This window comes from Aedes albopictus, chromosome 3 (assembly GCF_035046485.1).
Source record: "Aedes albopictus strain Foshan chromosome 3, AalbF5, whole genome shotgun sequence".
In the NCBI taxonomy this organism is placed as follows: Eukaryota; Metazoa; Arthropoda; class Insecta; order Diptera; family Culicidae; genus Aedes; species Aedes albopictus.
The window spans coordinates 333,888,586-333,960,674 of NC_085138.1; the positions used below are offsets into that span (position 1 = coordinate 333,888,586).

General features: G+C 40.8%; 2 protein-coding genes across 2 annotated transcripts; one reads left to right on the top strand and one right to left on the bottom strand.

Annotated features, from left to right (window-relative positions):
• Nucleotides 1-34,902: 34,902 nt before the first annotated feature.
• Nucleotides 34,903-36,111, bottom strand: LOC134290843 (uncharacterized). Its single transcript, XM_062858051.1, has one exon. It carries the CDS (start codon nt 36,109-36,111, stop codon nt 34,903-34,905), a length of 1,209 nt encoding a protein of 402 aa, XP_062714035.1.
• A 12,714-nt stretch (nt 36,112-48,825) lies between these two features.
• Nucleotides 48,826-49,389, top strand: LOC134290844 (uncharacterized). The gene has a single exon (XM_062858052.1). The coding sequence runs from the start codon at nt 48,826-48,828 to the stop codon at nt 49,387-49,389; it is 564 nt and encodes a 187-aa protein (XP_062714036.1).
• The last annotated feature ends 22,700 nt before the right edge of the window (nt 49,390-72,089 follow it).

Genomic DNA, 72,089 nt, shown 5'->3' on the forward strand with positions numbered 1-72,089 from the left:
GTATTGAATTTTGGCATGTCGTTTATGATTTTCTGGTTACCAGTTTTGGACGAAGACCGGCATTCTTCCCCATTCAAACTATAGTCATATTGCAGACCTTGTGAAACAGCGCACAGCTTGGGTTTTCTGATTACAAATTTTGAATTCTGGACACATTTTCATACAAAATATGCCCATAATGCAAGAATTAAAAATCCTGTAAAATAGGCACTAACTTGAATAGTGGGCCATTATCTTGGACTTTGGACCGCTATCTTGGATACTCTGGCGGACTCCGAACATATTTCCCATACCAAATACACTTATTTTACATAGTTTTAGAGCTCAAAATTCCTTAAAACAGCCACCATCTTCTGTTGACGCGATCAAATTTTTATTTTTCCATTCAACGTTGACCCATCCTGCTATAAATTTACACCTTAGGAATCTGAAATGGTACGATTTGATGAGATCGCTTTAGTTTTGTCTATATTTTGTTCTCATATATGAGAACTTAGACCTACACGAAAAATAATTTAATGTTATTTTTTATGAATATTGATCAATATTTTTTATTAGATTCGCCATTATTGCTTTTATTACAAGAACCTTATAGTAGCTATAACATTTCCTTATACCATGTATAAGTTTTGTGTTATGGCTAGAAAAGTATAAGTTTCAACTAATACATTTTCTAAGGTTCTGTTTTGAATGATTTCCCCTCTCGAACAGAACGACGCCATTGTTTTTTTTATTCCAATAAAAGCCATCGTGGCACGTTCCATTTCGGTGCCAACGAAATAAAAAGCAATTGGGAAACAGAGCGGTAGGTATTATAACTATATTTATTTGTAGCTTATTCAGCATTTCTTTTCATCATTTTAGGTTCAAGTCGTCTAACCAACGTCACAGCCAGAATTCCGACAGATTCCTTCGCTGCACCTTCCAGCTAACAGAGAGCGGTGCTTGGGGCGATGCCACCCGATTCTTCGCGGCCGGAACGGAGATCACAGCTGACGCCGCTGCTCCTCAGCACGCTAGATAACTTTGGGCACTGCAACCCGCTTGTTTGCTGCCGGAGCAGAGATTCCGGCTGGCTCAGCTGCGCCTCCGCCTTGGCCTCGACGTTCCGACTGGAAAAGGCTGCCGAGACTCTGGCTGCCTGGAGGCATATTTTATCACCCGCTTGTTCACTGCTGGAGAGATTATGGCTGAATCCGCTGCTTCTCGATGTTCCGATGTCCCGGCTGAGGAAAAACGGTGCTGGAAATGCGATGCTGGCAGGCATTAACACTCCAAATACCGTGATCAGAAAAAAGTGGGAACTTTTACTTTGAGCAGCTCGTTCTCAGCCGCCTGTTAACCGATTTTCAATTTTCTTTCAGGGATCTTCGACCCAACATGTCTACTTCTATTTCATACAAAATTCATGTTTTTAGGGATGCTCAGTTTTTCTCCAGAATAGCGTGAGTCAGGAACGTTTTTAAAAAACCTCATGATTTTCGATGTGCATGCTAAATTTTAGCGGTGACCACGAAAAATGACTAGAAATCGGCATATATTTTGAAAAGGCATAATGTAGAGGTAGTATGAGATTTGCATAGCTATCTTGAACATCCCTAGCCACAAATGAACGCGGCTCTCGACCGGGAAATACTCCAGTGCCCTTGATAAGCATCCTAGAGAGTTGAAGTCTTCAGCAAAGTGTTATGTATTGACTGGTACTACACTTTTACGTCTTCGGTTTTGATCTAGATCTGCTGTAAGTGAACTAGATAAGTTTTATTTTTCTATATGACTCTCTAGAACTCTCGAAATACATCCTAGATGGTTGAAGTCTGAATATAGGGCCCATATAGCCGAGGCGGTAAACGCACGGGTATTCAGCATGACCATGCTGAGGGTGACGGGTTCGATTCCCGGTCGGTCCAGGATCTTTTCGTAAGGGAAATTTCCTTGACTTCCTTCGGCATAGAGTATCTTCGTGCCTGCCACACGATATACACATGCAAAATGGTCATTGGCAGAGGAAGCTCTCAGTTAATAACTGTGGAAGTGCTCATAGAACACTAATCTGAGAAGCAGGCTTAGTCCCAGTGAGGACGTTACGCCAAGAAGAGGAGAGAGGATGGTTGAAGTCTTCGGCAAAGTTCTCTGGATTGGTTAGTACTACACTTTTACGTCTTTGTTTTTGATCTAAATCTGCTGTAATTGATCTAGACAAGTTTTTCTTTCTATATAACTCACTGGAATTCTCGATATGCATCCTAGATGGTTGAAGTCTTCGGCAAAGATCTCTGGATTGGTCAGTACCACACTTTTCCGTCTTCTGTTTTGATCTGTATCTGCCGTAGTTGATCTAGATAAGTTTAGTTTTTCAATTTGACTCTCTAGAACTTTCAATACACTTCCTAGAGGGTTGCAATCTTTGGCAAAGTTCTTTGAGTTGGTTAGTACTACACTTTAACATCTTTGGTTTAGACCTAGATCTGCTGTAATTGATATAGATAAGTTTTTTTTCTAAATGACTCTCTAGAATTCTCGTTATGCATCCTACATGGTTGAAGTCTACGGTAAAGCTTTCTGGATTGTTTGGTATTACACTTTTACGTCATCGGTTTTGATCTAAATCTGCTGTAGTTGATCTAGATCAGTTTTTTTGACTCTATAGAACTCTCAATATGCATCCTACAGGGTTGCAGTCTTCGGCAAAGTTCTCTGGATTGGTCGGCACTTCACTTTTACGTCTCCGGATAGTTTTGTTTTCTATATGACTCTCTAGAACTCTCGATATGCATCCTAGAGGGTTGCAGTCTTTGATAAAGTGCTCGGGATTGGTTGGTACTACATTTTTACGTTACAGTTTTTGTCTAGATCTACTGTAACTGATCTAGATCAGTTTTATCTTTCAAAATAGCTCTCTATTGCTCTGGATAAACACTCTGAAGGGTCGGAGCCTTTGACAAAGTGCTTTGGATGGGTTGGTACTACTTTTTTACGTCTTCGGTTTCGATCTAGATCTGATCCGGATTATTTTCGTTAGAAATTAGAGACTTCGACAAAGTGCTTTAGATCAATTCGCGAAACATTTCCGCATCTTCGGGTTTTATCTTAGATCAGTTATGGCAGATTATGCACGAATACGGATTCCCAGGTAAACTGACACGATTGATCAAGGCATGGATCGAGTGATGTGCGTAGTTCGAGTATCATGGACACTCTCGAGTCGTTTCGAATCTCGCAGAGAATTACGTCAAGGTGATGGTCTTTCGTGCTTGCTGTTTAACATTGCTTTGGAGGGTGTAATAAGGAGAGCGGGGATATACACGAGTGGTACGATTTTCACGAAGTCCGTTCAGCTGCTTGGTTTCGCCGACAATGTTGATAGGGTATTGATTTCTTTGTAGGCATGTGCCCCCCCCTGGCCGACAGATTTTTTTTTATTTGAGCCGACACAAAGATTATCAATAATTCAAGAGTTCCAGCAAAAATATTAAAAAAAAAATTATTCTCTAGACTATTCTAATAATTGAGCTTTTTATCCAAAATAATCAAACCTTTTTTTCTTGAGAATCACAGGAAATTTCGCCAAGTATTTCTCCAAGAAATCTCTTGGATCTACTTCAATCTAATCACAGAATTTAACCAAATAACAAGCTTGGTTGAATGGTTAAATTTTGGGATGTTTATTCAAGAATACAAAAACAGCATGCCAAGTTTCCGGTAGGGAAAAAGAAGGACTTATATGCTGCTATAGAGTGCAGTTATGTGCTACAAGAATTTTCACTTGTGTTCAATTCAAACAAACGTCATGCTAAGATAATAATACCTGGGATTCTTTACAAATTCTTTCAAGGACATCTCCAAAAATTCCTTTAGGCATTTATTCAGGAACTTCTCCAAGGATTCTTTCGGAAATTCCTCAAGATACATGTCCAGCAGTTTCTCTTTCGTGAATTCTTTCATGAACATCTTGCAGGGTTCAGATAGTTTTTTTTTCAGGGTTTGTTCCAAGAAATGCTTCAAGAATTCCTCGCACGATTCCTTCAGTTTTTTTTACAGATACTTCTGCAAGGATACATTGATGAACTCCTTTTGGAATTTTCCATAGCTTCTTTCAGTGATTCTAGCATGGATTGCTCCGGAGAGATTTACAAGAATTTCTGTATGGGTTTCACCAGATATTCCTCCGAAAATTTCTCCTGGGATATCTTTAGAAGTTCCTCCAGTGATTGTTCCAGTGTTTCTTCCGATGATTCCTCCAGGAATTTCCAGGAGTTCCTTAAATCATTGTACAAAACATTCTTTTGGCAAAGATGAGCCAGCCTAGGGCTGCAAATCACTTCAATAAAGATAATAATACACCTAAACCTTATTTTACGTCCACTATTGGCTTGTACAAATAAAATTCTACTGCCAATATAATAATCAAAATAGACATTTTTATATTTTTGTACACTTCTCCTAAACACGGAGATGCTTAAAAAAATATAAAAATGTTGAGCTTGCTCATTGTCTTGGCGGTAGAATTTTTTGTCGCTTAGCCAAGCATGGACGTAAAAAAAGGACGAGATGTAAATAATAACATTCTTTTGGGAGTTCATCCAAAGATTCCAACAATAATTCGTCCAAAAACTATTGCAGACGTTGATGCCTTAATTTTTTTTCCTACAGAAATTTTATCAAGAATTTGTTAAGAAAGCTTTCCAGGGATTCCCTAAGGAATTCATCATGGGATTGCTTACGGGATTCCTCTAGGTTTTCCTTCAAGCATTCCTCCAAGGATTCACCCGGGAATATCTTCAGTGTTTCTTTCAAAAACAACTCCAACAATTATTTAAAAGAATTCTCCAAGGCTTCCCCCAGGAACACTTTTTAGAATTCTTTCAGGAGTTCTTCTTGGAATTCTTTCAGAAACTCCTCCAAAAAATAATCCAATAACTTCCTCAAGGAACTGTTTAGAAATTATCTTAGGAATGCTTCTAGGAATTGCTTCCAGGATTTCTCCTGGGGTTTCTTCACGAACTGCAACAGGGATTCCCCAAGGAGTTCTTCCACGAGCTCTTCTTAGAATTTCTTCAGGATTTCTCCAAGGATACCATCTACAATATCTTCAGAAATTTTTACTGGGATTTCTCCATGAATTTATTCAGAGATTTCTTTACGAATTATTCCAGAAATCGTCTGGGAATTGTTGCAGTGATTCCCCTCAAAATTCATCCAAGGATTAATACAGAAATGCGTATAGAGATTTCTCCAGAAATTCCTCCAGGAATTTTTCTAGAGATTCCTCCACGAGTATTTTTAGAGATTCCTCCGTTAATCTCTACGGATATTCTTCAAGGATATCCTCCAGGGATTCCTCCAAGAATTTCTTCAGAGCTTAACTCGGGACTTCCTTCTTTGATTCTTTCTGGAACAACTTATTTTAAACATCCTCCAAAGATTCTCCCAGTTCCTCCAGCAACTCCTCTTTCTATTTTTTAAGGAACTTTTAAAGGAATTGATTCAGTACTTCCTCCAGGAACTGCTTAGGGATTCCCCTAGGGATTCCCTTAGTAATTAATCTTGAAATTTCTTCCGGGATTCCTTCTGGAGTTTCTTCAGAAACTCTTCTAAGGATTCCTCCCGAATTTGTTCAAGAGCTCCATCTGCGATTTCCTAAGGAATTATTTCTGGTATTCCTATACGAATTTCCTGAGAGATTCATCCACGAATTTCTTCAAGAACTCCTCCAGAAATTACTCCAGAAAATCCTTCAGAGATTCCTTGAGAAATTCTTCCAGGATTTTTTCTAGGAATACCTTCTGGAATTTTTCCAGAAACTCCGTCAAGAAATCTTCCAGTATTCCCTCCAGGAATTGCTACAGGCATTCCTCCAGGGCTTGCACTAAAACTCCTCCAGGAACTTTTTTTAGTGATTTTTCCAGGGGTTTCTTCAGAAATTCGTTCGAGGATTTCTCCAGGAATTTCTCCAGAGATTTCTCTTGAAATCTCTCCGGGAATTTCTCAGGCAATTTTTTTCGGAAATTTCGCCCAGAGCTCCTCAATAGATTCCCCCAGAAATTCATCTAGAAATTGTTGAAGGAATTCTTACAGAGATTCCTCCTAGAATTCCTTCAAGAATCCCACCAGCAATTCCTCCAGGATTTTATCCAGGAATATCTCCAAGAACTATTCCAGGAAATTCTTCAGGAATTACCCCAAGAATATCTTCAGGGATTCCTCCAGCGATTTCTCTAGGAATTGATCCAGGAATTGCTCCTGCACTGTAAATTTTGTTTGCTGGTATTTTATTTTTTTGTGCTGATTACATTCAGCAATACGAATTTACTGAGTATCAGCAATGATTTTTCAATTTGCTGAGCCAGCAATACCATCAGATTTTTCAGATTTTTCAGGGATTCCTCCAGGGACTTCTTCAAAACTTCTTCTAGGATTCCCCCTGAGATTCCTTCAGGCATTCCGTCGAAGATTTATCCAAGAATTCCTCCAGAAATTCTGCTAGAAATTCCTCCAGGATTTTCTCAAGGGATTTTTCAGAAATAGCAAAATAACAGAATAGAAATAGAAATCTCCCAGAATTTCTCTAGAAATTCATCCAGTAATTCTTCCGAGAACTTCTCTTTGAGATTCCTCCAGAAATTCCCAAAGAAATACCTCTAGTAATTCCTCCAGGTATTCCTTCAGGATTTTATCCAGGAATTTCTCCAGGAATAACCCCAATAATTCCATCAGGAACTCCCCCAGGAATTCCTCCAGGAATTGCTCCTGGACATCTTTCAGAAGTTATGTCTAGGTATTTCTCCAGAAATTTCTCCCGAGATTCCATCAGGAATTGCTTAAAGGATTCCTCCAGAAATTTCTTCATGAAATTCTTCAGGAAATTCTTTGAAGATTCCTTCAGGAAATCCTCCTGAAGTTTCTCCAAAGATTCTTCCAGGAAATCCTCTAGGGATTTTTTCATAAATTCTTCAAGAATATTCTCCAGGAATTCCTTCAGGAATTTTTCAGGGATTCCTGCAGGTATTCTACCAAGGATTTCTCCAGAGATTCCTCCAGGGATTTCTTCACAAATTTCTTCAAGGATACACCCAGGGATTCCTTCAGGAATTCCTTCGAGAATTTCTCCAGGAACTCCACCAGCAATTCCGCTAGAAATTCATCCAGGGATTCTTTCAGAAACAGCAAAATTAAAGGAAAAAGAAACAGAAATCTCTCAGAATTCTTCTGGAGATTCCTCTAGATATTCAACCCGTGATTCTTTCATGAATTCCTCTAGAGATTCCTCCAGAAATTTCCACAGGAAAACCACTAGGAACTCTTCCATTTATTCCTCCGGGATGTTATCTAGGAATTTCCCCAGGAACTTCTTCAGGAATGCCTCCAGGAAATACCCCAGGAATTTCTTCCGGAACTCCTTCTGGAATACTCATGGCATCCTTCAGGAATTATGCCAGCAATTGGTCCAGGAATTTCTCCTGGAAATCTCAAGGGATTTTTTCAGAAATTTCTCCAGCAATTCCTCCCAGAATTTCTCTGGATATTTCTTCAAAAATTTCTCCCGGAATTCCCCTAGGGGTTGCTCCAAGAATTCAACCAAAAAGTTGCTCAAGGAAATTCTCCAGGAATTCCTGCTGGGTCTAATCCAAGAATTCCTCTAGGAATTACGCCAGGAATTTGCTCAGAAATTTCTACAGGCATTCCTCCAAGGATTCCTTCATAAATTTCTCTAAGATTTCCTCTAGGAATTTTTAAAAAGATTTTTTTATGAAATTTCTCCAGAATTTCCTCCAAGGAACCCTCCAGAAATTTATCTAAACTTTCTTCTAGGATTACCTCATGAAATCTCTTCAGAAATTTCACTAGGTATTCCTTCCATAATTTATGCAGGAATCCGTACAGGTTTATTTTCTGAAATTTTTAAGGAATTCCTTCTGAAATGACTGATGGTATTTCAATCGGATATTTTTCCTTCTTTGAGCATGACCTATTCTTTCGAGTCATGCTGTTATGGAGATTCGTTGCCATTACAGCTGATCAATGTGATCAGAGATTTTTCCTTCTTTTAAATATATGCTCTTCTTGGGAGAAATACTGTCATAGTTATGTAGGCGATCAATAATGCAAACTTTGGCGCGGAAAAACAGTCCTAACGCTTTCCGATTTCGAACATAGTAACGGAAGCATGTTCGTCCAATGAAACATCAACCAATGAGCGGTAGTGTGCGTCAAATGTCAAACTCAGGCAAAACCAATGCAAGTGTCAGGGCTGAGTGGTCGGCCAACTAGCAAATTTTCATAAAGATCATTATATCAGTGTACGATATGAATAATTAGTGTGTTATGTCTGTTAGTCTGTGATGTTAGTGTTGCCTTTAGGCTCGCATGATTGCCTTTAGGCTCGCCGTTTGAAAACTAGTCGAATCATTATTTAAGCCTTATGTTATTTCAGCTTTTTGACATTTTCAGCCTTTTGTGATTCAGCCTTTCGTAATTCAGCCATTTGTTATTTCAGCCTTTCGTGTTTCAGCCTTTTGTACCGGGTTACGTACGGGAGATCTAGACCAAAACCTTAGACGTAAGAGTGTAGTACCAATCAATCTAGAGCATTACAGCAGCTCTCCATGACGCATACAGCAACTCTCTGACGCATATTGAGAATTCTAGAGAGTCTTGTAGAAAAATAAAACTTATCTAATCTAATTACAAAAGATCCGAGTCAAATGCAAAGTCGTAAGACGGTACTACCAACAAATCCAGAGCACTTTGCTGAAGACTGCCACCATCTAGGATGCATGCCGAGAATAAGAGAGATTCATGTAGAAAACAAAGCATATCTAGATCAACAACAGCATATCTAGATCAAAACCGAAGACGTTAAATTGTAGTACCAACCAATCCAGGCCGCTTCACCAAAGTCCACAAGCATTACAACTCACTGGACGCGGAAACCGGACCAGATCAACCCGCAAAGTATGTGTCTGCTCCCTATGTACCATGCTTGAGTGAAAAATTGAGGAAAATACTGCGGCGCAATGACGTGGTATTAGCGTCCAGACCCCAAAATAAAATAAAACATAAAATCTTTAGCAAGAAGAAGGACCCAATACCACCAGGGAAGCAGAGAAATGTGGTGTATTCCATACCATGCGGCGCGAACGACGGGAAGGTATACGTAGGCCAGACGAAACGAATGCTGGAAGTGAGGATGGCCGAACACAAAAACGATTGCAAAAAACGGAATCCGAAATCTGGCTTAGCAGTGCACAATATGGAAGAAGGGCATTCGTTCAACTTCGATAAAACAGCAGTGCTAGAACGCATTGAGGACCCGGAGACCAGAACTATCGCAGAGGTATTCCACATTAAAAAGATGGGAGAAAAACAAACGGTCAACCTACAACGTGAGTGTGGCAACTTTAATTCCACATACAATGTACTATTGGCCTGACTACCTGCACGATTGAATACACGAATGGAAAGACGACCGAACACAAACGATGACGAAGCTAATGACGAAACGGGCGATGTTGGACGTTGATAAGGATGCGGGAAAAAAGGGGAGTTAATGTAGTTTGATTTTGACCAGCCAAGCTGTTTGGTCTGGATCAGCATTTTGTAAGTGTAAATTGTAATTGTCTTTTTTGTATGAAAATTGTGAAAATGTTCAATAAATGTTTGTTTTAGGCGTCTGATGATGGCTGAAGCGTAGTAAGCCGAAACGCGTTACGCACAAGAAATACATGCGAGTTTCATTACAATTCACCGATAAAAGCCAATCAAACCAAATAATAGTAACTTCACCAAAGACTTCAACCATCTAGGATGCAAAACGAGAATGCTAGAGTAATTTAGAAAAAAAACTTATCTTGATCAATTACAGCAGATTTAGATCAAAACCGAAGATATAAAAGTGTAGTACTAACCAACCCAGAGAACTTTGTCGAAGATTGCAACCCTCTAGGATGTATATTGAAAGTTCTAGATAATCATATTGAAAAACTTAACTTATCTAGATCAACTACAGCAGATCTAGAATAAAACAGAAGACCGAAAAGTGTAGTACTGACCAATCCAGAGATCTTTGCCGAAGGCTTCAACCATCCAGGATTCATATCGAGAGAACGTGTGAGTTATATAGAAAAAAACTTGTCTAGATCAATTACAACTGATCTAGATAAAAACCGAAGACGTAAAAGTGTAGTACTAACCGATCCAGAGAACTTTGCCTAAGACTTCAATCATCTAGAATATATTTCGAGAGTTCTAGAGAATCATATAGAAAAATAAAACTTATCTAGATCACTTACAGCAGATCTAGATCAAAACCGAAGACGTTAAAGTGCAGTACCAGTCAATATATAACACTTTGCTGAAGACTCCAACTCTCTAGGATGCTTATCAAGGGCACTGGAGTATTTTCTGGTTGAGAGCTGCGTTTATTTGTGGCTAGGGATGTTCAAGATAGCTATGCAAATCTCATACATACCTCTACATTATGCCTTTTCAAAATATATGCCGATTTCTAGTCATTTTTCGTGGTCACCGCTAAAATTTAGCATGCAAATCGAAAATTATGAGGTTTTTTAAAAACGTTCCTGACTCACGCTATTCTGGAGAAAAACTGAGCATCCCTAAAAACATGAATTTTGTATGAAATAGAAGTAGACATGTTGGGTCGAAGATCCCTGAAAGAAAATTGAGAATCGGTTCACAGGCGGCTGAGAACGAGCTGTTCAAACTAAAAGTTCCCACTTTTTTCTGCTCACGGTATTCCGCGTAAAGTTTTTTTATCACGGTATTTGGAGTGTTAATGTGCGCGAAAATATGCGTTTATGTGCTTGTGTCTGTTTTCAACGAGGTTTCGAGTTGATCAATGTATCAACAAAAATATGTTTTTTTTTTGTTGATTTGAATAAATAAATACAATAATTATGTACAAATTGTAAATAGAACTTTATTTTTGAAAATGTTTGAAAAAAAAAAACAAGTAAAATATACGGCAATTATTATTATTTAATTTATTAGGTTTCATACATACACTCTATCGGAAAATTCAAATACAAACCATTACAAACAGCGAATGACAGTCATAAGTTAAACTTATACTTTTTATTAATCGTATGTTATGCTGCTCATAACGCACACAAATGAACTTCATAAGAAATACGAAATGGCGAAAATGTATAACATTTTCTAATGAATTTATTATGGAAATTTTTTTTCGTGTATTCGTCACTGTTGTTCATACCTACACAGCTAATCGCGTTCGGTAATTTTTACCGAAATCTCAACCGCTGAGCGTTCGGTAATAAGTTTTCAACGAAATTCTGTAAAAAATAAACAAATTTCGGTAAAATGTTATCGTTTATCTGTCAAACTCTAACGAACTTCGGTAAAAGTTGCTACCTTTACCGATTTTTTCCTGTAAAACAAACTTAACGGTTGAGATTTCGGTAAAACATTACCGAAGTCGGTGATTTTTTCTAACTGTGTAATGTTTATCAGGCCATTAAACAAAGCCACGATTTATTTTTTCACATGAACGTTGGTTCTGCTACACAACAGCTAGTCTCTAAAGTGATCTAAGACTTTTTTCTTGCTAACCGTTCATTAGATTATCAAAAAATATGCGATCTGATGTGTCGTATGTATGGGTTTGGTTCATTTTTATATTTGGTAATTTCCGGTGGGATAGCCGGATCTGATTCCATGAGTCATAGGCTATGACACTACCGGTTGTCCCAATTATGGTCTGAGAATATTTTATTGCTATTTATTCACCTTTACCTAATCACCGCGATTTGATATATCGCATGAATGGGTTTGCTTCACTTTTACTTCTAACCACATTCGAAGCCACAGCTGAACCCGCAACACTATCGGGAATCTAATGTGGTCTGACCCTATTTTTCCATCAGGTTGTAGATAAGTCGTGATCAGTCTTGTTAGAGATCACAGTCATTTGAACCTTTTCGTCGATATTAGGCCTCCTTTGTCTCCGACATTTACAACACAAGCAATCAAACTACTGTTCGAAACAAAAATGTCAAACGAATGCACTTCACCACGATAGCGGCTTCGGGAGACGGTTCGGCTTTTGTTATTACTGTCTTCTTCCATAACAAGAGCTATGTTGCCCATCTGTGTGTCGTATTCAATGCAACATGCAATAATAAACTAATATTAACATTCATAATCGGAATTGGCTGAAAATCGATGCGTAAAGCTAGAATTAGACACATGTCATCGTGTCAGATGACATTGATTTGACCCTTTCTTATGTTTATTGATCTTCGTTCTACTGATCGTGTTGTGTGTAGGTAAGAGGTAACGATAGCGCACGAATGTAACAAAGCCGACTGACACCCGACTGCGGCAACGAAATGAAGGTAGTAAAAAGTGTCGAATGTTTACAAGACTGGTCGTGATTTGATGTACCGCATCCATGGGTTTGGTTAAATTTTACATTTAACTACCCGGATCTGATTCCGGGTAACTATTGGCTGAGCCAAATATGGTCTAACATTATTGTCTTGTTAACTGCTCATCGGTTAATCAAAAACGCTGCAAATTGAAGGTGTCACATGCAGGGTTTGACAATTTCGACGGGACTCTCGGAACCAATTCCGGAACACTACCAGTTGGCTTTTGTGTGACGTAAGGCTATTTTCTACACGGAGAAACTGAATAACTCAAAATTAGGTACTTTTAAACTCAATTTTGAGTTCTTTTTCATCTCTTTTTTCATGCGCTCTTTCTATTGTTGTCAGAGAGTGAAGAGAGAAACACCCCAACTTTTGCAGTTCCGTGCGTCAAGCCAACACTGAGTTTCTAGCACAGTACTCAAATTTGAGTGAATACAACCTAGTCAAAATTTCGGTTGGGTGGAAAAAACTTAAAATTAGGTATTTTTTTCACATGGAAGCAAGCGGGAACAACCCAACAAAAACATCGATTCCATCAACTCAAAATTGGCATGACGCACGCAACCCCGAAGTTGGGTGGAAAGAACTCACTTTTGGGTAGTTTCGTCTCTCCGTGTAGCTAACTGTTCATCAGGTTATCGCAAAAGCCACGATTTGATGTGTCACTTGCCTGGATTTGGTTTACTTTTACATTTGGCCTCTTCCGGCCACTCAAAACCGATTCCGAAACACTTGCTGGCCGTTCATTAGGTAATCTAAAAAGCTGCTATTTGATGTGACGCATGTACGGGTTTGTTTCTCTTTCAGATTTAACCACTTCGGCGGGAACCCCGGAACGGGTTCCGGAACACTACTGGTTCAGATATGGTCTGAGATGATTTTCCTGCTCATTATCCATCAGGTCATCGAAAATGCCGTGGTTTAATGTGTCGCATGTATGGGTTTGGCTCAATTGTATATTTGGCCACTTCCAGCGGGACGCCTAGAACCGGTTTCGGAACACTACCGGTTCAGATATGATCTGGGCTGTTTTCCTGCTTACCGCTCATCAGGTTATCGAAAATGCCGTGGTTTGATGTGTCGCATGCATGGGTTTGGTTCACTTGTATATTTGGCCACTTCTAGCGGGACGACTAGAACCGGTTCCGGAACACTACCGGTTCAGATATGGTCTGAGATGGTTTTCCTGCTCATTGTCCATCAGGTCATCGAAAATGCCGTGGTTTGATGTGTCGCATGCATGGGTTTGGTTCAATTGTATTTTTGACCACTTCCAGTGGAACGCCTAGAACCGGTTCCGGAACACTATCGGTTCAGATATGGTCTGAGATGATTTTCCTGCTCATTGTCTATCAGGTCATCTAAAATTCCGTGGTTTGATGTGTCGCTTGCATGGGTTTGGTACAATTGTATATTTGGCCACTTCCAGCGGGACGCCTAGAACCGGTTCGGGAACACTACCGGTTCAGATATGGTCTGAGACTATTTTCCTGCTTACCGCTCATCAGGTTATCAAAAATGCCGTGGTTTGATGTATCTCATGCATGGGTTTGGTTCACTTTGATATTTGCCACTTCCGGCGGGACACCCGGAACCGGTTCCGGAACACTACCGGTTCAGATATGGTCTGAGACTATTTTTCTGCTTACCGCTCATCAGTTTATCGAAAATTCCGTGGTTTGATGTGTCGCATGCATAGTTTTGATGCATTTTCATATCTAGTCCCTTCCTGGGGTACCGTTCCGGAACACCTAAATGACCATATCTCCGGAACGGCTGAACCGATCCGAACCATTTTCAATAGGAAACAATGGGATCAGATTCCGCGTCGAATGAACCGTCGGTCATTGAAATCGGATGAGGTTTACTGCCAAAAAGTGATGTGAGTTTTTTTGTACACACACATACAGACACACACACACACGCACACACATACACACACAGACATCACCTCAATTCGTCGAGCTGAGTCGATTGGTATATGTGATTTGACCCTCCGGGCCTTCTATCAGAAAGTCATTTTTGGAGTGAACATATAGCCTTTCCAGTACACTTAGTGTACGAGAAAGGCAAAAAACAGCTATCATTCTGGAAGGTTTTGTTTCAGTTATATCAGGGATAGGACCAAATATTTTCAAAGACTTACATTCACTTGCTATTATCTCAGTTCAGAAGCATGCTATCGAAAAACAATGTATGGTTGAATTTAACCTTGTATTTTTATCTGAAAGTTTTCCGAATAACATTGGGGTCGCACACGCATACCAAAGTCGTGAGCGAGCTGTAAAGGCAACTCTTTACGCGGTGAATTACAATTACATTATCTAGCGTGCGCAGCTTTTTCTTTTTTCTCACTCACTCTCGTAAACAAACACGAGAAAGAGAAAGATTTTGCCCCCTCTTTTATCTCGCTTTTTCTTGCGTTTATTGAAGAGAATGAGCGAGAAGAAGAAAAAACTGCTCACGCTAGTGATTACATTCACGCCGTGGAATGTTGCGTTTGCTGCCTTCTGCTGACTTAACTATTGATTCTACGCAAATATATGCATCTACAAAGTTTCATATAAAACAAAAATGAAGAAGTGTTCCATATATTGATTTTTTCTGCGATGTTTCTGAAGCGAGTTAACAGCAAGTGAAAGTCAATGATTGCAAATGAATGATCCCATCCTTGGCGATTATAAGCTTTAAAATCAAGATCGCACACTTACTCAATGTGCAAAGTTTCAGTATATCAATCCGTGTGATCAATTAGAATTTTTAATTAACTCAACGTACATATGTACCGATGGATAAATTATTAGTGGAATTATGAACAAATCCACAGCTTAGGAGAGATTTTAACTCACGACCCTTATATGCTACACAAGTGCTTGGTGCTTTACGGACTATGCTACCGAGCCAATCAATGACATGGCATTTTAGTTGTTATAAGGAAAATCAAATCTTTCCCCTTATCGCAAATATATCCATCCCACTTGTACATATGTACGAAAAGCGTGCGCAATTTATTTATTGTTCAAATACCGACTCCGAGTCATTTGGCCGAACGCCATTTGGCTGAAGGGAAAATGATGAACTTGACACTGTTCTCCACGTCAGTATAACTCGAAAAAATCGCCTGTGATATAAGGGAGGAAAAATTTCTGATAAAATAACGACAGTTTCAACGCCAACTAAAACTAAAAAAAATGATGACCAAATTGGCAGCTAGAATGTGAGAAAGGGTCTCTGAATTATTTTGAACATAATTAGGCCAATCGGCATTCGGCCAAATGGCCGGACATTTGAAACTCATGAGCAGCGGGGTTTTCATTTAAAATTTATCCATCCATACATAAATTGAGGTAATAAAAATTCATAATTGACCACACGAATTGATGTACCGAAACTTTGCACTTTCAGTAAGTGTGTTGCATTGATTTAAAAGCCTACAATCACAGTCATATCTGAAACGAAACCTTCTAGAATGATAGTTGTTTGTTGATATGTGTATTGTTTCGCAAGCCATAAGAAAATTGCATCGTAATGGCAAAAATGGATCTTTGAGTGGATGGTTATTGAAGCACAGCGTAAAATATTGTAAAATTAACGCATGCACAAAAATCACTCTAACTTGGTTTCCCGCAAATTCCCGCAAAAAAGTCCGAAAGCATCTGGAAAAGCTAAGTCTAAACTAGCTTCCTAGTCCGGTTGCATGTCGAATACGGTCGAATACTACTACTTTTTGTTGAACAAATTGGCAAAAAAACCTTAAAATTTGAGTAAATATTGTAAAATTTTAGTATAAACGTAAAACCATCGCAATTTGTGCATCAAATATGTTAAATGTAATAAGTTTACTGTTAGGAAATGCGTGCGTTATACGTGTAGGGCACATTTTTCACCACAAATCATATTTTTCTTAATATTGGTTAAAATCGAAATCAATCAAATCTGTTGGGTTTGATGCTCGATCGTTAACGGAGCCTGTGTTCCACAGTAATTTGATCCTTACCGTGTTAATTCAGGGCTCTGGCATGGCGGACTTCTCCTTTCTTCTTCTTCTTTCTGGCTCTACGTCCGCACTGGGACTTGGCCTGCCTCGCTTCAACTTAGTGTTCTTTGCGCACTTCCACAATTATTAATTGAAGGGCTTTCCTTGCCTGCCATTGCATGAATTTGTATATTGTGAGTCGAGAAAATTTTCCCGACCAGAACGGAAATCGAACCCGCCGTCTCCGGATTGGCGATTTATAGCTTTAACCACTAGGCTAACTGGAGACCCCACGGACCTACCTTTTTTGTTTCAAAATTCTCATCAAAGTTGTCTAAGAACCATTTTTGGAGCTTAAAAAACGCACATTTTCGTGCGCTGAGAATGTTGCTACGTCATTCCGTTCGAAAGATATTGATGATTTTCTTGAAAAAAAATAGGCACTTTTCAAGTATTTTTCACTTGAGTTACAAAAATAACACCCCTCTAATATTTTGATATGTTTCATAACCACATTTCTTCTTTTGAATGCGGGCAAAAGATATTTTTTATGTTTGCCCCAACCTGTCATAACACCTTTTTAAAAATAATGATTTTTTAAGAAAAATGCCTGTAACTTTTGAGCCAAAAGAGATAACGACCATCTCAGCACACGAAACGACGCGTCTTCATATGATCTACAAGTGTTTCTTGGGCAACTTTGATAAAAAAAACGAAACTGAAAAAGTTAAAGCCAGAAAACCGGTTTTTCTTGAACCACCCTAAGCTTATTCAGAAAAATACCCCTAGATCTGTCAATTTTAAAGCTACATAAAATGTGTCTTCGGCAAACTTGCTCAAAATTGATAGATCTACAACTATCCTGAAAAATGTTTACAGTTATTCTTGCAAATAAAAAAGTTTGGTTACCAATTTCTATGAGAATATGTACCACCCTAATTTTCATGTATATTGAAAAGAGGGCCTCAATTTTAGGAACAACTTTGTAGAAGACCATATTAATCTAGAAAATCATTTGAAGGCGCAAAATGCATCTTTCCTCGTAAATCTGTTTCGTGGACCATTGTGCAGTGGGAACGTTACGGCAAAAATAACACCCAATGACCATTCTGCCAAATGACCATTCGGCCTAATGAACTTGACCAAATGGCCTGACACGGTTCCGAAAAGATGGGAAGCGTGGGCCTGAAAAGGCCAGTTCACCCTGGATCGAAGGAAGTTGCGACCAGTGGAAGGTCTTCAGCAACCACAAGTTAGAGTGGATCAGAAATAGGACACCCACTGGGACATAGTTGAGCGAAAGAAGAAGAAGAATCAGCAAGACGTGCAGAAGCGTAGGGACACCATACCATAGAACGGTAGAAGAACAGATGCCAAGCGCGAGAAGTGTGACGCGCTCATCATCAAGACGGGAGAGTCCAAGTACTCGGATGTCTTGAAGGCTATGAGGAGCGACGCCAAGCTCGTAGATCTTGGAGCCGACATACGCAGTATTGGACGTACAGGGGATACTCAAAACAACTGGGACAGGTAAAATTTTCACTTTTCAAAAAATGTTCAACTCGCTGTAACTTTTCGAAAAGGGCATCAAATATACTCAAATTTTTACTGTAAGCCCATCAACTAGTTGTGTATCAGTGGTTCAAATTTGGAAAAGATCGGGCCATTCTACACGAAGTAATAAAGGTTCTAGAAAAAGGTATAATTATCCGATAGCCAACTTTGAGCTGTTATATCTCCGGATTCAATGAACCGAATGTAATGAAATTTTGATCATTTATGACTTATATAATGAACTTTGAAAAACAGTTGACTTAATTTGAAATTATTAATAAGAAAAAAAGTTGTGTCAATTTCATTTATTCCCTGTTTTTTCAGTAAATGCATCTATTTTCCATATGCATCCCATTACTTTTACAATTTAATGAAGGCTATTTTGTTGCTTTCGTTTGAAACATAAATATATTCAATTCAATTAGAGGGAATTTAAATGAACTATAATTACTATCTCGAATTTTGAAACGATGATGAAGTTTTGGATAAATTGGTGTTATATTAGAAAAATAATCTAATCAAAATAATTCTCTTTCGTGTGAAGAATTTTAAGTTTAGTCAAATGTTTTTAAAAGCTCATTATGTAAGTCATAAATGATCAAAATTTCATTGCATTCGGATCATTGAATCCGGAGATATAACATCTCAAAATTGGCTATCGGATAATTATACCTTTTTCTAGAACCTTTATAACTTTGTGTAGAATTGCCCTATCTTTTCCAAATTTTGACCACTGATACACAACTAGTTGATGAACCTACAGTAAGAATTTGAGAAGATTTGATGCTCTTTTCGAAAAGTTACAGCGATTTGAACATTTTTTGAAAAGTGAAAATTTTACCTGTCCCAGTTGTTTTGAGTATCCCCTGTACTCGTATAGGCTAACTGATCCTCGAACTGAAGCACGACAAAGAGTGGAAGGGCGTCGCCTACAAATGTCTGACGGAAGAAATCCTTGACGAGAATGTCTCACAGCGTAGGTCCTAGACGAGATGATTGACGTGGAAGAGCTAGTCTCGGCATTGCAGCAACAGTACGAAAATACATGTGGACATCGCTGCCGTACGGCTACGGAAGAGATCAGCCAGGGACACAGCCTTGGTACAGCTACCTGTGGAGGACGCTAAGAAACTAGAGAAGCTAAAGATGAACTGATTAGTACGGCATCTGACCTAGCACGAGCCAGTGGAGGTTTGCTTCAGGTATCTGGAACCAGAACACAAATCATGTGACTGCAAAGGCCCTGACAGGAGCAAGCTGTGTTGGCGATGTGGCGGTGGAGGCCACAAAGCTGCATCCCAAGGTTTTCATTTGTTCCGGGCAATCCGCAAGCACCCAACGGGAGGTCCAAGGTGACTGGTCTTCAAAAAAGCCTCAGTGAATAAATCACAGTGCATGTAGCGCAGCTGAACCTGAATCACTGTGACGATTTGTCAGGCAGGGGGACGGGTATTGCAATTATAGCGGACCTACACCGAGTACCCGCCGGCAACGACAATTGGGTCGGATGGGTCCGGATAAATGGCGGCGAGATGGATAACGTGTAAATACTCCGTCCAGGAGTTGGTGTCTACTGTCCATGAGGGCTTTGTTGTCGCCAAAGTAAACGGGGTCTTCTTCTGTAGCTGTAATGCACCTCGGCGGTGGTGGATCAAGCAGTTCACGCCAGAGCGTTAATGATTAATCATAAATTTAATCATGATTAATGATTAATGATTAAGATTAATCAAAATCATTAATCATAATCACAAAACAATCTCATTTAATCATTAATCTTAATCACACTGTTTTTGCAATCTAATCATTAATCAGTAATCATAATCATAAGAAAAAATATTAATCAATCATTAATCATTCATCACCAAAAATGATTCATCATATAAAATATATAATCCAATTTGAATTGGTTCAAATGCTGTTTCAAATAATATAATTTTTAATTCTTTTTACAAAAATCTCCCGGACAGAGTTAACTTTTACTTTTGAAACTTCAAAAACATGTTAAACAATAAATATATTTTAATCATTTCCAGTTTTTTGTGATTGATTAATCATGGTTAATCATGATTTTTAATCAATGAGCCGTTTTTAATCATTAATCATAATCATTAATCACAGATAAAACCAATTTTAATCATTAATCATAATCCTTAATCATCCTAAAAATCAAATTAATCATTAATCATAATCAATAATCACCAAAATTGGAATTTTAATCACCAATGATTAATCATGATTAAAATTTTTGTTAATCATGAACGCTCTGGTTCACGCAGATGCTGGACTGTATGATGACCGTGCTGACAGGCCGGTGATAATAGCAGGTGCCTTCAATGCGAGGGCCGTGGAATGGGGAAGACGTTTTACGAAACAGCGGGGTCACATCGTGCTAGAGACACTAGCTATGCTAGATATCGATCTGGCTAATGTCAGTACCAAAGGACCTTTAGTCGAAACGGTGCGGAGTCGATTATTGACGTGACTTTTCGTAGTCCTGGCCTAACAACAAAGTTCGAACTGGAGAGTAGACGATGGCAATACTCACAGCGATCACCCGGCGATTCGCTACAGTATCGACTACAACAGCAGAAGGCAGCGTGTAGAGAAAAAGGCAGCTAGGTCAAGGCCAAGTCATCGAAGGTAGAATTCCGCCGTGAGCGAAACCTACTCTGTCTAAGCGAAGACAGGCTGGTTGCGGTGTTCTCTCGTGCGTGCGATGCGACCATTCCTAGTCCACCATAGAAATAGAACTCAAGCGATTGCGGACCTGCTGCGCCGCGACTGCCTAAGGACTAGGTGGTGGATGCAGCGATCACGTACTGAGGATCCGTTTGGTGATGCCTTTAGGATCGTGATGGCCAAGACAAGATGTGTAATGGCTCCTGCAGAGCAGTCTCCAGAAATGTTGGAAAGGATCATTTAGTGGCTCTTTCTGCATCATCACCCTTGTCCTTGGTCTCCTTTCGTAGGACAGCCGAGAAGATCATCCTGTTGAAGCACACCGAGGGTGTTAATGGTCTCTCGAGACCCCAACCTCTCGAGAACCAAACAGCTTCCGGAAGGGGAGGTCAGCCGTAGACGCTATCTTGTCGGTTATAAAGACCGCCGAGTCAAATTATTTCAAATTAGCTAAACCTTAAACAAGTCATTTTTATCATCCACACACATTTTCTGTAACCAGATTGCATGATCTAGTCAAGTTCACAAAATTTCTCATATATTTCATATTCATATTCTGTTGTGGCCCACCCTTACCCATTGTGCATCGTCACTAGGCCGTCCCTTATTTTGCAAAAATTGGAAATGTTTTAAGTTCGTTAGTGGAAAATGATCGTTTTAGCTAAAAAATGATCGTGTCAAAATTTGAAGTCCGTATCTCAAGGCTAAGTGCACTATGGGGCGGCCCCATACAAAGTGGTGGCCAAAAATATTTTTTTGGTTTTTCCGCATTTTTTGGAAGTATTCTAGTAAGATTAGCATAACATTAGTCATATTTATGTATTTTCATCACATCTGGAAGCTGTAACTAGTATTTAACCTAGTTAGGAACTACTTATTCCTGAACCATTAACTTAAACGTTTCTTTTTTATTTTTGAGGCAATTAAAATGCAAATCAAAACTAGAATAAGATTGCCATGCCTAAGATAAAACAGGAGAGATGGAGGTGGAAGCACCCCTCCCCCCCTTCGATGCAAATCTGACCACTCTCCTATTTTTCAAATGTTATATAAGAGTATTGTTTTATGAACCATGTATTTTGGTAAAGAATTGTTTATCTGCCAAGAGCCCCTCCCTCCAACTTATCTGCCACCACCTACCCCCCCCCCCCCCCCTACTGTAATATTTGTTCAAACTCGTCGAAAGGATACTTTTTTAAAATGCTTCTATTATTTTACTGAACTCATATCAACTTTAATAACTAAGTTGATGATTTGTCTCCATGTTTTATACTGCAGGAATGAATATACTGATAAATAGAACATCAATGAAAAATAAATTTCTATCACAAATTTTATTAATTAAGTTTCAAGAGACAGAGCTTAGTCAAATTCACAAGCAATATCTACTCATTTTTTTGTTCAAGTGACATCATTCCATATAAATTTTTGGGAATTGTAAACATTTTAGATTCACTTTCACGATTTTTAAGAACATGGCCAATCAAATTCACCATATTTGAATCGTTATGTCTATATGCAGTTTTTCTATAGTGTCCACATTACCGCCAAACATAAAATCGTTTCCAAGTTCCGAATAAGCGTCGCGCCAATCGTTATTTTATTTTTCAAAGCTTTTTTTGCGTGAGCCTTTTGCTATGCATTGTAAAAATATTGTGCTACTGTGCTACGTACTTCAACTTTTGAGGTACAGTAGACGTTCGATAACTGCAACATGTTTGCGTTTCACTTAACGAATGAAATTCGATAACTGCAAAAACTGGCAGATGTCATAGAACTGTCAGTTGCTGCAGAATGCAGTCAATATGCATTTGAAAAACATCACATTGCAGCAAAAGTGCATGAGAAAAACATCGCATCGCTGTTGACATTTCATTATGACGGATAGCGGTGCGATAACTGCAAAATTGTTGCACTTAGCGGACTTGCAGTTAAAAAGCATTGCAGTTAAAGCTTTTGCACTGAGTGAACATCTACTGTAGTCGTTCTTCCTTAGCAAGATCAAAATTATATTTTGCCTTGATATAGTCAAATACTTTTGTTGCATTAACTATTTGAGATTTTTTTTTCTTAGATTTAAAGTAACACCACAGATAAACAGACGTCTCACCCTACGCAGTTCCCATCGTTTCCCTTTTTAACGCAATTAGCATTGGACGATTATGTTTTCGTGATGATGATTTTTATCGCATTTTGTCCCAAGTGGTATGTCTGTTTGTCTGTGGTAACACGATGCTCCTATGTTCCATATTACCACAAACAATTATTTTCCGATTTGTTTGCGTTGAATTAACTACTGTGCTATATTCACGTTGCTAGCGTTGAGATTGAAAACGAACTTATAAATTGAAAATATTATCCTCGTCTTTTAAGTACAAGCAGGTAGTTTTTAGTAAAATTAATATATAAGATGTGGTGTTTCTTTCCCTGATGCTAAATGTGTATTGAAAATATAAACAAAATTTTCGTGAACAAAAGAAGTATTTCAGTCCAGTTGGGTTGTTACAGTTTATATATGGAACGATAATTCTCGGTCAGTTTTTAGCCATTTTTAACATAAAAGTAATTAAGTGTGTAACATTTTTAAGACTTGATTTTACAATGAACAGTATTACCTTTGAAGCACTGTTTAATTTGTACGATTTTTTGTATGTGCTCGCATACAATAATCATAGTTAACAAAAAAATAACAAAAAAAAATCCATTTTTCGGGCTTGGGCCAAAATGACGCTCATCCGCAGCTATCCGCAGCTGGATTCGCGTTCCGCAGATACTATAGACCCCATACTATACTGTGGAGGCGGTCTCTTGAGACTGCTCGACCCTGCTTGTTAGATATAGACCAACTTAGGCAAAAAATGTTGTTTTTGTCAATAATTACTCATTTTTTACTCATTTCAATTAACCGTGTAACCCCAACAACACACCCATTTCAAAGTTCAGACAATAACATTTCCATCGGTGGTTTGAAATTTAAAATTAAACCGTTTTTTCACTGAGAAAACTGCATTTGTTTAAAATGCATTTTTCTACAATTTTCACTATTTTTCTAAGTCTGATATCTGTGGCGCAATGAGTTTCCATCTCAGAGGGCTGAAATTTTGGGAATCTGGGTTGGAACTATCTGGCTCTCAAATGGTATATAAGACACGTCATTCAAAGCAAGTCAATTTTTCGATTTTTGGCCACCACTTTCCCCATAGTGAAGTGGTCCCACAAGGGGCCTAAAATTGTCAAAAATTGTATGGGACCAAAAAAACATGAAATTTTTTTCGACAAAAGAATACGTTATTCTACTAAAACCGGTGATTTTAGGACCCTGAAGGGCCAAAAATGTGCTTAGATTTGCGATATCTCTACTCGTTTTTGAGTTATTGAACAAAATAGGGTAAGTTTTCTTCGGAATCTAAAAAAACGGTCAAAATGCTGATTTTTCAGTCGTTTTTTGTCAATAAGGGGATTCACTAAACAGTGTAAACTGATTAAACTGATTAAACGTCGCAATCACCAAGGCAGTCTTTGATTATTTCATTCGCAAAATCTTGAAACATTTCAAATAAGCAGAAAATCATGGCTTACGCAGCAATTTAATCTGTTTAGTGAATCCCCCTAATATCTTGGAAACGAGTAGAGATATCGCAAATCTAACCACATTTTTGGCCCTTTAGGGTCTTAAAATCACCGGTTTTAGTGGAATAGAGTATTTGTTTTGTCGAAAAAAATTTCATGTTTTCTTGGTCCCATACAATGTTTGACAACTTTAGGTCCCTTGAGGGACCACTTAGCCTTGAGATACGGACTTCAAATTTTGACTCGATCATTTTTTAGCTAAAACGATCATTTTCCACTAACGAACTTATAACATTTCTAAATTTTGCAAAATAAGGGACGGCCTAATCGTCACTTTCGTTGCTCGTTAAGCCATTCAGCTCTGCTTACACTACCTCAAAAAGACAAAACCGCACCGCTGCCTATGAAAAGGCAGAAGAAAAGCTCTTGCTACCACACAACCCTTTTTCAGTGCGCACCATCAATGAAAGTGGAACATCCCATCTCAACTGGTGGTAGCAGCGAGCGAGATGATCACCATCATCTTCATAAAGCACCTTTAGAAACTGGTGTCGAAAATGGAACCACCTCTTCATCCCGGTGAATCGCGCTACTCAAAGCTCAACCGCTTTCAATCCATCTGCTGTCTCATCCGGTTCGGCGGAATTTGGAAAAAGGACCCCCGCCGTGGCATTTCCTCCACCGCCGTTAAGGGACGAAAAGAAAATCTGCCATTCATTGGCTCACGGTTTCCATCGTCGCCATCGGTGGGGCATCACTTTTCGCGAATGGATTTCATGAAAAAAAGGATTCACCAATGTGTTGTTGTCGGAATGAAAGTGATGAAAATGACGGTTATGGTTTGAAAAGCGAGCTGTATTGCTGAAACGAACTGTTGATAGCGCTACGATGCCGAACCCGAGGTTCTTCAGCTAGGACGATGAGTATGCGGGCTTTTCCCGAAGAAATTGAGAACTCGTACTGAGCTTTTAATCGCAAATGCTTTTTATTCGCAGGGGTCCTTTCCCTTTGATCTGGTTCTTCGTATTACACTAGGTAGTTTACAAAAACGAAAGTTGTGAACTTCTGTCAACGACCAACATTTTTGAAACAATTTTGAAGTAATCTCATACTTCCCTTTCTGACTTCATTTTTTTAATATCCCTGGCTTTGTCGATGATCGCGATAAGCGGTGCATTAGCGTGGGACACAAAAAGACATTTTACTCCTGTACACTTTTTGAGTTCCATTTTGGTCCCATATCAACTGTGCAAAATTTCAGATCGATCGGAGAAACTATATTTTAGCGCCAGCCATTTTAAGTTTTCATACGATTTAGTATGGGGAAAATCACTTTTTCAAAGAAAAATCGCCACAGGTTGCCCCTCAACCCCTGAAAATAAATCAATGAAAGATTTCTGTTGGAAATTTTACGAGGAACCAACCCTCCGAAGACCGCAAAGCGATCTGAGGCGTGTGAAAAAAGTTATTGACTGAAAACCGATTGGCATGCAAACGCTGTTTAACATGTAAGGAATAACAATAAATAATAAAATCTCGTTATTTTATCGATCGGGTGAGGCCTAATAACTTTTTCCAGGAACGTCGCATCGATTTTATGTCTTCAGAGTTCTGAATCCTAGTGAAGTTTCCTACAGAAATCATTTGTCGACTTATTTTTAGGGATCTAGGGGTGACTCCTAGCGATTTTTCTTTGCAGGAGTAAAGTTTCCCCATAGTAAATCGTATGAAAAACTAAGAATGGCGGGCGCTAAAATATAGTTTTTCCGATCGATCTGAAATTTTGCACAGTTGATATGGGACCAAAGTTGAACTCAAAAAGTATACAGGAACTTGAGTTTTTCCATTTTTTGTATTTTTCCATATAAACCGTGTACCAGGCTAGTGCATACGGAGTGATTTTCTGGCGATATTTTTTACAGATCCCTTAGAAATGACAACATTTTTGGCGGATGCATGCAAACTGCTGATATCCCAGATCTTCACTTTTTTCAACATTTCTAATGACTTCCTCACCGAGAATTGTTTTATATTCCTGATATTTTTTGGTAGATGCCTGCTGATTGAATTCCAAAATTTGTAGCAAATTCCATAAAAGGGTCATTGTAATGCTTCGGCAGATTACATACCAGATGTGTGATATATTATTTCCAGTGCTGTCATGGTAAAATCAGAGCCGACCTACTAAAAATCAGAGCTAGTTAATCAAGGTTTCCCGATTTCAGCGTCTCTTCAGGTGCACATTATCAACGATGAATTCCAGAAGAAATCTTTCTTGAGGAACTGCTGAAACAACTTCTAAAAGAATCCATGGAACAACTTTTGAAGAAATCCCTGCCGAAATTTCTGAAGTTATTGTAGTAACATTGAACAAGCATCTAAAAATAATTTCGAAAGTGTCGCTGAAGAAATTTCAGAAGAGGTTTAAAAAAAAAAAAAGTAAATTCTAAATAAATTACTGAAAAAAAAGGAGTATTTAAAAAAATCATAGATGGATTTACTGAAGAAGTTCTGGAAGGAATACCTAGAATCTCCTGCTGGAATAACCATCAAAACCTCTTGAGATATTTTTGAAAAAAAAAACCTGGATAAATCCCCAAAATAAAAATCTTAAACATTTTTTAATTCATGCCATAAGAAACCAATAGAGCAATTATCAGAGGTACGCTCGGAGGACATCCTAGAGGAATTTCTGATAAAATATATTGGCGAATACCCGGCGGAATTTCTGATGAAATCTCTGTGTCAATTTCTGCAGGAATCTCTGCAAGAGTGTCTTCTATCTATTCTATTTATTTGTTCAACATCACATTTAACACAAGACATAATCAACAATAGTACGCCACAATACTCGGTTTGTGGCTGCCGCTCTCCATCCTCGGTCGCGCCCAATGCTAGCCAGGTCACGCTCCACCTGGTCCGCCCATCGTGCTCTCTTCGCTCCACGCCTTCTTGTGCAAACCGGATCAGTTGCAAACACCAGTTTTGCAGGGTTGTTGTCCGGCATTCTTGCAACATGCCCTGCCGTATCCTTCCGGCTTTGGCCACCTGCTGGATGCTGGGTTTGTCGTAAAGTGCAGCGAGCTCGTGGTTCATCCTTCTCCGCCACACACCGTTCTCCTGCACACCGCCGAAGATCGTCCTTAGCACGCGTCGCTCGAAAACTCCGAGTGCTTGCAGGTCCTCCTCGAGCATGGTCCATGTCTCGTGTCCGTAGAGGACCACCGGTATTATTAGCGTTATGTACAAGTACATGGTGCATTTGGTGCGTGGGTGAATCTTTTTCGACTGCAGTTTCTTCTGGAGCCAGTAGTAGGTCCGACTTCCGCTGATGATGCGCCTCCGAATTTCACGGCTCACGTTGTTGTCAGCCGTCAGTAAGGAACCGAGGTAGACGAATTCCTCCACCACCTCGAAAGTATCCCCGTCTATCGTAACATTACTACCCAGACGGATCCGGTCGTGTTCGGTTCCGCCTAGCAGCACGTACTTTGTTTTTAAGGTATTCACCACCAGTCCGATCATTGCTGCTTCGCGTTTCAGGCGGGTGTATAGCTCTGCCACCGTTCCAAATGTTCTGGCAATAATGTCCATGTCATCCGCAAAGCATACAAATTGACCAGATTTTGTGAAAATCGTCCCCCGGCTGTTGAGCCTGGCTCGTCGCATCACACCTTCCAGAGCGATGTTGAAGAGTAGGTATGAGAGTCCATCACCTTGTCGCAGTCCCCGGCGAGATTCGAATGAACAGGATAGTTCACCCGAAACCCAAACGCAGTTTTGCACACCGTCCATCGTTGCTTTAACCAGTCTAGTCAGCTTCTCAGGAAAACCGTTTTCGTTCATGATTCTCCATAGCTTTACGCGGTCGATACGTCGTATGCCGCTTTGAAGTCGATGAACAGGTGATGCGTTAGAACCTGGTATTCACGGCATTTCTGGAGGATTTTCCGTACGGTAAAGATCTGGTCCGATGTCGACCGGCTGTCGATGAAACCGGCTTGATAACTTCCCACGAACTCATTCGTTTTAGGTGACAGACGACGGAAGATGATCTGGGATAGCACTTTGTAGGCAGCATTCAAAATAGTGATCGCCCTGATGAAGTTATCACATTCCAAATGGTCGCCTTTCTTGTGAATGCGGCAGATTATCTATTCCTTCCACTCCTCCGGTAGCTGTTCGGTTTCCCAGATCCTGACTGTCAGCCGATGCAGACAGGTGGCCAACTTTTCTGGGCCCATCTTGATGAGTTCAGCTGCTTTATTGGTTTTGAGCTGGTAAATGGTATCCTTAACTTCCCTCAGCGAGGAAGTTGGTTCATTTCCGTCCTTCGCTGCACTGGCGTAGTCGTTTCCTCGGTTGCCGTGGGCTCCCGTGCCTACGTTCTCCACGCCGTTCAGGTGCTGATCGAAGTGCTGCTTACACCTTTCGATCACCTCACGTCTGTCCATCAAGAGGCCTCCGTCTTTACCCCTGCATAATTCGGCTCGCGGCACGAAGCCGTTGCGGGATGCGTTGAGCTTCTGATAGAACTTCCGTGTTTCTGGGGAACGTCACAGCAGTTCCATTTCTTCACACTCCGCTTCTTCCAGGCGGCGATTTTTCTCCCGAAAGAGGCGGGTCTGCTGTGTCCGCTTCTGTTTATAACGTTCCATGTTCTGTCGAGTCCCTTGCTGCAGCATTACCGCCCTTGCTGCGTTCTTCTCCTCCAAAACCGTTCTGCACTCTTCGTCGAACCATTTGTTCCGTCGATTCCGTTCCACGTACCCGATGGTGCACTTGGTTGCGTTGTTGATGGCTGCTTTCACCGTACTCCAGCAGTCTTCTAGAGGGGCCTCATCGAGCTCGCCCTCGTCTGGCACCGCGGCCTCGAGATTCTGCGCGTATGCTGAGGCGACATCCGGTTGTTTCAGTCGCTCTACCGTACATTGTTGATGCCGGAGAGTTTTGGGCGCAGTTTGACCATCACCAGATAGTGGTCGGAGTCGATGTTGGCGCCACGATAGCTCCTGACGTCGATAATGTCGGAGAAATACCGTCCGTCAATCAGAACGTGGTCGATTTGAGATTCCGTCTGCTGTGGTGATCTCTAGGTGTAACGACAAGCGCGGCTGCTAGGGAGGCTGTGTTGGAAAAAGGTGCTACTTTCTAGGTTTAATCACCGCATGACTTTATCATAATTGAATTTTATTGGCTTTTCTCGGTGAACTTAATACTACTCAAAGAAGGAGGGAGTAACGAAAGTAATGAAAGAAACGGTGGATAGAATCGCAAGTGTGCGACGAGAGAAGTTGAATAGAAGTTGAAAATTAACAGAGGGCCATAATTGAACAACACAATCACAACGACGACCCCTTTGCCTAACGTTCTCGTGTTGAACGGCTAGGTACTAGTAGTTTGAAGCCAATAAAATTCAATTATGATAAAGTCATGCGGTGATTAAACCTAGAAAGTATAATCCAGTTGGCAAGAAAGAATGAAACTCGGTTCGAATAAGATCATTTGGACACAATAGGAGCATACGAGATGAAAGCGCGAAAATCAAATAAGTAACGTTCGCTCGATATGAATCTCTGAACAAGTGTCACAGATCGATAGAACCGAAAGCAAAGCCGAACAACATTTAACAGATCACAACCACGATCTTTTTGCCTGTCTAGGGCTAGTAGTCATCATCAAACTACTAGTACCTAGCCGTTCAACACGAGAACGTTAGGCAAAGGGGTCGTCGTTGTGATTGTGTTGTTCAATTATGGCCCTCTGTTAATTTTCAACTTCTATTCAATTTCTCTCGTCGCACACTTGCGATTCTATCCACCGTTTCTTTCATTACTTTCGTTACTCCCTCCTTCTGTGAGTAGTATTAAGTTCACCGAGAAAAGCCAATAAAATTCAATTATGAAAAAGGTGCTACGTATGGCCATATTTTTGAAGGCGGCGAAATCAATGAGTCGTAGGCCGTTTTCGTTCGTTTACTGGTGGGCGCTGAACTTTCCAATCGTCGGTCTGAATTCCTCCTCCTGGCCTACCTGAGCGTTTAAATCTCCTATGATGATCTTGACATCGTGGCTTGGGCAGCGATCGTACTCGTGTTCGAGCTGCGCGTAAAATGCGTCCTTGTCATTAATTATGCTGAAGTTGAAGAATCGGCCCTTGATCCTCAACCTGCACATTCTTTGGTCAGTCGACCACCAACCGATCACGCGCCTCTGCATATCACCTATCACGATAAAAGCTGTTCCCTGCTCGCGTGTGTTGCCGCAGCTCTGGTAGATGGTATGATTACCTCCAAACGATCGCACCATGGATCCTGTCGCACACCCCCTGTAACGATGTCAAACCCGCGGTCCTTCAGGTGATAGGCGAGTATGCGGGTACTCCCAATGAAGTTGAGAGATCGGTAGTTCCACGTACCGAGTTTCCAATCGCAAGTCCGTTTTGTTCGCTGGGGTCGTTGCCGTTGGTCTCGGTTCGTATTATTCTGTTGTTGATTTTCCGTTACAATGATTTTTTACGGCTGGCTCGTAGGGCCAGACACCAAGCCCCTACTTTCCGGAGGACCATAGTGCACAGTTGAACTCAGAGTCCTTCCCTAGCACTTACATGGGGATCCGACGCTGTTGTGAGCCGCTCCTCCTGGAGAACAGACGCTCAGGTTTGCCTAAGCAAATTCCCCCTTCCCTGTCAGCCTATGACCAAAGTTCCCACCAAGGTTGGTTACCCAATCTTCCCTAAGATTGCTCATAGTTTCCGGCCGGTACCACGAGGAGGTAGGGATAGGAGTTGCTGGGCAGAGGCTAATGGATCACAATGGGATCTGAATTGCGCAGCATACCCAGCTTTTACCGTGCCAAGAGTGTCTTCTAGCCTTTCCATAGCAATCCTCTAAAGAAGTCTGCAAAATCTGTGGAAAAATTTGTGAAGTAATCCTTGGAGGATCTCCTAAGACTTAAGAAGACTTAAGAAATTCTTGGAGCTATTTCTGGAAAAGCAATGTCTTAAACTTAAAGCAATATCTAAAAGAATGTGAATATATTTTAGGAATTTCCTTAATCATCTCTTCTTGTATAATTCCTAAAGCAATCCTTGGAGACAGTTCTTTAGAAAGCTTCTGAGAAAATTTTGAGGAAGTTTTAAGTTTCTGATTCTGATACATTGAGGATCAGAAACTCAAAACTTCTTCGAAATTTGAATCATATTCTAAAAAAAATTATGGATTTTTTTTTGAAAAATTTCATGGAAGGTTTTCTAGACGAATGCTTTGAAAAATATCTGAAGGAATCTCTATTAAAGCAATCGGAAGAAATTCGTAGCTGAGTTTCTGGGATTATCTATGCAAGATTTTTCGAACCCATGCAACATTTTTGGAAGCTATCCATGCAAGACTTCCTTAAGGAGTACATGGAGAAGTTTCGAAATGACGTTCTAACATCTAAAGGAATCCCTAGAAGATTTTGTGAAAAAAATTGTGACTGAATTTCTTTTGAATTTCCCGGACGAATTTTTGAAGTAAAACTATGAGCAGTTTTCCAAAGATTTTTTCAGGAACTCATGAAAGATTTTTTTAAAGAATCCTTGGATGGATTTCAGCTAGGGTCCATGAAAGAGTTATCGAAAAATCTGTGGAAGTTTTTTTTTTTCAAAGTAATAGATAAATTTGTAAAAAAATCTCTGTAGGAAAATCTGGAGATATTTTTGAAGAAATTACTAGTCGAATTTATAATAAAAGCTATGGGAGATTTTCTGAAGGAACCCCCAGGGTAGTGTCTACAGGAATCCCTGCAGAAAATTCATGAATGGATCTCACATTTTTTAAAAAGTCCCTGGAGGAATTTCTAGAGAAATCCCAAGAAGTTTGCTGACAGAAAATCGGAATAAAAAAAAACTTTCGAAAGCAATTTCTAAAACAAACCCCGGAGAAGTTTTGAAATAGATTCTAGGGGATGGTTTGGAAGAATGCTTAAAGGAATTTCCGTAGGGTTGTTCGGAAAAAATCTAGAAAAGTCTCGAAAAAATATCTCTGAAGGTAGGATTTCTGAAGAAATTCCCGGAAGAACTTCTACAAAAAAATCATACACAACTCTTTCTGAAACTTCTGGAGAAATCACTAGCGGAATTTCGGTAGAAATTGCTGCAGGATTTTTTGGCGAAATCCTTGGAAGTTTTTTCAAAGTAACCCCAGTTCATATTTTTGAAGGAACTTTCGAAACATTTTCTGAAAAATAGTTTATGAAGGCATCGCAGAAATTTTTATATAAGGAATCCCTGGAGAAATTTCTGAATAAATGTCTAGAGATTTCAGAAAGAATCTCTGAAAGCATTTTTTGTTAGAATCCCTAGAGAAATTGCTACTCAAGAAATTGCTACTGAATATTAAAAACAAAATAAAAGTGGAGGAATTTTAAAAGCATGAAAGATGCTTTGAACAATTTTTTTGTGAAATTTATGGAATAAAAAGAATTTCTAAACAAATCTCTGAAGAAAATTTCCAAATAAATCCGTGGAAGATTTTTTGGAAAAATCCGTAAGAGATTTTTTGGCCGAATACTGGACAAGTTTCCGCAAACATAAATAGAAAGATGTTTTACAAGAATTTCTGAAGAATTTTTGGAAGATTTTCCATAGAAACCTCCATAAGATTCTCCAAACGAATGCCTAGAGAAATTTATAAATAAATAAAAAATCATGTGAAAATTGTCGTTAAATATTTCTTTGTGACTCTTCCTGAAGGAATACATGGAATATTTTCTTATATATTCTGTAACTTGATGATATGATGTGGGAAGTTTTATTCGGAGACCGTCGTAATAGAGTTGATAATTCTGGGTTCACTTAATTTTATTAAACACCTCATGGTAACAAAAGGCGACCGAGCAGACTACACTACTCATACAGAAAGATCGTTCGGCAAATATAGCACAGCCAGTAACCACGCTCTATCGAAAGCTTGTCAAGATTCTCTAAATTTCCGAACCCCTTGAGGAATTTCAGATGGGATCCCTCGTGGAATTTATGAATCAATTCGTAAAGAAATTCCAGGTTAAATAACCTCAGAGCGTTTTTAAAGGAATCCCTGAGTGAATTTCTGATTTTTTTTTCATTTTTTTGGGGACATTTATACAAATAACGTTGTTGTGTATATCCATTGCTCAAAATATTGGCTTTTCAATCAACCATACATAGTTTTGGACAAAAGATTTCGATTGTGACAAAATAGCGAGATAGTGGTCTATTCGTTACTTAGCAAAAACTACCAATATATGCCAAAAACTTCGTACCTTTTATCGAAAAATCAATTTTTATGCAGTTTGTACATGTTTTGGCATATTTTGGTATAATATTTAAATAAAAATAAAATCAAATTTTTTGCTTTGATTTTATGTAAAATTCGATTTTATAGACATTTCAAAAATTGAAATGTCTACTTAATCGAGGTATACCTGTATCGAGTTTTAGAAATTTTTAAAATATGGAATTTACTAAAATTCAAATATCTTGTATTTTGTTCAACTAATTTAAAACCTTTTTCCATAAATTAAAAGCTGATTATAATATCAATCTATCATCTTAATGCAGGTTTTCATCAGATTGATGAAATTTAAAATATTGGCGAGTTTGAGGGACGATCTTAAATTTTAGGCAAAATTTCCAAAAATATATGAGAGAATGTGTTTTTTTTTTCAATTAGAAAAAAATAACAATTTAAAAATTATTTCTCAACATTAATATGACATATAAACTGTAGGCAAGTTACAGTAAAAAAAATCAGCTCAATCGGAGCATTGATTAAGGAGAATGAGATATGTGAAGTGAGCGACTTTTCCTGAAAATAGGACAAAAATCAATTTCAAATCGTCAACCTTGTACGGAAAGTCGAAAAAAATTCCTCTCCACTGTAATTTTTTTCCTTTGCGTTTTCTAACTCAGGGCATGATTCTACACCAAAATTGATCATCAGCTTACCGAGTTCAAAAATGCCGTAAACTAGTTGTTAAACTTTCCCGTAGTCCGAGCGTAGCTCGTGACTCGACTGTAAATATATTTCGTTTAAATAACTGTTCAGGGCATAGGTACATGTAGGTTACTTACAATTTAGTTTGATTATACTTTGAGCGTATTGGACCTCTAGCGGCACGGGTATTTGCTGTCTAGGACCTGTGGTAATTTGTTGTGGGTCATAATCTAACATCTGTTCACTAGCTCATAGTCCATAGATACTTACAATAAGATATTTGTTATCAAGTCCTCGGGTTTTAAACTGATGATTTTCAGTATTTATCGACTAAACCTACACGGATTATGTCCGCAAATTAAGAATGAAATTGGTTGATGTGATATGCATTGGAATTCAATGTTAAGCATTATAACTATACCTGCTCGATGGCACAAATGTCCCAAATGGAGGATAACGTGCCTCTGGAGCCGGCCTTCTGATACCTGCTCTTAGTTAAGACTAAGTTCAATGAACGGGTTTAGCCTTCGAATAATTCTAGCGTCAATATTGCAACGAATTCAATTATAACTTAAGAAATTACAAAAAGTTTTCACATTGGTTGTCCACGTTTTGCAATTAATAACAGAATAAACATTTTCGTTTGACAAGCTATGTGATGACGGGATAGTTGTCGTAGTGGTGGTAGACTTCAAACGACTGCTTCAAAGGGCCTATTCGTCTGACGCGCCAACACCCCCACCCGTAAGGCCTTACCGCTAGTTGGTCTTGCCATCCTGTACCACGTCCAGAAGAGCCACTTTTATGGCAGGTCGTTGGAGTAATCCTGTTTCTGTTTGGACATCTACCTTGCGGACTTGCCCGTCGATACCTGGGTATGTTTTGGTAACTCGCCCACGAAGCCAGCAATTCCGCACCGTATCGTCAACTACAATAACGAGGTCACCTTCCTGAAGCGGTCGAACATCCATAAACCATTTGGTTCTCCTGGCGATTGTTGGGAGATACGACTTGATCCAGGCTTTCCAGAATTGATTTAGGAGCTGAACCATAACTCCCCAATTGGTACGCAAGGAAACTGGCTGGTCGATGGGAATTCGAGCGAGACTGGTATTTCCGCTGGAGCTCATCAAGAGGAAGCTATTTGGCGTGAGAACCTCCTGCTCGGGAGATTCTAACGGCACGAATGTGAGCGGCCGAGAGTTGACTATCATTGATGCCTCCGAAAGAAACGTCAAAAGCCCTTCATCATCTAGTTTTTCGCGATGGGCTAGGACTTTGAAGGCATCCTTAACCGAGCGTACTTTCCGCTCCCACACACCTCCCATGTGGGGAGCAGACGGTGGGTTGAAATGCCACTCTGTTTCGTCATTAGTGAAGGTGCCAGCCAAAGTGAGATTAAGAGACTTGATTTCAGCGGCTAGTTCTCTGGCTGCTCCACGAAAATACGTTCCATTGTCGCTGAAAAAGTTCTGCGGAGCTCCACGCTTATCGACAAATCGACGAATGGCCATCTTGCACGACTGGAGCGACAGGGAATGCACCACCTCAAGGTGCACCGCACGAACGGTGAGGCAGGTGAAGATTGCCACCCACCGTTTTACATTGCTGCGCCCTTGCTTCATGAGGAGAGGTCCGAAATAGTCTAGGCCTGTGTGCGTAAATGGGCGCACGAAAGGCATAACACGTGGCTGCGGCAAGGGGGCCATCCGAGGAGTATTGGGTTTGGTTCTGTATACGCGGCACCACATACACTTGTTGATGGTCTTCTTTACAACGGAGCGCATCTTCGGAATACTGTAAAGCTGCCGAAGCTCATTCACCACGGTCTCCGTGTTGGCATGCCCGTACCGTTGATGGAAACGAAGTATCAATAATTCGGTGACGTAGTGAGCCTTGGGAACGATTATCGGATTGCGAAAACTATAGGGATAATAAGCAGCTTTCGGATCGATTCTGCTTTCCATCCGTAGAATTCCATTGTCATCTTGGAAGGTCGACAGTTTTACTAATGGATCGCTAGGCGTGCATTCGTCTTCGTTGAGGAACTAGTGGATTTCAAGGCCGAAATTTCCTCCCCAAATTCCTGGTTTTGGACCATTCGCCACAAGGCTTTTCCTGCCGATATGAAGTCTTGGCGTGTTAATGTTGCCACGCGTGATTTAGTAGGAACGGATTGCTTAGACGAACAGCGATTGACGAAATGGTACAGGTAGGCTAGCGATTTAATCAAATCATCCCAACGAGAGAATTTCCTGAACTCTAACACTGTGTCGGTTGTTACTTCCTGGTGTACGTTGGTCGTTCTTAATTCTTCCGTTGGTTCAATCATCCTCTCTGGAGCCACCAATTTTCCCCTAGGCCATTCACTTTCCGGTTGCCATAGAAAATCCGGTCCACGGTACCATTTACTCTGATCATCGAAACTGGGACCGTTGCCCCATTTGGTGGCCTCATCTGCGATGTTTAGCCGGGTGGGTACCCAGCGCCATTCCTCCACCGATGTTTCTGCCAAGATTTCCGTAGTTCTGAATTGGACGTAAGGACGATACTTTCGAGGGTCAGCACGTAGCCATGCCAAAAGAACTGTTGAGTCAGTGTGGAAGAACCGCTGGGTAATTTGCAGCGAATGATTCTCCGTAACGCTTTTCATCAGTCGCACGCCAATGACTCCTGCATTCAATTCGTTCCGGGGGATATACTGTGGTCGTAAGGGAGTTACTTTGGCTTTCGCAGCTACCAGAGAACAACGAGGGTCAAATTTTTTTGTCAATTTGAATTGCCCAAAATGCTCTCAAATAACGTTTTATTAAATTTTGCTTCCTGAAGGGGTGGTCGTGGGTACCGACTTTTGCCAAAACCCATTTACACTGAATCTGGTACGGTCAGGGCGTTAACACTGAACACCCAAAATGGTCAAAAATAACGTTTTATTAAATTTTGCCTCCTGAGGGGGTGGTCGTGGGTACCGACTTTTGCCAAAACCCATTTACACTGAATCTGGTATGGTCAGGGCGTTAACACTGAACACCCAAAATGGTCAAAAATAACGTTTTATTAAATTTTGCCTCCTGAGGGGGTGGTCGTGAAGTGAAGTGAAGTGATTTTTTTTTTGAAAATGTGCACCACGTGGGTGGTGATAATAATCACACTAACCATTTTACATGGTTAGTTTGAAAAAATCTTTTTTGGCTTAAAAATAAAGCTCCTTAGTCGTCGACTAACCGTGACTAAGGAGGACGACAGGGCTGCGAGGGGTGCCCCGGTCGATTATGCGGAAATATGCTACACTGCAGTAGGCAAGCTCGCTAGCATCCACGAAAATGTGTAGCTGCAGAGATTCGTAACTTCCGCGCTCGTAGTTTGGGAAATAACATCGCGGAATCTGCACACGTTTCAACTCGGGTATCAGTCTCGTCCATCGTTCCTAGTCCGAGAAGTTCCTACTGCTAATGGGGTCATCCCAACCCACACCAGATCGCCAAATGTCCTGGATAAGGATTTTGCCGTGGATCGAAAAAGTGGAAATGAGCCCTAGCGGGTCAAAAAAGCTCATGACCACGCGTAAAACTTGGCGTTTAGTAGGCACAGTTCTACCGGATAGTAACGGAAGCAGATCCGCATGAAGTTGGACGGTAAACAGGAACAAGTCCTCATTTGGATCCCACATCATCCCTAGGATACGTTCTGCAGCAGTCGCTTTCTCTACAGAGAAGCTTTTCACTACTTGGGAGGTTTCCTGATCATTTGCTCCGATCCGTTCGAGAATTTCCGGAGCGTTGGAGTGCCAGTTTCGGATTTCGAATCCAGCCTTGCTGTGTACTTCGCGAACAGCTACCGCCAATTGTACTGCTTCTTCAATGGTGTCTCGGCTATCCAAGAAGTCGTCCACGTAAGTGTTGTTTGTAATGGCTCTCGCTGCCTCCGGATACTCCGTTGCGTACTCCAACGCGTTCAAATTTTTCGCGTATTGCGCGGAACATGGCGAACAGGTGGCCCCGAATGTTGCCACATCCATTATGTACACATCTGGGATGGATTCGGGATTCGCTCGCCACAAGAACCTTTGTGATTGTTTGTCTTCGTACCTGATGCGCAACTGATGGAACATCTGTTTGATGTCGCCTGTTATGGCAAACTGTCTTTGACGAAACTGGCAGAGGACCGACATGAGCGGCGTCAGCAAATCGGGTCCAGCAAGAAGCATCGAATTCAACGAGACCCCTCCAACACGTGCCGCAGCGTCCCATACTAAGCGCACCTTATTGGGGTTTCGTGGATTCCGAACGATACCAAGCGGTAAGTACCACACGCGTCGTGGATCCGACTTTCGCAGCTCTTCCTCTGTTGCCCTGTGAGCGTGTCCTTGCGTCTCATACTCAACAATCTGCGCTTCAACGTTCTTTCGAAGCTCTGGATCTGCTAGTAACCGACGATCGAGACATTTGAGCCTCCGCTCCGCCATCGCGTAGCTATCAGGGAAATGGATATCGTCACTTTTCCATAATAGCCCGGTCTCGAATCGACCGGATTCCGTTCGCCGAGTAGTTTCCTCTAGTATACGCCTTGCTCGTTCGTCTTCGGGTGATTCTGGTGTCGATGCTACCGTTATGCCCAACTGTTCCAGTTCGAAATAGTTTTTTACTGCGTCGTGAAGGCGTTGATCAGCGGAGCACTCACATACGTGCACGATTGCGCGGTTATCGCTATAATTTCCTCTTTGTCCACCGTAGATTGTCCAGCCCAATTTCGTCTTTATCGCCACCGGCTCCTCATCGCGTCTCTCTCGTTTGTTCAACGGCAACTTCAACCGAGCGTTATCTGCGCCAATCCGAATCTGAGGAACTGCTTCCGTGTAACTTCGGATTGGTAGCCCAGATAGATGCGGAAATTGCTCTCTCAGTTCCGTGTAGTTCAAACTTTGTCGAGGCAAACCTAGATTGTCAACAGTTTGCACCTGTGACAATACATGCTGAGTTTTCCCGTTCCCTCCAGATATGCAGACCTGTACTCGTTTCGAAGCAGACTCTTTTCGTGTGACATTGCTAGTCCATTGTAGACAGAGTGAGCTTTCCTCTCCATCCAGGTCGAGCTCGTCCGCGATGCTGTTTTCCAGCAGCGTAACATTTGAGCCGTCGTCGAGAAAGGCGAACGTCATAACTGATTTTCCTTTATGCGACAGCGTCACGGGTAAAATCTTGAAAAAGGTTCCAGGCTGCTTGCTGCGATGAGCGGTGACGATCCCTGATGAACTTGGTCCTTTATGCTCGGGGGTGGCCAATTTCGGTTTGCCGGGATGCAGTGGCGTAGCCAGAAATTGTCTCTGGGAGGGGTTTTCAATGAATAATGAAACCTTTTTTGATATGACACTTACATTTTGTAAATAGTAATGAGTAATTGTATGCGTCGTTTGAAAATAGCGGCGCAGCCGAAAAATTTTTTCGTCGCAAAGCGCTGTATACTGAAAATTTGTTCCACAAATTTTGGTTCTGGGGGGGGGGGGGGGTTTAACCCTAAAACCCCCCCCCGTGGCTACGCCAGTGCCGGGATGCAACAGCTTATGGTGCATATCGTCGCATCCGTCCATACCACACGGCTGCGTGGTTCTACACGGCCATTTCCCATGGCACGTTAGGCACCGCTGACACATTTTTCGTTGCTCCACCAGGCTCCATCGTTCAGCAACCGACAAGGAACTGAACTTATTACAGTGCTTAATCCTGTGGTCGTCACGTTGACACATCAGGCATAACTTTGGCTGTTTCTGTGACGGTGTTGCTGCGACCTCTGATGTTTACTTCAGCGGAGTGGGAGTTGATATATCCACCTTTATCCTTTTTCCTGCCGGTCCGGACTACGTCGTCTTGAGAACCGGAATCGAATGGCATGGTGACTTGACAAGCAGCTGCCTTTATGGACGACACGAAATCGCTGAATGCCTTTAACGTAATGTCCGGAATGCGTTGAGTATGCAATCCCCAATCCAGTCGAATGCTTGGAGGAAGCTTGCCGACTAGTTCCGACAGAAGCATGGGATTGGATAGGTGTGCTTGTAAGTTGGCGGCCTCTATGTAGGTCACGAGGTTTCGGACCTCGCGTCCAAACGTTACTAAAGTGTCTAGCTTGTTAGCGTTTGGAACTGGTGCATTCCTGATTTTATTCATTAGGCAATGCACCAGCTGGTCTGGTCTGCCACACTCATCTCGTAGTGTGTTGATTATTTCGGGGACTGCTTCCGGCAGGGTCAAGATACTATGTACCTTTTCCCTGGCCTTCCCGACCAAGCACTTCTGCAACCTTGCGAGGTTTTCATCCAGCTGTATGCCGCACATCGACGTTGTAGACTCAAACGCACTTAGGAACATGGGCCATTCTAACGGATCCCCGGAAAATTTCGGTAGTTCCCTAGAAACCACATGACGGGCGGCCAACTGCTGTGGATTTATTCCGGCGAATGAATTCTGCACCGGGTACTGTGGCTGCCAGTACGGTTGCTGCCAGTACGGTTGCTGCCAGTACGGTTGCTGCCAGTAGGGAGGCATTGGTTGCTGGTACCACGATTGGTACGCTGGGTCACCCTGTGATAGTTGAGGTGCTGCGGCATAGAACGACGGTTGGGGTTGAATCCTGTTTGGTGGCGCGAGCGTGTGTCCGACATCAGCTGGAGCATCTCGGATGACCGGTTGTGAAGAATTCGTCCAAGAACGAGTTGGGTCTCCATTGCCGGGATGTCTCGAGGAACCAATTCGCTGCTCCATTACTCTAGCCTGGCTGACGTGAAGCGAAGGCATCGCTGAACCCGAGGGGTTCACCGGAAGCGGCGGTACCTGGTGACGAGTGAATGCGTTGATGAGAGGAAGAGTGGACGTCATCATCGGAGGAAGCGATGGATATATCGGGGGAAGCGGTGGCTTCAGGTTGTTCGCTGGGTATGTAGACGGCATCTTTGACGCCGTTTCGAGCGGAAGCCCTGTCGATGCGTGTTCCTGCGCCATTGTGCCTATCGAATATATCGGAGGTGGTGCGGGCAACGCGGAATAAAATGACACTGACTTGCTCATTGGTGCCGGTTGAACCTTAGGATGAACTGCGCCTAACGTATTCGGGAAGTGCGATGAATCCGGATCTAACATACGCGACGGGTTCACAGGAGGAAATGATGTCTCCGGTATCCCAGAGGGTTTGGTCGGGGGAAGCAGATGCTTCGGTATGCCCAACGGTGTATTGGAAGGAAGATGACTTACTTGTTCGTTCGTGGGAGTCGCAGACGGCTGTTGAGGATCGGTAGGCCGTTCCTGCTGGACTTGAGTTGTCAGTTGAGGCGGCGGAAGAATTTTTGCCGTTGCTCCGGTTCTTACCTGACCCGTCACAATTGGGGTAGAGGTTTTGCCGGTCTCCGGTGGATGGTTCTCAATCGCCCTGTTTTCTAACGTAAAATCCTGCTCTGCCACCCAAGTTCCTACTCGGCTACGTCGACTGCGATGGCTCTCGTGGCTTCTCAAGCTTCCGCCCACAGACTGTCTAGCTTCGATCTCGGATTCCAGCTGATGCTTAGCAGCCAGAAACTCCCTCTCCCTGTCCGCTTGTTCCTTCCGTAATTTATCCTCGAGCGCTTTGGCCTCTTCCAACTGCTTCAGTCGCAGTCGAGCGCTGGAGGCGTTGGAGTGCTCGGATCCAATGGTGCCGCAGAATGTCGAACAGTTTGGGCAACGCCACGATCGATTGCATATGGAAGCTTGCACACCTGCACAGCTGAAATGCCACCAGCAGTTGCATTTATCGCAGGCAACCATATCTTCCGCGCTATCTGGACGGTTGCAACCCTTGCAGCTATGTGCACCCTCCATTGTGAGGTTAGGGTTCGATGCGCTTATCATGACTCGTTAAATTTCGAGTTTGTTAAACTTTCCCGTAGTCCGAGCGTAGCTCGCGACTCGACTGTAAATATATTTCGTTTAAATAACTGTTCAGGGCATAGGTACATGTAGGTTACTTACAATTTAGTTTGATTATACTTTGAGCGTATTGGACCTCTAGCGGCACGGGTATTTGCTGTCTAGGACCTGTGGTAATTTGTTGTGGGTCATAATCTAACATCTGTTCACTAGCTCATAGTCCATAGATACTTACAATAAGATATTTGTTATCAAGTCCTCGGGTTTTAAACTGATGATTTTCAGTATTTATCGACTAAACTTACACGGATTATGTCCGCAAATTAAGAATGAAATTGGTTGATGTGATATGCATTGGAATTCAATGTTAAGCATTATAACTATACCTGCTCTTAGTTAAGACTAAAATCAATGAACGGGTTTAGCCTTCGAATAATTCTAGCGTCAATATTACAACGAATTCAATTATAACTTAAGAAATTACAAAAAGTTTTCACATTGGTTGTCCACGTTTTGCAATTAATAACAAAATAAACATTTTCGTTTGACAAGCTATGTGATGACGGGATAGTTGTCGTAGTGGTGGTAGACTTCAAACGACTGCTTCAAAGGGCCTATTCGTCTGACGCGCCAACACTAGTGTTATTGTCTAGTTTCCTCCCTCGCTGTTTTTGGGGGCAAAAGGTTATTGCAACCATAACAAATTGCAAATGCTCCATAGAAAATCAAAAAGCGCTCCATAGAGAATGAACATATGTTCCATGAAAATGTGCAATGTTACCCATCAATAATTGAAAACGTTCCATACTTTATAAAAAGAGTACCGGTAAAACATAAAATTTTCTCATTAAAAGTTAAATTTTTGCACAAATAAATAATACTGAAATGCTCCATAATAAAATACAAATGCTCCATAGAAAAATGCAAACGCTCCATAAATAAATTAAAATTGTACCCATAGAAAATTGAATATTGCTTCATAGAAAAACAAAATTGCACCATAGAAAATAGACAAATGCACCACATAAAATACAATTTGCTCCATAAAAAAATGAAAGTTCTTCATAACTTTAAACATTTGCACCATTAAAGCAGTGCAACGTAAAGCAATTCAGCCCTGTCGAATTCAATCATGAGAATATGCTATCTATGGAGGATTTTCAATTTTTCATGGAGCAATTCATATTTTCTATGGTGCAGTTTGATAATACTTATGGTGAATTAATCTATTTTCTAAGGTGCACTTTTAATTTTTTATGGTGTAATTTAATTTTTCTATGGAGCAATATTCAATTTTCTATGGGTACAATTTTAATTTTTTATGGAGCGTTTGCATTTTTCTATGGAGCATTTGTATTTTATTATGGAGCATTTCAGTAATATTAATTGGTGCAAAATTTCACTTTTATTGAGAAAATTGTATGTTTTACCGGTGCACTTTTTATAAAGTATGGAACGTTTTCAATTATTTATGGGAAACGTTGCACATTTTCATGGAACGTATGTTCATTCTTTATGGAGCGCTTTTTGAATTTCTATGGAGCGTTTCTATTTGTTTATGGGTGCAATAAAAAGGCTGCCATTTTTGGGATTAGTTGCTGACTCGTACGACCTGTCATCAAACCCTAACTTTCCAGAGAAGCATAGTGCACAGTTAAGCTCAGAGTCCTTTACTGGTACTCAAACGTCGATCAGCCGCGTGCCCCTAACCTAGAGTACAAACGCTCGCTCATTTTATCGCTCGCGTCAGGATTATTAGTGTAATCATTTCCACACCAGAGTAAGAACGTCAAAGCTTGCCTAACACCGCGTAAGAACTTACTCAAAGTGAAAGAACGACTCAACATAATCTTTCTGTTCCTATTCACATTCTCTGGGCATGCCGTAACCAAAGACAGCCATTATTATGCATTCACCACTAGTCCAAGACAGCATCAGCAAAAAAGGAAAAGTGCAGTTTAACCACATCGCTTTCGAACCATCGTAAGCATGCTTTCCTTCTCCTGTCTGACACTCAGTCACTTGGTTGGACGAAGGCTGACGTTGGCGAACCAGCAGCGCGAAAAGGGAAAATCCTATAAACCCATAAAGGAAGATTGAATAGAAAATTGAAGTAATAAATTTGAGACCTTAATAAATTAAAACGATTTTCGCTTGGAAATCGCTCCACGTTTTTTCTTTGCCTTAGTTTGTTTGCTGCCTCAGTTTTTCCTTTTGCTCGCACCACTTTTGTTATTTCCATAAATAAATCCTTCGGTTTCCTAGGCGAGAACTTCAGACTACAATTGAGACGTTGACATCTTTGTTGGTCAACACATTTCACCACTGACTGACTTGGAAGATTTGCTTTGCCCACCACTCGACTTCGATTATCCACTTCAGTGCGTTGGTCGATGCGTAACAAAAGACTTTCTCAAAAGCCTTGCTGTAAGAAGCTGGCACGCATCACATGGCCATATGATCCGCGACAAACCATTTGCGATGTCCGCTCTCGAAAATTGAATGGTCGAAATTTCCCTTTTTGTTCCTTTTATTCGATGACCTTTTGGGTTCGGGTCAGAAATGAAAACTGCGTCAACGCAGGATAATGGATGGACCCGGGTGAGCCTGGGTGAGCTGTCTCGGCCGAAGAGGGATTTATGGTTTCTTTACTACACCAACATCCTACAGGGAGAAGCTTAACGCTGAACGCTATTGAAAAGAGATTATCGATAAATCAAGTGTGAGAAATCTTGGTGGGTGAGCCGGACTCTATGGAAGGTCAACAGTATCAGTGAGGAAGAAAAGGAAAGAATAGGGCCTCCTACCGGGTGGTCTGTCACAACATGCTTTTGTTGTGTGATTAATTTCAAGAACCCTGAGGGAAAAATTATGGAATAGCGCAAATTTTGAATATTACTGGAAGCAAGAGAAGTAATTTATGCTACTCTGTTTTTTCGGATGTACGTTCATAATACTTTTTAACAGACATTTTGATTACTACAATTTGGCCAAAAAATTTATTGTATTTAAGCAGGGTGCGGTTGCAGTTAGTCAATCACACCATTCCTATTTAATTGCTATTGAACGTATTTCAACGAACCGATAACTTTTTGTTGATTCAATTCGTTGTCATTGCTTTGCATCTGCTTTAATTATATTCACATTCTGCCGAGTTCCATGCTGCAACCGCAGCATTACCGCCCGCGATGCGTTCTGTTTCAGACGAAATATCCGCGTTGCTCTACATCACTCTAAGTAGCAAGACCAACTGAATTCATTGGAGCATATGATTCAAATACACCTCTAAACTTGAACTAGCGCAACCTACCAACACTCCAAGCTCAATGTCACCAGAAATGCAGCAGCAGCAACAACGAGTGACAGTGAAATTGTCTATTTTTTCTCCAATGCCACTTCAAACCACATTGTTTTCTCATTGAGTAGGTCGCCTAGCCCTAGCTTGGGTTGTTGGTAACAACGAAAACTTCCACTTCCACGGTTGCGCGTACACAGCTGCGAGGGTTTTCCGTGTCGAAGAGGACAAACCGAGTCAAGAGCTGGTGTCCTTTCAAGCACTTAGGTACGTACCTCGCCTCGGTAACCAGTGTACAGCAGTGGCGTTATGATGATGATGGTGATGAGGATGATGATGATGAGGATGATCCGTGCGGTTGGATATTTTTATTTCGCGCTTCAATGGTGCACCTCCACCGCCACCATTACCGTAATACCACCTTCGCCAGCTCATCAGTATTTGCACTCTTGGTGTTTGCCACTGGTGTCAAACGGCAGTTGATCTAATCAGGCCACAAAATACACAATCATTCTAGATTAAGTTTTGAAAAGAATGGACTAGCAGAATGCTTGAAGTTGTGTTTGGAACACCAGGAAAAATCCCCTACAGATTTTGAAATTCATTTTTAACAAACGAAAATTAGTGCTGTGAATACATACGGCAGTTCAAGGACAAATTTTCATGTAATTCTCAGCCGAAATTTATACTATTCTGATATTTTAAGATATTTCGCCCCTCCGCTTTTTGCCAAAATTAGGAATAACGCCTGCCTTGTCAGCTTTTCTGCGCAAAAGCCTGATGAAATTTGGGGGCCCGAAGCCCTGGACCCCCTTCGATCCTACCCTGGTTGTGACAATATTAAGGTGTCATAAAAATGTGTCTATAATAATTTATGACAATGGTGAATATTTACCACTTACAGGCACGACCAATACAGTGTTGGTTTACATGCAAAACATATTGGCACCTACCCAGACAACCAGTAATCGTAAAAGATGTTGCATAAGATGATAAAGTGAAGACCATATGCGTGCATGCCACCTTTTAGGCGCATGTAAAATGTACGCATATCGCCTCCACTATAACATTGGTGAAAATTGAATTAATTGCCAAATGAATTGTACCACCCTAACGAAGTACTAGATTAGATAGATAGTGATCTCACTCGGTCATATGCAATATTGTAAGCTTTCCTTATCTCCGTACCGAACGATCGCGCTAACGAACGTAGGTAGAATTTTAGATCGTGTTTCGTAGATCATGAGCATCTACTATAAGCCTATAGAAGAGCCAGACCAGTTACGAATAAACTATCAAACCGTACGCATCAACCCCTATTATCATTCCAGATATCGAAGAGAGAGAATAAATCGTTACGTAATCTTACACCAAGACCGGACCAAATTAGTTTTTTTACAACATAAAAAAATGGTCCTTCGAGCCGGATAATTTGGTGACGGTCGAAGTGTCGAAGTATAGTCGGTTCACAAACCTGCCAACGTCGCATCGGATCGCGGTCGATCGCACTTTTGTGCCGGTCAATGTGAACCACCGTGAAATCTAGTGATCGTACTATCATGTGATCGAACACGGACTGATACACGGACACGATAGTGAAACGAACTGTTAAGTGTATGTGAGCGAAACTCCTGAAGTTGAACTCAAACAAGAAAGAAAAAAGTGGTCTGCCCACATAGGCCGATAAAAGGAAGAAACTCGAAGTGTCGGTATCCCGAGGTCCCGGAATTCTGCACCAAGTGATAGTGTAACCCGCGTGGCTTGAGCTTTCCGAACGCGTGGAGTTGGTTTGGCTTGGGTTCATCCAATAAAGGGGTCACTCGCCAAAGAACCCGCCAACAAAGGAGATACTGCACACCGGCCCCCCGGCACTGGTGCCTACTGTAAGTATAGAGTGCATGTTCTGTACTAACCTTTTCATCAGATGAACTTTTGCGTTCTGTTTGTTCGTTGACAAAGAATTTGAGCTTTGGTTTGAGGATTTGCGCATTTCTAACACGAGATGGTGGCAAGCAAATCTCTCGTCATTACTTGCTGTTGGTTGTAAAGGCACCATTGGAAGGCTGCGATATGGCACCTGCTTCTAAATCACTTCACAGACAGGAGCAGATCTTCTTAGATTCTATGCAGAATATGCTGCAATTTGTGCAGTTGTATAACGAGGAAAGGGGCAAGTACCTAATTGGGGGTTGGAGAAATCGCTTAAATAAAATTTTCGGTCAATTCCAGACCATTCGTTTGAAACTGGAGTTGATAGAGTTGACACCATGATGATGAAAATCGGCGGTTGCGTGATGAGTTCGAAAAGAACTACGTGAAAGTTATTGTTTTATGGCAGAAGCTGAGCGTAGAGCATACCCTTTACCCCCACCGATCATGCAAGCCGTCGCTTCTGCATCGGCGAATCTGAATCCTAATCCTTTCCAGTCAAGAATCAAGCTGCCTGAGGTCAAACTTCCTTCGTTTGATGGTACCATTACCGATTGGTTACCATTCCGAGACTCATTCAAGAGTCTTATCGATTCGAACCCGAATTTGTCCAAAGTGGACAAACTGTCCTACCTTGTAGGCTCCCTAACGAAGGAAGCGAAGCGAATAGTTGGAGCAATCGAAATAACCGCTGCGAATTATTCGGTTGCTTGGGACTTGCTCCAAAAACGTTTCGACAATAAAAAAGCTCGTTGTTAAAACGCCCTTTTCGATCAAACCAGTCAAGCGAGAATGCTATGATTCCCTCGTGCGACTGATCGATGATTTTGAACGGAACTTGAAGATGGTTCAGAAGATGGGAATAGACACTGAAGGCTGTAGTGTTCTTTAAGCGCTCATTCGTCCATCCTGCGTCAATGGGAGAACCACTATAAGTCAACGGATGTTCCCGCATACAAAGATCTTCTCCAATTTCTCAGAAATCACGCCATGATTCTCCAATCAATCGCACCGATCAAATTTCGTTCATCCGATCCCCCTCCAAACCAATCACAAGCTCCGAAACAAACCCAAAGTCCACTCAATTCCGAACAAACGCAAAGTCCACTCAATTCCGAACAAACGCAAACCCAACCTCTGAACGCTAGAAATCCGCCAACTGTCTCGAATCAGCCTCCTCCGCCTGACTTCAGTGCAGATTTGAAGTTCTACATTCTCGGTGAGATAACACGCGATCTTCCGTCGAACTCCGTGGATGTCTCCAACTGGGAATGGCTGTCCGATATCGTACTTGCTGATCCGAAGTTCCATGAGCCAGCCTCCGTGGACATGATCGTCGGAATGGAGGTGAGTATTACGATCTACTTCTGGAAGGTCTTGTGAAGCTCGGCCCAGGCAAGCCGGTCATCCAGAAATCCACCCTGGGCTGGGTCGTCTCCGGAAGAGTGGGCTTAAGCCAACCTCCAAATCGTGCAGTCGCTGCACATGTCTGCAGCACACTTTCCCTGGAAGATTCCCTAGCAAGGTTCTGGGAAATTGAATCATGCCAGTCATCAAATACTATGTCCATCGAGGAATCAACATGCGAAGCCTACTTCTCGGCAACTACCACCAGAGACAAGAATGGTCGATTTGTTGTGGCATTGCCAAAGAAGCCGGAAGTCCTGAATCGTCTAGGAAAGTCCTACGAGATAGCTGCCGCCCGTCTCGAAGCAAATCCCGCTCTGCAGGCCTCATACTCGGCATTAATCGACCAATATCTTCAGCTGGGACAAATGAAGAAAGTGTTTCCGGATACGCCGAGTACGTCTGTCTCATTTTATCTTCCACATCATTACGTTGTCCGCTCGGATAGCTTAACTACAAAACTTCGCGTCGTTTTTGATGCGTCGTCTGCCACCGACACAGGAATCTCCTTGAACGACGCATTGATGGTCGGTCCGGTGGTGCAGGAAGACCTCGTCTGCATTACAATTCGTTTTCGATTGCCAAGGTTTGCCATTACTTCCGACATCGAGAAGATGTACCGCCAGAGCCTGGTAACACCCAGCGATCGCCCTCTCCAACAAATTCTGGGCCAGACAAACCCGGAGAACCTATCCGGGTCTTACAGCTCAAGACGGTGACGTATGGAACATCCTCGGCGCCATACCTCGCCACGAAGTGTCTTCAGGATTTAGCCAGACACGGTCAATTGTCGCAATCAGCCGCGGCGGAAGTTCTCGCCAACCCCAAGTAGCACCTGCAACTAAAATGGAAATGAACATCGTTGCAATCATGTTGCAACTGAGTTTTCATGAAACAAACAAAATTAAAACCTATTTAAATCCTGTTGTGAATGCTAAACTGAGGTACTACATTTTTATAACAACTAGCAAAATGAAAACAAACGTCATCCTTAGTCGAAACTTGCGAAACCAATTTGTAACTGAAGTATAATCTGATTGTTTCAACGAATCTTAGTTACAACCGTGTACAAACTAGAGGTGTGCGCCGCCGCGCCACGCCGACGCCGCCGCCGATTTTTGGTTCACGCCGCCGCCGCCGATTATTTTTCGGCGCGCCGCCGCTTACGCCGCCGCACTCCAATTTTTTTACGCCGATCTCAAAAACGTATTGAAAAATTATATTACACTAAGGTCTTTTTTTACACGGGTAGTTTTTCTGCTTTAACTCGGTCAATTTTGAGCCAATTTACATGAAAATTTGTACACAGGTAGACACGGTTAGTACCATCTATGTACGGAAAATCAGATAGGTGGGTTCAAAATTGACCGAGTTTAAGCAGAAAAACTACCCGTGTAAAAAAGACCTTAGTGTAGTTATTGATTTATTTCATTACAATATTTCAAGCATTGGAGTCATCTGCATACATAGCATTTGTAAGGTCGTTTTCAGCGGTGGCCCATTTTTATGGTCCAAATTTATAACAGTTCTGAAAATTTGGAACGCGAAAAATAGATCAAATTACGCTCAGTTACACCGGCATTTGTTTTCAATTCTAGATACCAGGGTTCCTGAAAATAACTGATGGCTGTTGAAAGAATGTACGGATTCCGAAGATCAAAGAAAATGCTAGTGATTCTAAAAAACATGTTTTTGTCGTGTTCATCTACAGAAGAGATGAAATTTCTCCAGTAACTCTTTTGAGGATTCTTCCAGCAATTTCCCCAAGAATTTCGCTAAGAGTTCCTCCGGGAACTCTAGAAGGTTCTTCTGGAATTCCGAGAGTTTCCTCCGAGACATCCTCTAGGAGTTTCTCCGGGCATCGCCGATCGTCAGAAGTTTAACTAAGACTTTTAATAGTACTTTCTCAAGAAATTCCTCTAAAAGTTACTAAGTGTATTCTTTTAGGAGATCCTCCGGCAATTCCTCTAGAAGTTCTTCCTGGGAATTCCTTTAGGAGTTCGTACGTCACTTCCTCAAGGAGCACCTCCGGAAATTCCTCCTCGAGTTGTTCAACGAGTTCATCCGGGAATTCCTTTATGAATTTCTACGTAAATTTCTTCAAGAGTTCATAGAAACTGCACTGGAAATACCAGAAGTTTATTCCGGTAATTCCTCTAGAAGTTCTACCGGGAATTCTTCTGGGAGTTCTTCCGGCAATTTCTGTAGCAGTTCCTCCTGGAATTCTTCCAGAAGTTTCTTTACGATTTCTTTCTGAAATTCTTCCAGAGAATTCTCTGGAATGCTCTAGAAGTTCCTGTGGGAATTACCCTAGGATTTTCTCAAGGAATTCCTCCGGAAATTCTTCAACGAGTTCCTTCGGGGATTCCTTACCGATTTTTTTTCGGGAGTTACACTAAGACTGTTATTATAAGTTACACCGTGACTGTCTCTAGAAGTTCTTCCGGGAATTCATCTAGGAGTACTTCTGGGAATTCCAACATCTTCGGGAACACGTTTACGAGTTTCACCGGGAAGAAGTTCCAAAGGCAAATTCACTACGAGTTGCTCTATAAGTTTTATCTAGAAGTTGCATGGGTATGCCGGAGTTTCCCGGAAGTTCCTCTAGAAGTTCTTCCGGAAATTCCTGTAAAGTTCCTTCAGTAATTCCTTTAGGAGTTCCTCCGGGAATTCCTCTTATTAGTTCCTTCATGATATTTTCCGGGAATACATCCAGTAGTTTCCCCAAACGCTCCTCTAGGAGTTCTCCCAGCAATTTCTCTAAAAGTATCTCGGGGAATTTCTCTAGAAGTTCTTCCGGGAATCCCTTTATGAGTCCTTGCACGTATTCCTCTACGAGTTCTTCCGGAAATTTCTTCATGAATTTCTTGGGAATTCTTCTAGGTGTTCTATCGAGAATTTCTCTGCAACTTCTCTCAGGAATTTATGTGAGAGTTCATCCGGGAATTTTTAGGAGTACCTCCGGGAACTCCTCTACGAGTTCCTCTACGACCTCCTCTACGAGTTCCTCAGGGAATTTCTTTACGTATTTCTTTGGAAATTCCTCAAGAAATTCTTCCGGCAATTCCTTTAAGAGTTCGTCCGGGAACTCATCTAGGAATACTTCTGGTAATTCTCTACGAGTTCTTCCTTGAATTCCTGTACGAATTTCTTCGACAATTTCTCTAGGAGAACCTCCGAAAATTCCTCAGAAAGCTGTTCCGGCAATTTAATTAGTTCTTCCGTGAATTCCACTGAGAGTACCTCCGGCAATTTCTCTAAGAGTTCTTCTAAGATTTGTTTCCGAAATTCTTCCAGGAGTTTCTCCAAACGTTCCTTATTAAGATGATTTTGGAAATTCATTCAGAAGGTTCATCCGGGAATTCCTCTAGGTGTACCTACGGGAATGCCTGTACGAAGTCCTCCGGGAATTCTTTTAATAGTTTATTCGGAAAATCCTCTAGAAGTTCCACCGGGAATTCCTTTAGAATTTCTTCCGGGAATTCCTTTACGAGGCCATTCTGGATTAATTTTTGCGCAGCTGATAGATGATTCACCATAATTATTTCAATAAATTAAAAAAAAAACATGTGAGAATAAAAAAAATATAACAAAACCGTAGCTATAAACATGACATTGAATCTTCAACATGATAAGTTACTAAAAAATAAAACACTGATATTGATTAACGGAATTAGCAAAAAAATAAAATAAAAATTATGGCCACGCCGTTTCACGCCGCCGCCGCCGCCGCCGAAAATGCATTCGGCGTCACGCCGATCACGCCGCCGCCGCCGGCCAAAAAATTGCAAAACGCCGCCGCCGATCGATTTCAAATCGGCGCACACCTCTAGTACAAACTAAATCAACCCAAACATTGATTCTGATTGTTATAAACATGTTGCACCTGAAACTTATTTAGAACATAACGAGCAATTTTGACAGGAGAGGTAGAAGTTGCAAAATGTGCGGCAAAATGTTTTTGTGATCATGAAAAATATGAAATGCACTATAGAAAACCAAAATGTTTCAAAAATAACGAAATTATGTACAAATAAAAAATGTAACCTTTTCTTCATAAATTTATCGGCAAATTCCAAATTTCATAAAATTAAAGTGGTAAAATAGAAAAAAAATCTGATTGGAAGTATAATATTGACCCAAAAAAAAAATCTGCCTCATTTTCGCAGTACTGGTACCTACCACTGGGAATACATGGGGGTTTGGAAAATCTAACGTAACGTACAAAAATAGGAGTTTCCCACGAAAAAAAAATTACAATGGGTTTACATTTTTTACAAAAACGTGAAATTTTCCTTGCGTAATAAATGGACAGCCTCTTGTCGACGTAAATGGGAAGTACACGTCCAAGTGTCTGCTTTTTTGGTTATTTATGTCCTACACAAAAAATTCAAACTACCTTATTTTGGGTCGAATTTATCCTAAAATAAGTGTATCAAATTGATTAGTTACCCAAAATTATGTTGTTTTTCCTCTTTCCCCATCGATATTGTCGTAAATAAACAAAGATGCGTCTATCCAACGGGGGTCCTTGAGGCCAATAAGCCAATTTTGGGTAAATGTAGATTTACCTAAATTTGGGTTGAATGAAGGGGGTCTTGGGTTGAATTTACCTACTCTTGAGTATATTTTTAGCTGGAGGTAAAGGCAATTTACCCAGCGTGAGTTTAATCGACTTACTCTAATGCTGACTTATTGGGCCAAACTATGGGATTGCGTAAAAAAAAAAAAAAATAATTTTGGGTAGTTTAGCGGTTCCGTGTACCGCGTGCAGCGTTGTGGTACTTTGTCGATACTGATTCCCATAGACATGATTTAGGAAATAATATCTTTCTTAATTCGAAAATTAATTTTCAGCATTTTACGGGTGCATTAAATAAGCTGCTGAAATGTACTCCGTCAAAGCAATATGGCGAGATATTTTTTACCACAAATGCCTAAATTTTCATTCGCAAATTGATAGGTAGACTGAGGCGCGTTGGGAATACGGAGCCAAAATGAGTGACTTACCGATAAATCTGGAGCGGCACATAAATTGACGTTCTCGGTCAGGCTTATTTGCGGCATATTTGAGCACACAATTATTGATCACATAAACGAAACTGTGGGTGCATAGTCACTGGCAGTGACGAATGTGGTGACTAGCTGACTAGTTGTCGAATCGGTCACAATTTGTAAGTCGACTATAAGTTGTATCTTGGTTATAATTCGATTACGTATTAAAACCGTTTATATCACGCATGGATGTTTTATATTGGCTCCACCTCTTGCGCTTTTTTAGTTGCAATTTGGTTGTTAATAAGACGATCAGTTCAAACGGCATTACTTTCAATATAGTTGCATACAAATTACAGGAACTTATTAATGTCCAAGTGTGTTGCTTGGGACGACTTCTATATGGATGATATGATTAGTGGAGTCAACAATCCTGACAAAGGGAAGGTCCTGTGCAACCAGCTTCTGGAGTTGCTGCAATCAGCCGGCCTCAGCCTTCGTAAATGGTCGTCGAATTCCTCCAAAATTCTGGAGAATATTCCAGTCGAGCTCCGTGATGAACGTTCCGTACACGAGCTCGATTCCACTCCGTCCGTCAAAACTCTAGTCCTCAAGTGGACACCAGCTACCGACAACCTCGGTTTCCATGTTCCGAAGTGGAATTAAGAGAGTGTTATCACAAAACGTATAGCGCTCTCCGATTCTGCTCGACTCTACGATCCTCTAGGACTCGTAGGTCCAGTCATCGTACTCGCCAAGAGTTTCCTGCAGGAACTCTGGGAGAACAGGAAGGCCTGGGACGAACCGCTGGAAGAAGATCTCCAACAACGTTGGCTGCAGTTCAGGAGCGAGCTTGCTGCAGTCGAATCCATCGCCATTCCACGATGGGTCATTCTAATTTCCAATCCCGTCATTCTCGAAGCACACGGTTTTGGCGATGCCTCAGAACGCGCGTACGGAGCTTGCGTATATCTCCGAGCCGTTTCCGGAAACGGGGAGATTTCTGTAGACCTCCTCACCTCGAAATCAAGATCGCTTCGTTGGGTAATATTAAGAAGCAAAAGAAGATCAGCCTTCCCCGTCTCGAGCTCTCCGGTGCGCTGCTGCTCAGCCACCTCTTCCAGAAGGTCCAGCAAAACCTGAAGAGATCCAGCATCTAACCAGAGCTGGAGTTTGGGGGCACGTGGCTGGGATGGAAAACCCCGCCGACATAATCTCCCGAGGAATGCTGCTTACTCAACTAAAGGAAACTGACCTCTGGTGGCACGGTCCCTCCTGGCTCCAACAAATGCCCAGATTTTGGCCGTCACACATTCGCATTTACACCAATAAATAATATTGAAATGCTCCATAGTAAAATGCAAATGCTCCATAACAAAACTAATAAACAATGAAATTCGTACTCATAGTAAATTGAATATTGTTCCATAGAAGAATCAAATTGCACCATAAAATTCAAAATTTTACCATAGAAAATAGATAAATGCACCATAAAAATATGAAACGCTCCATAGGAAATTAAAAATTCTCCATAACCTTAAGCTTCAGCATCGCTAAAGTAGTACAATGTGAAATGTACAATAACGGAATGTATTTTTTTAATGAAGAAATTTATATTTTCTAAGGTGCAGTTTGATAATAGTCATGGAGGATTTTTTTTTAATTTCTACGGTGTAATATAAATTTTTTATAATGCAATTTAATTTTCTATGGAGTAATTGTTATGGTTCATTTCAGTACCTATTATTTTTTAGTGCAAAATTTTACTTTTAAACAGAATATTTTGTTCTACTTTTTAATTTGTTTCAATTTTTATATTTTGTTTCAATTTTTATTGGGTAACATTGCACATTTTCATGGAAGATATTTATGTTAATTCTTTATGGAGCGCTTTTTGGTTTCCTATGGAGCATTTCTAGTTTATTTTTTTTTTGTGAGTGCAATAAATAGGCTTCCAGATATCTTTATTACAGTAACTTTTATATAATTTTGGCTTTTATTCAGCACATAAATAGGTCTTCAGCAAAGTTTTTTTTAGATACCAATACCAATTCCAAAAGAGTAAGGCACCGCTTAAATATTATCAGAGTGCTGATTACACTTAGCTGAAATTTTGACCAGGGCATTGTGGCGTCATTTAGAAAAAAATAAGACATGAGCTCATCAAACTTTTTGGCATGTGGGTTTCCAATTCAAACTTGACGTGTTCAACATAGTTGTCTCATGTCATTTTTTGACGATTTTGACCTTCCATCGCCAAATGGTCTGAATGAACGTTTACATTAAAAAACCACTCTCGGTTAGTTAACTGTCTTTGGAAGCTCTATTGAACCAACATAAATTCAATTTTTGTCTTGTTTAATTTTGTCATTATAAACTGTCCCATGTTTGATTTTTTTTTCTTTTCAAAAGCTGTTTCACAAATGAAGCGAAGTGAAGAGTGAGAAATGAGCAATTAGGTGTCAAGAGAGAGCAATTAATAGTGAAGAGTGAGAAGTGAGAAGCTGGAGTTAGCTGTGAAGAGTGAACAGTTAACAGAGTGAGGCAGGATTGAGAAGTTAGATGTGAGTAGAGACGAGTGAGCTGTGATTAGTGATTACAGGGTTTTGAGAAGTGTGGAGTGAGAAGTAGGAAGCGAACAATCAGGAGGATTGTTGAGCAGTGAGGAGGGATCAATGAGTATTGATCAGTGAAGGGTAAAAAGTGAAAAGTCAATAGTGCGGAGAGAGAAGTGAGCAGTGAATAGTGAAGAGTAATCAGTGAAATATAAATATAAATAAATATAAAAAGTTATAAATGAAAAATGAAATCGACGAATGTGTAGTTGTGGGACATGATATGTGAGCAGTGGATAATTGGAAGAGTGATAAGTAAGTAGCGAGGAATTAACAGTGAAAACTGAGAAATGAGAAGTGAGCAGTGAGATAAGACTAAGAAGTGAGAAATAAGCAGTGAAGAGCAATGAAAAATGAGTAGTGGAGACTAACCAGTTAGATGGAGAAGTGAGGCGAAGATTATGAGAAAATTGCGAGGAATGGAGAAATAAAAGTGAAAAGCGAACTGTAAAGAATGAGCACTAGGCCGTCCCTTATTTTGCAAAAATTAGAAATGTTATAACTTCATTAGTGGAAAATGATCGTTTTAGCTAAAAAATGATCGTGTCAAAATTTGAAGTCCATATCTCAAGGCTAAGTGGTCCCTCAAGGGGCCTAAAGTTGTCAAAAATTGTATGGGACCAAAAAAACATGAAATTTTTTTCGACAAAAAAAAAATACGCTATTCCACTAAAACCGGTGATTTTAGAACCCTGAAGGGCCAAAAAAGTGATTAGATTTGCGATATCTCTACTCGTTTCCAAGATATTGACAAAAAACGACCGAAAAATCAGCATTTTTGACCATTTTTTTTAGATTCTGAAGGAAACCTACCTTATTTTGTTCAATAACTCAAAAACGAGTAGAGATATCGCAACTCTAAGCACATTTTTGGTCCTTTAGGGTCCTAAAATCACCGGTTTTAGTAGAATAGCGTATTTTTTTGTCGAAAAAAATTTCATGTTTTTTTGGTCCCATACATTTTTTGACAACTTTAGGCCCCTTGAGGGACCACTTAGCCTTGAGATACGGACTTCAAATTTTGACACGATCATTTTTTAGCTTAAACGATCATTTTCCACTAACGAACTTATAACATTTCCAATTTTTGCAAAATAAGGGACGGCCTAATGAGCACCCAAAAGTAAAGAGTCAGAAGTATGAAGAAGTGAGGAGTGAGAAATGAAGAACAAGAAGTGAAGAGTGAGGTGTGTGAAGGAGTGAGAAGTTAGCTGAAGTGAGTACACCCGATTATTTTTTTGCACGGGTCTAATTTTTGCTATAACTCTATAACTATTTTGAACTGATTCTCATGAAATTTTGTACACATGTAGGAACGATTAGTACAATCCATGTACAAAAGAATCAAGTCAATTGGTATAAAATTGACTGAGTTGTAGCGAAAAAAAAACGACCCGTGCAAAAATAAAGAATTGGGTGTATTGAAGACAGAAAACTGAGGGATGTGAGTGAATCAAAAGTGTTAAAAGAGCAGTGCAGAGTCAGAAGTGAGTAGTAAGCAGTGAAGGATGAAAAATGAAAAATGGTGAGCGAAGAGAGTGATGCCTTGAGGAGTGAGGGAATAAGAATTAAGCAGGTAGTGTTCGTGACTTACAAGGTACATGTCACGATGTACACGGGCACAGAAATAACTATGAAGATTCGTGTGTTTTATAAGTTGAGATTCATGTGTACACTGGAACCTCCATTAAGGTAGAATCCATTTAGGAAAATTCTGTTTAGATAACGTTACCGTCGTTACCTAAATGAAATTTGATAGTGTTCAGACCAGATGGAGTTTTAAAATTAGAGATGAGGTTGGTTTAAGGTGATACGGGACGCCGTGTTAATTTTCCTATCTTCCCTCTCTTTCTAACAATTTGCCTCGCGTTTTTGAAGATGGTAATCTCGATTTCTATCGCACAGAGGAAGCTGAAAAACAATAAGCATATGCACTGCAAGTGAGCATACACAATGATAAGATTTTGTTGCAAAATATGAAGTTGAATCTGAGTTCATTAGTGAGAGATGAGGGAAACTATTTTAAGTTCCATTAAAACTTTCTTGAGTCATCAAATCTACATGCATAACTTGTGTCTTTGAATTAAATTATGCATGCACCGCCTCTTGCAATTGTGTGGTGTCAAGTGGTGTGTTCAATGTTTTTGTTTAATAATCTTCAAGAGCTCCCTGGAGAACAGGTCATCGAATCTGCAAGCGTAATCTATCTGGAACTTACTCTTGAATCCCTCCTGAAGCCGCCTAAAACATTTATGGAACGCTTCAAACACCTGTAAAATCCCTCTGAAGTTCACCTGAGAGCAGTGAACTAAAACTGTAGGCCCCCTCAAACCCTCTTCAATGCCCCTAAGACCCTCCACTATACCCCAATCTGCCTATGAAACCCACTCGAACTTCCAAAAATAGCTCCGGAAACCCCTTTAACCTTCTCGGACCCTCTATAGCGCACATGAATACCTCAGAAACCTCCAAAAACGCTTCTGTAATGCCTCAGAAATCCACTTAAAATCCTCTGAGTTTTCCTTAACTTTCCAGGACGCGCGCCATCAAACAACAGAAACTGCACCGCGCTCGCGCTGTATACGAAAAGCGAAGTTTTTTCGTAGTGTTGTACTTTTTACAACAGCGTGCGCGCTGAAGGGTTAAATGCTTACGAAAACTCCCTAAACACACCTTAGACCTTCCTGAACCCCTGAAAACGCTCCTGTTATGCACCGGTACCTTCTTAAAATCCTCTGGAGTTACCTGAAATGCCACTGAAAACTCTCTGAAACCCCCTCGGTTGTCGTGTAACCCCACCCTACGAAACTTTCAAAAACTACCCTGAAGTAACGCCACCTAAACACGTTGAAACCCCCTTGAAACTTCCTGAAATGCTTTCGAAAACCCCTTGAAACCCCTAAGACCCCTCCGAATGTGAGTACTCTGACCTCGAAATGAAATTTCGGACTGTTTTCAACCCTTATGTACAAAACGCTTGGAATTTTGAGAAAAAGAACAAATCCCTTGTATTTTTTCCGGAACGCAGTTATTTGCATACTTACCACTTGATCAGTAGTCGCAAAAGCCTTTTCACCGAAGCCAGTGTCAGTGTTTATTCAGCATCGCGTGCAAGTTCTTCTCAAAAGTGGTCCGCTCCACGGAACATGAATCGTCATCATCCTTTCATCCAACCACTACTGGGTATACTGATGCCGTCGGCTAAGTCCTACACCGCACAAAGGCTTGCTTGTTTAATTATGGTTGAGGTTTTCCCGTTCATTTTTTTTGTTTTTGTTGGATCACCCTGAAAACCGTAGAAAATTTTCCAAGCTTTTCATTGAAGATCGGGTGCAGCCAGCGCAGCCAGCGTCTGGTTCAGTTGGTTGGTCGGATGGGAGTCCCATCCCCGGAATGGAGAGATAGATTTTAACCGAGTTCCTGAGTGTCGTAGTTAATGAAATGGGTTAATGAGGTGTTTATTGTTGTGCACGCTGGGTTTATGTTTGGCGCCATGGCACAGTATGCCGGAGTTTCGCATTCAATGAAGCTGCATGAAGTCGTCACAGAGCAGCAGAGCTGGATGGGGGAAACCGAGAAGAATAAGGTTGAATGAAGTCAAGGCCTTTACCGAAGGTACGGAAAGTTTCAAATTAAAAGAAAAACATTCAAGGTGTCACATAGGACATTAGTCAATTTCTTTATGGTGATCCTTTTAAGAAAATTGATGTGTCATCATTTGGTTTCAACTTTTTTCATCTACCCATGGCTCAGTTCATTGTACCTCACGTTTCTCTACACAATTATTTCCTAGATCTATCAACATCCGGTGAATAATTGCATACTTATTCTCCTAGCAAAAACACAACTACTGCAAAGTCGTTAACCACCAAAAGAATCCGATCGAAACATGTTCGGATGAATTCCGTTGAAAGAAATTGTGCCGGTCGGTCAAAAACTCCGTCTAACGGCTGCCTGCGCGACGACAACGACGGCGTCTTGGCGCCCTTACCTCTTTCAACGCGGAGTTCAAAAGAGCCCGGCCGTTTTTTTTTCCTCGAGTCGGCTCAGTTATATGACTCCTTATTTTGGTTTACAGTCCTTCAAATCCTTTGTGCTGGCGGTGCCGTGCCGTATGCGCTGACTGCCGCCACCACTTTCTTCTATTCCCATACTAATGATTATGACGTTCTCAATTTTGTGGCCCGCTGTTGAAAGGCGACCATTCATTTATTGTTTTTTTTGGGCTTGGGTTGGAATTGTATACCGCACTGCCGTTGTTGGATGCGTTTTTATTACAGAAGGAGGAAAAGTTTCGGAATAATAGGAAGCAATGAGCCTTAGCTTCCCTAGTTAAACTCTGCTGTAAAGGAAACGTTGGTTCTACATTCAATTAAGATATAGGTTCTAGGAATCAAATACTACCGGTGGTGGTAAAAGCTGGTCTGCTTTACGTATTGAGTGACTGTTATGAGAAAGGGCATCAGAAAAAAAAAAATACTTGTGCGGGCTCGCTTCCCTCAGCCAAACGAGAAAAAAAAACTAATAGCATTCACGTAAAATAAATGCTGTAATGACTGATGGAGTTTATTCAATCTAGAGTTTGATTGATATATAAACACACGCGCGGGATGAACAAAAAAAAACCAACTAGGAACTATTACGAACTATTCAGAGGTGATCCATTTTTTGGTCCAAATTCACAGCAGTTCTTTAAAATTGGATCGCCAAAAATATACCAAATTCTGCTTAGTTCCACCGGTGATTAAACCGGTTTTAAACTCCAAATCACGCATGTCATTGACATTTTGAAAGTGAGAGAATTTGCCCACTGAAATAAATTTAATCCACGAAGATATCGAAACTCCTGAAGATAACTTATGGTTACGAAAAGTGACAGCGCCCTGGTAATTCCTGAGAAAACTATCAGTTCCGGGTGTATGGTAATGTTCACGAGATTCGAGTCAACGCTAGTGATTCCGGAAACCAAACCAGGAAATAATTGTTCTCCAAGAAAGAGGAAGTTTCTCTAGTCGCTATTTAGAGGATTCCTCCAGGAGTTTCGTAGTGAATTTTCCCAAGAGTTCCACTGGAAGTTCCATAAGGAACTCCATTGTGAAACCTCCAGGACTTCCGTCAAGGATTCTTCCAGATGTATCACTGGAAATTCATCCAAAAGTTTCGTAGCAAATGTCTCCAAGATTTCCAACAAGAATTTCTCTAGGAATTTGACTGTAAGCTTTTCTAGGAGGTCCACAGAGAATATCTCTACACGCAGAGAAATAAATTGTAAACACAATTAAATTCTAGTTAAAATCAACCAAATTTTCAGTTTACTATAGCGACAAACTAATTTCAAGTTTAAACTGAATTGTTCCATTGTTTGATAATACAAATAATTTCATTTGTCGAAATTTTTGACAGTTTGTTAGAACAAACAGAGATTTGGTAGATTCAATATAAAATAACGGTTTGTTTCAAACGACTGCACTTCTGCTATTAACAAAGCCGGAATGTGATTGTGTTGGTGACGGCAGCTCGGAAATCTATTTTTTGACGCGCGGCAAGCGGTTGGAAAGGAGATGGAATAAAAAGAGACAAAAAGGCGAAACCGACCAACTTTTTGCGAATGCTGTCTTTAGTAGCTGCGCGTTATCCATCACGGCCAAAACTGCACTTGGAAGTTGCAGTGATGGATTTGCTACACCTTCCTCGTTGTGGCGAAGTTGGGGTAAGTTTTTCAAAGATGTGTGAGTGCTTCCAGGCCATGTTTGTGGTCCCCATTTTGTAGAAACAAATGAAGTTTCTAACGTTGTATGAAATAATGGTGATTGGTTGTTTTAACGATAAACTCTAAGTAAGAACAGAGAAATATAACTTTGGTATAAGTAAATTCTCAGTTTGAAAATCAACTAAGCGTTTTATTGTTTCAAGCAAGCGTAATTTTTCTGCGTGTAGGAGTTTCTCTGGGAATTGTTCCAAGATTTCTTTCGGGAATTGTGCCAGGAGTTCATCGAAGAATTGCTGCAAGAGTTCCTCCCCAAGCACACGTCATAAAGGAGTTACGGCAGCTGTAATTTTAACATTGTGTTGGAATAATGTTACAATAACTTCTTGCAAAAACTTGCGCTTCCGTAACTTTTATAGTACATGCGTGTTGCTTGGCTCCGAGATTTGCTCCATTAGTTCCTGCGGGAATTGCTACAAGAGAATTGTGCCTGGAGTTCCTTCGTGAGTTGCTACAAGAGTTCCTCCGGGAATAGCTACAAGAGTTTTTTCTAGAAATTACTGCAGGAGTTCCACCGGAAATTCTGCCATGTCACTATAGGATATCAGCCGGACAAAAATAAGAAAAGTGACTTCCACTAATGCTTGTTCTGAAATTTTCTATCGATAATAAACATATAAACTAAGAGAAATCTAGAATTTCAAGTTTCTAGCTGATGTAGTTACAAAGATATTGAGTATCAAAGTTGAGTAATGCTAAAAAATGTAATTTTCGCAAAAAACAACACATAATTTCAAATCGATATTTTCTAATTATTATCATCATTATCTATTGGTTTCAATACATCATTGGTAAGATAATGAAGCATGCTTTCCAACAAACACGTGGTTTTGTGAAATAATTGAACCATTGTATGAAAAAAAGGTACAAGAAGAAGAAGAAGTTGAAAAAGGCATTAGATTCAAATGTTGATAATCGGCATCTTTTTTTTCCCAAACATTCCCAGGCTCAAAATCAGTTTATGGTCAAGCTTTAGGTCTACTCTAATGATTTTGTATGCGAAATGCTGCGGTAAATTGCGGTCTTGGGAGATTCAGCGTTTTTTACGAAAATATTTTTGTCCGCCTGCTTGTATGGGAATCCCCCATAGTGCATGTCACAGTGTTTTATTTTTCCGATTTCGTGCGCTTTTATAATAACGTTTCAACCGATGGTTTTTGCGATATAGTTTCTTCGGAGAAGTTTCTACATTAGACAAGGCGCTTCTTTTGACATAAAGAGTTGAATGATCAATCCACTTATAAGTGAGATGAAAAAAATATTTTTTCGAAAAATGCAGATAGACGTTTGATGTCTTCGGCAAAGTTGTGCAAAATGCAGTTTTGAACAACTTTGTCAAAGACGCCATAATGCTGAATCTCATATTTTACGAGATATATTGCGTTGTATGTGCATAACCCCTAGAAATCATATATTTCATCATAACTTTTTACGGGATTTTTTAGATTTTTTGCGTCTTCTACAAAGTTGTTTGGAATGTAAAAATACATGTTTTTACAAATAACTGATTTTTATAGGGTAACTTTGAACTCGTGTTACTTTTTTCGGCGCGAAATAGCGCAGAGAACCGTTTCGAATAATGAAACAACTGTATTTCTACTATATGAAAATGGCTTAAACTTTTGTATACAAGTGTATTCTTTATGTGTTATGGTAAAGAAACAAACAATTATCAAATATTGAAATTATTTAATAACTTTTCCATTTAACGAGATAGAATATCGCAATGTTCAGCAAAACTGTGTATTTTTATATGCTCAACAACTTTGCAGAGCATGCAAATAATGTAAAAATTATGGATTAAAAGTTATAATAAAAATCAATTTCTGAGTGATTTTTTTAATATGGATTTTTTATAATTCGTTAAAATAATCATAGCTTTTTACCAAGATTTTCTACAATTTTTTTATGTTCTAGAAAGTTGTTGAGCATACAAGAATACACAGTTTTGCTGAACATTGCGACATTCTATCTCTTTAAATTAAAAAGTTATTAAATAGTTTCAATATTTGATAATTGTTTGTATATTTATCATGACACATAAAGAATACACTTGCATACAAAAGTTTAAGCCATTTTCATATAGTAGAAATATAGTTGTTTCATTATTCAAAACGGTTCTCTGCTCCATTTTGCGCCGAAAAAAGTAACACGAGTTCAAAGTTACCCTATAAAACTCAGTAATTTGTAAATAACTTTCTTATTTCAAAGGATAGCGTTTTCCGATGTTCAGCAAAAACATATATTTTTACATTTCAAACAACTTTGTAGAAGACGCAAAAATCTAAAAAATCCCGTTAAAAAGTTATGATGAAATATATGATTTCTAGGGGTCATGCACATACAACGCAATATATCTCGTAAAGTATGAGATTCAGCATTATGGCGTCTTTGACAAAGTTGTTTGAAATTGCATTTTGCACAACTTTGCCGAAGACATCAAACGTCTATCTGCATTTTTCGAAAAAATATTTTTTTCATCTCACTTATACTGCCCCCACTCGCATAACAGTCCCATTTGACTTTTCATCACTTTTGAGTTAACGTTATGAATAGTCATCATTTTTTATGTACTTCCAAAAACACCAATAAAAATTACGAATTTTTATGTCAATGTGTGAAAAAAATACCAAGTTATGAGCGTCCCATATCAAAAGTACCTGCATAACAGTCCCATCATGGATTTTTGTGTTACGTAACACAAAACTGAACAACTTTGTAGTGATTGTAACATTTTTTACAGTTATATATTCATGTGCAAAGCAATCTGTGAAAGTTTCGAGATGATGGAAATATTTTTAAAATTTTGGCGAATTTTCAAAATTTTATATGGAAACAAGTTTTCAAACTTCAAATGCCGTTTTCTCAATTCCTACTTTTTGCAAATGGGACTGTTATGCGAGTGGGGGCAGTATAGGTGGATTGATCATTCAACTCTTTATGTCAAAAGAAGCGCCTTGTCTAATGTAGAAACTTCTCCGAAGAAACTATGTCGCAAAAATCATCGGTTGAAACGTTATTAAAAAGCGCACGAAATCGGCAAAATAAAACACTGTACATGTGCAGTAGTATGGGACAAATATCAAATCCTCGCTCCAGTCGACTTTTTAGATCCCATTTAGGTCCCATATGAACTGTGCAAAATTTCAGCGCAATCGGTGAAACTATAATTTAGCGCAAGCGGTTCAAAGTTTTCATAGGATTTACTATGGGAAAAGTTACACTTTCAGATAAAAAATCCCAGAGGGCGTCCCTTGTCTCCTTAATTCAAATCGATCAATGTTTCTTGTAGAAAAATCAAATGTGAAACTTTCCTTCGAAGACCGCAAAACAATTGGATGCTTGTGGAAAAAGTTATTGATTTATTACCGATTAGTGATCCAACGAACGGCTTTTTGTTTTGTTTTATCAGCAGCACTGTAGCTGCTGCCTTGGCTTCTGCTATTTCTGGGGGTGGTGATGCCTCCCGCCATTCCATGCAACAACGGCAGCAGCAGTGCTGCTGATAAAACAAAACAAAAAGCCGTTCGTTGGATCACTAATCGGTAATAAATCAATAACTTTTTCCACAAGCATCCAATTGTTTTGCGGTTTTCGAAGGAAAGTTTCATAATTGATTTTTCTACAAGAAACATTGATCGATTTGAATTAAGGAGACAAGGGACGGCCTCTGGGATTTTTTATCTGAAAATGTAACTTTTCCCATTGTTAACGCACATAGAAGCGTCTCGGATGTACGCGGTGATATTGGTCACTAACGAAAACACTATTTCGCGGGTCGAACTAAAAACAACTTTATTTACGGGCCAAAGTACAACACGGTACCGATCGCGGCGGAAGGATATTTATTACTAATGTTTACTTCTTCTGCTGCCTCTATCCCGCAGAGATGGATAGGGAGCGAGCCGATCGTGAAACGATCGATACCTGTAAGCCTATTGTACTGTATTCGTACGCACAACAGTGTGCGGCGGTCAGCTGTTGCTATACTGCTAGTGGACGAAGAATGAGTGACCACGCGCTAGGGTGGCACTCGCAACATAATTTCAATAAACTAATTACTGGCGCAGACATAGCCGGCCGCCTTGAAAACTACGGATTTCAAAATTTGTTCCTAATTTGTTATTCTAATTCACTTCGGTTCTGGTTCTGGGGAATTCCCAGGATATCGCCGGACCGCTTCTTCGGTCGCCGTGCACTACACGGCATTCCTCGTGGTTTCGGTCTCCTGCATCGGATGCTTTGTATGGAGGGCTTCGTGGGATGCTTCTTCTTGACAACCGGGACGGATTCATCTTCGGATTCCTGGAACATCGATTGACGACGCACTTCTTCAGGGATGTCCTGCGGTCGTCCTCGGCCGCGGGGGAAGGGATCTTCACGCGTTGCTGCAGATGAGAGGGTGCTTTTTAAACTGAATTTGTGAACAATAAAAAGACTTGCCTGGAACGGAGGCCCTTGCGGCCTCCGCAGCCGCTACCAGCGGCATTGGCGGTGGTCCAACGGATGGAAAACGGATGTCTACTGACCAAATCGACTGCCGAGGATCTCCTGACGGTTGCGGTGAGCTCCTACCACTTCGAGAGTGCTACGATCCGGTGGTCACAATGCCGATCGTGGATTGGCCAAACTCAAACTGACGCTAGGAATTACAGGATCATAGGAGGGTTCCAGGTTGTACCTCGACGAGACAAAATGGAAACTTCGGTTGAGTCGTTGGACCCAGAAACAAACGGAATGCTCCACTACTAAAGGAGCCGCAATTGGACGGACGAACTTCACAGGACTTCAACACAGCTACCATCACCAACGCATGCGGATACCTCAAACTTGGAGACAAGATCTTGGACTGGTCGACTTCAAAGGGTGGAATGTCCCGGGGACCCGGAACCGGGTAGAACAGCGGCTATGGGGTATGAAACTTCGGTTACTTTTTTGAATTGCTTATAAATACAAAAACTTACTGGAGTGCGGAGGCCACAAGGGTCCTCCGCGGGTGCCGAAGCACCACCGGTGGAGGCGAATTATGCCTCTTCTTTAGAAGACTCCACGTTATCCCTGATAGGGAGCACGCAAATCTTCGAGATTGCTCTCCGAAATACCCCAGTGCTGGTCCGCATTTCTACCACTCGGATGTTTCCGTCCGAGTCTCGGAACACCTCAGTAACACGGCCGAGGTTCCGCTTCAACGATGGAAGCTGTTCGTCCATCAGCAAAACCATTGTCCCAACTACGATGTTGTCACGTTGTTGCCTTGTCCACTTCGTCTGGATGTGCAAATCGGAGAGGTACAGCATAATCCGCTTCTTCCGTACCTTTACCATGAGGCAGACGAAGACTGCTACAAAGCATTTTACGGGAGGACCACGGGACTTCGGATAGGAAACCTGGAACGGACCACAGTAATCCACTCCAACCTTGAGGAATGGCGGTGTCGGATTCACTCTCTCCGGCGGCATCAATTGTTCCTGGCATCGTGGTCTCATTCGGTAGCATGTGACACACTCGTGGAGGACCTTCCGTGCGAGCTTCCGGATGTTCAGTATCCAGAACCTCTCTCTGGTGCTGGCGATGACTACCTGCTGCCCGGAATAAAGCATCTTCAGATGGTAGTGCTGGATAATCATCGAGGCGAGCGGGTGACGGTGATCGATAATCATCGGGTGCTTCCGGTCTTCCGAAACTGGTGCGTTCCGTAGCCGGCCGCCAACGCGGAGTCTTAGTCGAACCACCTTTGAGTTCGGACGCGCGTAACAACGCGCTTGTAAATATTTTTAAAACACAACTTTTTATTTTATTTTTGACCCCGGGTCCGTTCGCGCGCGAACCTGCGTTAGTATTTTTTTTTTCTCTACTTTTCGCCCCAACGCGAATCGTTTTACCCGTCGACGTCGCCGCCGTGTGTGTTTAATTTTCAACTTTAACCATGCCGTGTGGTGTGAAAACATGCACCGTCAACGACGACCACCTTCTATGGAGGTGCACATATTGCGACAAGAAATACCATGCCGCTTGCATTGGAGTGCAACGGCATCGCGAGCATATCATCACCGCTTTCATGGTTCCTATGTGCGCAGAATGTCAAGACATTCTGAAGAAGGAAGCTGATGTGCGAAAGCTACTTTACCAACAAGATAAGCTTCTAAAGGCAATGCATTCACAAAACGATACAAATCTGCGAATTGCAGCTGACCTACGCAAGTTTAGTTTAGTGTCAGCGCTGTTCGAAAGCATTGAGCGCTTGCTCAATGAAGTAAATGAAACGCTGGCAATGGTCAACAAAAATAACGAAAGCATTCGCAGCGCCATCAGCCAGCACATGGAATCGTGTGACTCACGTGTGGCTACCGTAGTAACCGACATAAATTTGTCAAATTGCACATTGTCGCAGAAAATAAATAACCTATTTGAAGACCGACTCACGTGCCTACGGAATGACATGGCTCTTTTAACAAGAAATACCGAGTCATTAACTACATCAATTAATCAAGCCAGCCATCAATCCACGCATGATTCACAACTTAGAGAAATTCTGAACATTCTTCTTCTGGTTGGCGAATGATAGGAAATAAACGGTGCTGGAAGCAAGACTGGTCTGGGTATGATATCAAGCGCAGCGCTCGACAATTGCAAGAAAAAACTGCTGATAAGGCTAGACATAGTAGGAAACGCAGAAAACAACAACGCGCCCGCATAAACAGTCAACAGCTCGCGAAAAAAACCAACAACAATAAGCCACACATGGGAACGGACAAGGAACTACTGGCCACCGCAAAAACTCAATTTTCCGTTCCACCTTCTTCAATCGATCACCCGATTGCAGGCCTCTCGGTGCCAAAACCCATCAGCTTCAGAAAGGGTGAAATCATAAACCCATACCGAGCAGAGAAGCAGATGCATCCTACCAACAACATCGCATCACTACCAACGGGAAATGCTACACCTTCATTATCACTTCAAGGACCGAATCAGCAAAACCAACAACAGCAACAACCTCAAAACCAAGCCTTATGCAGCAGTGAAACCCGGTTCGATTTGGACCCAATGCGACCTCCCATCGTGCGACTCACTGAGCAATCTACGGAGGGTGACGGTCGATTCTTGAAAGCACGTTTACGCGACCCTAAAATAATGGGCATCGTTCGGCTGTTCCTAGCTTATATGAAGGATCAGCCTGCGACAGTCTGTGTGGAAGGATTGACCCCGACTAGCATTCGAATGTTGCTGGCATCTGAAGGTCTACCGACGGATCCTGAACATCTTCTTCGCATCTTTAGTGATGTGCACCAGGAGTATGGATTGGACCCTACGGCAGCCATGGCGGATCTGCAGTCATACCGGCAGTACCTATCAAGCGAGCGTACCCATCGACTGCAGCAACTGCGCGAGAGTGCAAACAAGTTCAGCTCTCCTTCGCCTTTTCGCAAGTAACGACGCTTTCTTCTCCCGAAGAAATAAGTAGCATATCATCAACCGACGAACTTCCGGAAACTTGTTCGCATTTTAAACAGAATGTGATCGAAGTTTTGATATATTGTCAAAATTTCAATCGCATGAAAAGCCCAGCCAAAATGAAGGAAATTTATAAAAACATACTAAGCTCATCCTTCTCGGCTATTCTGGGAACTGAAACGAGCTGGGATGAAAGTGTAAAAAGCGAGGAAGTTTTCGGAAGCAGCTATAATGTATTTAGAGACGACCGTAATTTTCTGGAGTCTCAGAAAAAGTCTGGCGGTGGAGTTTTAATTGCTATTTCGGCAAATTATAATTCTGAATTAATAAGCACTTCAAAATTCAAAACGTTTGAGCATATCTGGGTGAAATCACACATAGCAGGTGAAACGCACGTGTTTGCCTCAGTGTATTTTCCTCCAGACCATGCTCATAAAAGCACATACGAAAGTTTTTTCCAATGTGCTGAACAAATTTTATCACAGCTTCCTCCTGAGGTTAAAGTTCACATCTATGGAGACTTTAATCAACGCCATGCAGACTTCATTCTGGACTCAGAAAATGAAAGCATCTTACTCCCAGTCGTTGGGGATAATGAAACATTGCAGTTTATTTTTGAAAAATCCGCAATTTTAGGACTGAACCAAATTAATCACATTAAAAACCAACAGAACTGCTATCTGGACTTTTTATTAACAAATATTAACGAAGATTTCTGTGTGACCGAATCATTAACTCCATTGTGGAAAAATGAGGCTTTCCATACAGCAATCGAATATTCTTTATTCATACATAAAAACCAAAGACCCAACGACTGTGAATACGAGGAAATCTTTGAATACCAATTGGCGAACTATAAAAATATTAAACGTAGGTTAAGTAGTGTGAATTGGCAAGTAGTTTTAAGAAACGAAGGAAATGTCGATACTGCTGTAGACGTATTTTACAAAATTTTATCGGAAATAATTATCCAAGAAATTCCTTCAAGGAAAAAACGTCGTAGCAGAAATTTAAAAAACCCAATCTGGTATAATAGACAGATAAAAAATTTGAAGAACCGCAAACAAAAAGCCCATAAAAATTACAAGACACACAATACCAATGAAAATCTAGCAAATTATTTGGATATATGCGAGCAACTGAACTTAGCCATCAGTAATGCATTTGAAGAATATAATTCAAAAACTGAAAGCGAAATAAAGTCCTGTCCAAAGAACTTCTTCAACTACGTAAAATCCAAATTAAAATCTGACAATTTTCCATCCGTTATGCATCTTGATGAATCTGTTGGTGATAACTCGGAAAAAATTTGCAATCTTTTTGCAAATTTCTTCCAAGAAATCTATACAACATTTTCTGAAGAAGATCGTGACCGCGATTATTTTGCATTTTACCCAGAATTCCCTAGGGACATTGGCGTAAACCAACTCCAAGTGCAGGATATTTTACATGCTCTTAAGAATCTAGACGCCTCAAAAGGTCCTGGTCCTGACGGGATCCCCCCAGTATTCATGAAAACTTTAGCACAGGAACTGACTGCTCCTTTGTTTTGGCTTTTTAATATGTCGCTGGAATCTGGTAATTTCCCAAAACTATGGAAAAGCTCTTTTCTAGTACCTATTTTCAAATCTGGCCGAAAATCAGACGTACGTAATTATCGTGGTATAGCCATTATCTCTTGCATTCCGAAACTTTTCGAGGCAATTGTCAACGAAAAGCTATTTCTCCAAACCAAAAACAGAATTACTGATATGCAACACGGCTTCTTCAAAGGTCGGTCGACCTCAACAAATTTACTGCAATTCATAGACTATTCATTAAACGCAATGGATAATGGAAACCACGTGGAAGCTCTCTACACGGACTTTAGTAAGGCATTTGATCGCATTGACATACCAATGCTACTTTTCAAACTACAAAAAATCGGAATTGAGCCAATTCTCCTGAAATGGCTTGAATCATATCTAACTGACCGTCAACAAATAATTAAATTCAATGGAAACAAGTCAAACCCAATTCAAGTCACTTCAGGTGTCCCCCAAGGCTCTCATTTAGGACCTCTTCTCTTTATTATGTATGTAAACGACATTTCCTTCATTTTAAACAAACTAAAAGTTCTAATTTATGCCGATGACATGAAGCTCTTTCTGGAGATACGAAATGAAGAAGACATCAATGTATTCCACAATGAAATTCACATATTCTACGTATGGTGCAAAAAAAGCCTTTTAGAATTAAATGTAAAAAAATGCAACTTAATATCATTTAGCAGAAAAAGAACAACACCAAACATTTCAGTTGCATTAGGAAATCAAAATGTGGAAAAATGTGAAAGAGTAAGAGACTTAGGAGTAATCTTAGACTCTAAGCTTACTTTCGTAGACCACTACAACACAATAATTCACAGGGCTAATAACATGCTAGGGTTTATTAAGCGTTTCTGCTACAACTTTAATGACCCATACACAATCAAAACTCTGTATATTGCATATGTAAGATCAATACTGGAATATTGCAGCATTGTATGGTCTCCTTTTTCAATCACGCACGAAGAAAGATTAGAATCAGTACAAAAGCAATTTCTATTATA

Excerpts from the sequence above, each read along its gene's own strand:
- LOC134290843 (XM_062858051.1), bottom strand. The coding sequence starts at position 36,111 with ATGGAAAGCAGAATCGATCCGAAAGCTGCTTATTATCCCTATAGTTTT.
- LOC134290844 (XM_062858052.1), top strand. The coding sequence starts at position 48,826 with ATGTCCATCGAGGAATCAACATGCGAAGCCTACTTCTCGGCAACTACC.